The sequence below is a fragment of the Musca vetustissima genome, unplaced genomic scaffold (assembly GCF_032173495.1).
Source record: "Musca vetustissima isolate MV318-11 ecotype Yass unplaced genomic scaffold, APGP_CSIRO_Mvet_v1 utg41062, whole genome shotgun sequence".
Lineage (NCBI taxonomy): Eukaryota > Metazoa > Arthropoda > Insecta > Diptera > Muscidae > Musca > Musca vetustissima.
The window spans coordinates 59,324-131,412 of NW_026872818.1; the positions used below are offsets into that span (position 1 = coordinate 59,324).

Here is a 72,089-nt window from a genome sequence, read left to right on the forward strand (position 1 = left end):
AAATATTTCGGTTTTAATTATGACAAGCTATGCTTTCAGTTGCGGAATAATGAGCAATTTTTAGGTCATTCCGAAGTAAAACAAAAAAACAAGAAAAAATCGATTTAATGAGAAACCTACCGATAAAACGTCAAGAAATACAAAAAATAATAAAAAAACTTCCAACGTCAATTCGAGTCAAGTGAAAGTGCCAAAGATTCATTAAGGCCGCTGTTTGCCATTTACGTTGGTAATAAAAAAAAAACAAAACGTCAAGTACGTCAATTTCCGAGGGCGTTGAGAAAATACAACTTGGAAGAAATTTGGATGTCCAAAAAAAAAAAAAAAAAAAAAAAACATTAAAATATATATAAAAATATAAATTTTAATAATTACCAAAAAATTAAATTTTTCAAAAAAAAAAAAATTAGAAAAAATATTCAATTTTTTATTTAAAAAAAATATTTTTTTTTATTAAAAACGCCTTTATAAAAAATGAATAAAAATCTATGGAATGAATTCTCTTCGAAAAACATATTTTTTAGGCAACTTTTGTTATATTTATTGAATTTATCGAAAATTATCGAAATCGTTATGACTATATATCGTTGCAATAGTTATCATTTTCAACCGATTCTTAAGTTATTTTATGTGAATTCTATTTAAAATATTCAAATGTAGGAAAATTTTCCCCAATTTTTGATTTATCGAAAATTATCGAAATTTAAATGACAACATAACGAGGCAATAGTTAAGATTTTCATCACATTTTAATATTATTTTAACTTCATTTAATCCAAAATCCTTAAATCTATGGAAATTTTCTCAAATTTTTGATTTATCGAAAATTATCGAAATATCTTGTGAGGCAATAATTAACATTTTCGAAGCAGTTCTATAATTATTTCAACTTCTCTAATTTTAAACCATTAAAATATGCAATATGCAAAAAGTTGCGATTTATCGAAAATTATCGAAATATAAAAACCCTATCATGTGAGGCAATTGTTTACATTTTTTGACCTGTTTCATAATTATTTAAACTTCTCCAATTCAAATTCTTTCAAATTTCGTTCAATATGCCAAAATTTGTGATTTATCGAAAATTATCGAATTATAAAAACATTATCTTGCGAGGCAATAGTTCACATTTTTTGATCTGTTCCAATAATTATTTTAATCTCCTTGATTGAAAACTTTAAAAATTACGTTTAAAATGGAAAAAATTTGCGTTTTATCGAAAATTATCGAAATCGAAAAATTTCCAATCATTTTTTACCAATAATTATTTTAAAGAAAACTTTAAAAAATTAAATAAAATTATATTAATTTTATTTAAATTACATTACCAACAACAAGACAAATTATATAAAATTATACAAAAATCATTAATTTTTATTCGTGTCATTTCACAAAATATAGAATTTATCGAAAATTATCGAAATTTAAATGACAACATATTGAGACAATAGTTAACATTTCCATCACATTCTATTTATATTTTTACTTCGCTTAATCTAAAATCTTTAAATCTTTGAACATATTATCAAATTTCCGATTTATCGAAAATTATCGAAGTATAAAAACACTATCTTGCGAGGCAATGTGATACATTTTCGAACCATTTCTATAATTATTTAAACTTCTCTAATTCAAATCCTTTAAAATTTCGTACAATATGCAAACTTTTCCGATTTATCGAAAATTATCGAAATCAAAGTTTTTCAATCTATCAATCTATAAAGACAATTTAATTAAAATTTTATTTATATTACATTAATTTATACATACAAAAATCGATTTCATTCGTTTAATTTCACAAAATATAGAATTTATCGAAAATGTTCGAAATTTAAATGGCAACATATCGAGGCAATAGTTAACATTTCCATCACATTTTAATATTATTTTAACTTCATTTCATACAAAATCTTCAAATTTAAGACAATTTCCGCGAACTTTTGATTTATCGAAAATTATCGAAACATAAAAACACTATCTTAAAAGGCAATAGTTCACATTTTCTGACCTGTTCCATAATTATTTAAATTTTTCTAATTTAACAACTTTAAAATTACGTTTAATATGCAAAAATTTGCAATTTATCGAAAATTATCGAAATCAAATATTTTAAATTTGACTATCTGTGAAGGAAATTTAATTAAAATTTTACTGATTTTATTTATATTACATTAATTTCTACATACAAAAATCGATTTAATTCGTTTAATTTCACAAATTATTGAATTTATCGAAAATTATCGAAACATAAATGGTAATAATTGTGATAATGTTTTTGCATTTCCACTCAACTCTAGCGATGTGTATATCACTTTTAGTTGAAAATTCTCCAATATGAGTAAAATTTACAAAAATAGAAAATTTATCGAAAGTTATCGAAATCCTAAATTTTACATGTCGAGACAATGGTTCACATTTTAGCCGTCACTACTGCTTTATTACATTTTTAATACAAATACCTCTAAAAAATAATTAAAATATTCAAAAATTTTGGATTTATCGATTATTATCGAAATAAAAAAAATTCCAATTGGCCAATCAATGAAGACAATTCTATTAATTTCGCCAGTTTTATCCAATTTTATTAATATTAAATAGGAAACCTTCAAAATTTTGTTTGATTTTGGCAATTTTTTGCATTTATCGAAAATTATCGAAATTTAAATTTTGTGTCATTATTTAAAAATGTAACTAAAGAATTGTATTAAGCATCGTTTTATTAAAAATTATAACAAATTTCTGCTTTATTAGCTCGTATTATACGATTTATCGAAAGTTATCGAAATCTCAAATTGCTCATTCGTTCTTGTTTTTAATGTATTTAATATCTCTTTAAAATTTTATTAAAAAATATGATATTCATTTTTCATTTTTACCCCATAACACACGATTTATCGAATGTTATCGAAATGTGACTTAGGTTATTTAACATTTTATTATGATTTTTTCATTTTATTTATTTTTTTTTTTTTTTGTTTTTGCCAATTATGGTATAATGTTAATGTGACCGGTAACCATTACTAATATCGTCTATCACATAAAATTTCCGAACCATTAAAAAAATAAAGATTAATAAAAAACGACTTCGACGCACCGTTAGAAATTCAAAACGACAACAAATGGCCAAAAATACAAAAGCCATAAAATTTGATGGGTTTTTAAAAAAAAGATTTTTATTTTAATTTTTGTTTTTTTATTCTTATGATTTATGACATTTGTTTGAAAACCCTCTTCGACTACGTGTTTGGCAATTTAATTATTTGGAGATTTGGCAAGAAAAGACTCACAGAAATATTGAAAATTGAATTTGAAGACTTTAGAAGATTTTTGTAGCTATCATTTTTTTCAAGTGCTACCAATTTGGCTCCTCAAGCTTTTTGCCTCACTAGTTTTGCTACCAATATTACTTGGCCAAAATCAGCCACTACCGTTGTCGTCATCGATCGCCATCATCACCATCATCTTTCCAAACACCATCGTTTGACGTTTCGTATCTTGAGCGCGAAGGCCTTCAGCAAGTGCAGCAATTTATTTGCCTTAATTTGGTAAAAGTTATTTGGCTTGTCATTTGAAATTTATGATAACACGCATTTCGATGCCGAACGGCGGCAGTTAACCAATGTTTTATGGTGTTAAAACATGATGTTGTTGACATTATTCCGCCTAGCTGGCCAGGCTGAACTGGCCACCACATGATTTAATATGTGTTGAAATAGAAAAAATATATGGAGTATTATAATAAATCAATACAAATTGCAGGAAAAACTAAAAAAAAAAAAAAAAAATTAAAAAAAGGTGATAAATTAATTTCGATAACTTTCGATAAATGTGTAATTTTGTTTTTAAATCATTAAAATTTTGATGTATTACTATGCCTCAATTAACCTATAAATGTATACAGGCAGAAAAATATCGAAAAATTCCAATTTTCTTTTAAAAATAACAAATTTATCGAAAGTTATCGAAATCTCCTTTCTATATTTTTAGGAATTTTTTGATGGTTTTGTAAGCTATTTATTTCAAGTATTACAATTTTTGTAAAAAATTTAACTTTATATAATGAATTTCACCATTTATCGGAAGTTATCGAAACATAAAAAAAATCACACACATTAAAAAAGAATTAAGAAATGTGTTTTTAAGCTCCATAAAATTCTTATTTAAGTTTTAGCATAAAAAATAACATAAAATTTTTTTTAAAATATGTGAAAATTAATTTCGATAACTTTCGATAAATATGGATTTTTGTGGTTAAATCAATAAAATTTTGATTAATATCCACAGCTCCAGTAACCTAGAGATGAAAGCATTTATAAATTAACAAACAAATCAAATTTTCTGCACAGAATAGCAATTTTATCGAAAATTATCGAAATCTCATTTATATGTTTTTATGATTTTTTTTTGAAGATTTGACAAGCCTTTTTATCTCGTGTATCAAAATATTGAAGAAAATTGTTGTTTGTATAAAAAATTTCACAATTTATCGAAAGTTATCGAAATAATAAAAATAATTGATTTGCAAAAAAAAAAAAATCTAAATATGTTCCCAATGTTCCCAAAATGCTGATGTAGTTTCTAAATTAAAATAAAATATGTTAAATCTAGTCAAAACTCATTTCGATAACTTTCGATAAATGTAGTTTATCGAAAGTTATCGAAATGGAATTTCAGCGTATTGAAGAAAAATTTAATCGAATTCACTGCAATTTTTAGGAAATATAATCAAATTTCATTTTATATGAAAATTTATGCAGTTTATTTGAAACTTATCGATAATTATCGAAATGTAAATTTCGAATTTTTGACCATTTTTTTGTCATCTGAAATGTTTTTTTTTTTTTTTGAAGAAATAATGAGAATCTTTTGCAAAATATTAATGAATATATGAAAAAATCGATTTTATCGAAAATTATCGAAATGAAATTTCAGCATATTGATGAACAATTTGAAAATTTTATTAGCCCAGCATAGCTAGTAACATTAAATAAGGCCTAATATAATGTAAAAAATTCGGCATGACTTGTTTGAATGCAAAAAATCAAATTTATCGAAAGTTATCGAAATTAGTTGTACAAAATTTTTCAGGATTTTTTTAGGATTCAAAAATTAATTTCATGAGACAAGTGATTCAATTAAAGAGATATATTAAACAGAAGCTTGGAAATGCAATTTATCGATATTTTTTATTTTATCGATAGTTATCGAAATTGTTTTTTAGCCTTTTTATGCAATTTTTTCAAAATTTGTACTGCAATAGTTTCTGGAATAATAAAATAGGTTATTATATGCCTCAGAATTGTAGATATGTTCTGGATTTCTAACTTATCGAAAGTTATCGAAATCTGTGTTGCCTTTGTTTTGGATTCTGAAGCCTTTATCCTAAAGGTAAACGTTTATCTTGCCTCTATACAAAATTTTAGGACCACCTGAGCGATTTTTTTTGTAAAAAATTGTAAACTTTCAAATTCGATAACTTTCGATAAATCGTAAATTTTGCGAAGAATAATTAACTTTTTAGTTATTTTTTTCTCTTGTATATTTGTGTTTTTTTTTGTTGAGCATGAAAATCTGATTCAAAAATAGAATTTATTTGCCACGCCATTGATTTTATCGAAATGTTATCGAATTGTGTATGTGGGTTATTCAGCTTCGCTTTAATCACAAAATGATATATTGTAGCAATTCATTAAAAATTATTTTTAATTCTATCGATTTCAAATTTTGTTGTTGTTTTTGTTGATTTTTTTTTGCTTGATTATATCTACAATCAAATGTTGATGGATGAGTTCCTATCAAAACAACTTTCAATTCGATTTGTTTACATTGGGGTGTTGTGGTTGTTGATTTAAAAAAATCGAAAAAATAGCAGCAATGAAAATCAAAAAAACAAAAAAAAATTGTTTATATTTATTGAAATCAAAGGCAGGGTGTGGGGTGGAAATCAACGAAATTTAAATTTTTTTATTTTGAAAATTAAATTAAAAAAAAACTCAATTTTTTTTAAAAAAAGAGAATTTTTTCCGCAATTAAAAAAATGGACCATGCAATCTAAAAATATAATGGTATGTGTGTGGTGATATTATCGTAACCGGACAACAGTGATTAACTACATTTAAAATATCTCTTAGCATTTACGTCACATATACCGCAAAAAAAATTGTAAAAATGGTCGTGGTTTGGCCAAAGACTTGACTATGCGATTTTTTTTTGCAATTTCTAGATTTTCTTTATTTAGCTTGAGGGCTTTGTTTGAAATTGGATTCCTTGTCTAACTTACAAAAAATAAATAAATGCGAAAACCCACATGCTTTAGCGCAGCATAAATACAGAATTGGACGTCACGACAATAGCCCAAAGATAGAAGCCTTAAAGAACAGCAACAAAACGCCCACTGTACCAAGCGGAAATGCATAGACACTTAGAGAAATACTTCGGTGTTATATCGTAAAATATAATTTTCAAAATATACCAAAACAAAAAATCCTAAATTTTTATTGCAAAGAAAAAAATCATATATCGTAATTTTTTAATATCGTATTTTTTATATCGTAATTTTTTAATCCAAAAAACGATATATCGTATTTTTTAATATAGTAATTTTTTAATATCGTATTTTTTCTAATGTCGTAAATTGTTATTTATAGTAGAAATTTTTATACCAAAAATTTTAAAACAAATTTTTCTATTGAAAAAATTTACGATATTAAAAAAATCAAATGTATCGTAATTTTTGTCGATTTTTTTCTAAAACTACATGGTGCAGAGATTTTTATTATAAATATAAATAAAATATTTTTTCAAAAGAAAAAAATCACATTAAAATTCAATATTCTAAGAACAGTGAAAAATAACGATATATCGTAATTTTCTTAAATATCGTAAATAGTTATTTATAGTAAAAAATTGTATACCAAAACATGTAAAACAAAATTTTATATTAAAAAAAAATTCAGATATTTACGATATTAAATAAAATCCAATATATCGTAAAGAATTTTTTCTATTCCAAAAATGTGTCTATACGATATATCGTAAAGAATTTTTTCTATTCGAAAAAATGTGTCTTTACGATATATCGTAAAGAATTTTTTATATTCGAAAAAATGTGTGTCTTTACGATATATCGTAAAGAATTTTTTCTATTCGAAAAATTGTCTTTATGATATATCGTAAAGAATTTTTTCTATTCGAAAAATTGTCTTTACGATATATCGTAAAGAATTTTTTCTATTCGAAAAATTGTCTTTACGATATATCGTAAAGAATTTTTTCTATTCGAAAAATTGTCTTTACGATATATCGTAAAGAATTTTTTCTATTCGAAAAATTGTCTTTACGATATATCGTAAAGAATTTTTTCTATTCGAAAAACTGTGTCTTTACGATATATCGTAAAGAATTTTTTCTATTCGAAAAACTGTGTCTTTACGATATATCGTAAAGAATTTTTTCTATTCGAAAAATGTGTCTTTACGATATTTCGTAAAGAATTTTTTCTATTCGAAAAAATGTGTCTTTACGATATATCGTAAAGAATTTTTTCTATTCGAAAAAATGTGTCTTTACGATATATCGTAAAGAATTTTTTCTTATGGAAAAAATGTGTCTTTACGATATATCGTAAAGAATTTTTTCTTATGGAAAAAATGTGTCTTTACGATATATCGTAAAGAATTTTTTCTTATGGAAAAAATGTGTCTTTACGATATATCGTAAAGAATTTTTTCTTTTGGAAAAAATATGTCTTTACGATATATCGTAACGAATTTTTTCTATTGGAAAAAATGTGTCTTTACGATATATCGTAAAGGATTTTTTTCTATTGAAAAAATGTGTCTTTACGATATATCGTAAAGGAATTTTTTCTATTAGAAAAAATGCATATATTGTAAAGCATTTTTTATACCCTCCACCATAGTATGGAGGGTATATTAATTTTGTCATTCCGTTTGTAACACACCGAAATATTCATTTCCGACCCTATAAAGTATATATATTTTGATCAGGGTAAAATTCGAAAAAATGTGTCTTTCCGTCCGTCCGTCCGTCTGTTGTAATCACGCTATCTTCTGAAGGAATTGAGATAGGGTGCTGAAATTTTGCACAGGGTTGTCTTTCGTCTGCAGGCAGGTCAAGTTCGAAGATGGGATATATCGGTCCACGTTTAGGCATAGCTCCCATATAAGGGTACCCTCCAAATTTCGGTATTTTGGTGTTCTTGAGCGCGTTTTTCAGCCGAATTCGCTGAAATTTGGTACATTGGGTTCTTATTGGATACTTAATGTCTCCACAAAAAATTTTAACTATAGGTCCATATTTTCTGATAGCCCCCATATAACGGTACCTCCTAATTTTCAGTATTTTGGGGGTTTTGGTCGTATTTTTTCACCGAATTGGCTGTAATTTAGTATTTTGAGTTCTTAATAGGTACCAAATCTCTCTACAAAAAAGTTATGTATATAGGTACATTTTTTTGGATAGCCCCCATATAAGGGTACCCCCAATTTTCGGTATTTTGGGGTTCTTGAGCGCGTTTTTTAACCGAATACGCTGAAATTTAATACATTGGGTTCTTAATAGGTACAAAATCTCTCCACAAAAAATTATAAATATAGGTCAATTTTTTCGGATAGCCCCCCATATAAGGGTACCCCAAATATAGCGCGTTTTTCAACCGAATTTGCTGCAATTTGGAATTTTGTAGTCGTATTGGTAACAAATCTCCCTTATTGCCCCCTTTTTGGGGTAGTCCCCATATAACCCCCTTTTTTTATATTAAAATAGTTATCTGATTTGTTGCGCGTTTTGGGTTTGGTTCTAAGACCCTTTTGTAATCATTTCAACTGCGGAGGATAGAGAGATAAAAAATTAGAACGTAAGGTTCGGTAGTGAACTATAGCCGCATTTAGACCTAGCCCCTGATTGGAGGTTCCAGAAGGAGTGGACCGATATTCCCCATCTTCGAATTTGAACTAAGCTTGGAAGAAATAATAAGATGGGCAAACTTCGGATGAAATCTAAATTTTCTGAAACGGATTTGGTCCAAATTTCGATGAGGCACATTTGCATCGTGTTAAAGTGTATACACCCTCATTAGCCATAAGGCTGAGGGTATAATTATCCTTTAAAAATTTCGAAAATTTTTATTATGGTTTACATAATCCGTTTTTAGAAATGTCGGTATAGGTCCACTTTTTGGTATGTTTCCTATATTTTCATTTATAGTACCTGTCAATATAACTATGGTGGAGGGTATCCAAAGTTCGGCCCGGCCGAACTTACCGCTTATTCACTTGTTCTATTTGAAAATTGTTTTTACGATGTATCGTAAAAAAGTTTTTTATTTGAAAAAATGTCTTTACGATGTATCGTAAACAAATTTTCTTTTTAAAAACTGTTATAATATGCCTTAAAATGATTTCTATTATAAAAAATCTATGCAATTTTGAAAAAATCTTAACGATATATGGAAAAAATTACGATAAAAATTTACGTTATGTAGAAAAATTTACGATATATCAAAAAAATTGAATACATATGAAAAAGTTATAACATTTGTCAAAATAATCTATAGAAAAAATTTACGATATTGCAGAAAAAAATTTACGATATTGCAATTTTTTACGATATATCAAAAAAATTGTCTAGAAAAATATCGTGTAACATTTAAATTCTATTTAATGGTAATTGTTGCAAATTGTGCAATAGTACTGCTATTGGTGTTTGTTGAGGCTTCGTGTGCGGTTTTTATTCGCGCTATTCTATTGGGTATTTGCCGATATTTTGTCATAGCTCAGCCAGCGTTTGTTTTGGTTAAATTAATGGTTAATTTATGCCTCAGTAATACGCTTGACTGCACTTTTTTGTGAAACATTGAATGGAAAATGGTTAGAGCGTTGATCGCAATCCATTGTTGCTGCCGATTAATTGGAAACCCAAGCGAAGCGATAGAAGGCATTCCGGCACAGCCACCGCCTAGTAGTGTTAGTTTTATTAGTTTTTCTGTTTTTAATTGTGATAATTAAAATTCTAATGACGCAAATGCCATAATTATATAATACGACGACGACAGGCCCGGGTTTCATGTCATCGAGAAGTCGGAACGAACAAAAAACGCGAATTTATTATTTCGGAATTTCGTAACTGAAACTTAGTCTAGTTGCATGAATCATTTTGGAATTTACAAAAGTAGTTCAGTGGAGGAACACCAAGAAGAGAATTCATTTCGAAGTTTATTTTTCCGAATTTTTTCTAAAAATTAGATTTTTTAGGAAATTAAAAAATTCAAACAAAAAAAAATATTATATTTCAAGAAAAAAATGTTTGACTTTTGTGGGAGTGTGTGCGTGTGTTATTAAATGTTATGCTGCCCGAGAAGATGTCTCTCTGTGCCTATCCTCAAGTTCGGATCTATGAAGACTTTGACAAAATGAGTGCCAAGGAAGTCTACTATAACGAGGCGGGCAAGAAAATCACCGTGAAGCTATTACATTTCCCTGAGGTGCCACCTGAGGAGATCAACAAAATGACGTTCGAAGAGGAGGAACAAAAGCAACAAGAGATTATAAATGGCAACAAGCCGATAATGGATAAAAACAAAGCCAAGAAGGCGAACAACAAATCAATCGCAAATGACGAAGAAGAAGAAGAGGAGGAGGAGGATTTGAATAATGAAACCACCGTGGAGGACGAAGACGACGATGAAAAAGAAGCCGATGAGGCAGAGGAGCCGAAAATCTCAGATACGGATAAAAAACATCCCTCCTCCCCATTGCCCACAAAGAAAACTTTGCGGAAAAAATCTTCGGGAAATTTGCTGCATGGTCGTAAGGTTAGCATGGCATTTGCCCAGGCCCATGGTATGCCTACAGTGGCCTCGACGGCTCCATCCACTACGGGTGCTATACCCAAAACACCTCCGCCCACACCAACCATAATGATACCGCCCAAAGGCTTGTTTGAGTCCACCGAAACGATTGCCACCCTGCGCAAACATTCGCTAATGAATCGCCGTTCACCCTCACCGCATGGTGCCAATAATTTGTGTCCTGGCTATGCCCAGTATTCGAAGTCATTTTTGGAAGTACCCCTGCCCAGGGATTATGGTTATGCCTCAAGTGATGATTTAAGTTCGGAATGGGATTCCGATGTACCCACACCGAATAGTCAGGTTAAAAAGGTAAGAAGGATTTTTAATATGGAAAAGCAATAAAAAAATAATTAAAACAAAAAATAATAAAAAAATATTTAAAAAAAATAATTAATTAAAATCATATTTTCAATGACCTATCAAAGACGTGGATTTTTTTTTAATTCGAAACGTAGATCTATGGTGGAGATTATCCCGCCCTTTCCCTCTCACAACACAAGAACTAAAAAAATTACATTGTAAACTTTTGGACATGTATTAATTTAGAGTCATTTTTCCCACCTTATACTTAATTTTAGAAGGTTGGTGTTAAGGAAAAAAATATTCTACATCGAATTTCACTATGGGTCTCCGAACACAAGGAATCGGTATATATAATAATAGCTATGAATTTTTTAGCAATAAAATATGAAAACATTTAAAGAGTTTTTTTAATTGAAAAATTTTAGGTAATTTCTTTACAAAGCCAATTTGTCCCACTGTACTTGATTTTAGGGGCTTGAAGTCAATGGAGAAAATGTTCTACATGAAATTTCATTATGGGTCTCAGAACACCAAAAATCGGTATATATAATATATATCACTATAAAATACAACATTAATTTGGGTCTCTTAATAAAATCGTTTTTATGAAACAATTTTGGCCTATTTTCACTTTGGGTCATTTTGGACCCTTAGCAATGACTTTAGTGACTTGCGATAAAGGGGAAATATAATCTACAGGAGATTTCATTAGGGGTCTCTGAACACAAGAAATCGGTATATATAATATATATCCCTAAAATTGCAGTAAAAATTTGGCTATATTAATAAAAATACTATTTTTGGTTATTTTTACCTTATTTTTTAAGTTGGCTCATTTTCTGCCCTTCCACTTCACTTTAGCGACTTGAGATCAAGGGGAGTTAAAATCCACAGGAGATTTCATTGTGGGTCCGGAACACAAGAAATCGGTATATATAATATATATCCCTAAAATCGCAGCAACAATTTGGCTATATTAATAAAAATACTATTTTTAGTTATTTTTAACCTATTTTTTAAGGTTGGCCCATTTTCTGCCCTTCTACTTCACTTTAGCGCCTTGAGATCAAGGGGAGTTAAAATCTACAGGAGATTTCATTATGGGTCCCGGAACACAAGAAATCGGTATATATAATATTTATTGCAGAAATTTCAATTACAATCTGGGTCTATTAATAATACACAAATTTATTGGGATAATTTTGGTTTTTTTCAACTATGGACCAATTTAGTCCCTTTCCTTTAACTTTAGCGACTTGTAAGTAAGGAAAAAAATATTCCCCATCGAATTTCATTATGAGTCCCTGAACCCAGGAAATTAGTATTTATAAGAAATATTACTGAAAATTTAGGTATAAATATGGGTATATAAATAAAAAAATATTTTTGTAATTATTTTCATACTTTTTTCAATTTAGTGGCATTTTGTCCCACTGTACCAAATTTTAGCGTGTTGATGTTAATGAAAAAAATGTTCCCCATCGAATTTCATTATGGGTCCAGGAAAACAAGAAATCTGTATCTCGAATAGAAAGCATGGAAATTGTAATACGAATTTGGGACTTATAGTCCCCAAATAAAATATTTTGAAATTTTGTTTCGTTTTAGAAATCTAGGCCATTTTTGCCCACTGTGCCTCATTTTACGAACTTGGTATCAATGAGAAAAATAATCTACATGAAATTTTACTTAGGGTCCCCGAACACCCGAAATTGATAGCTATAATATATACCACTGAAATACTTCTAGAAAATGTTAAAATTAAAATAAACAATTATTTTTGGGTTTACTTTCAACGGAGGTCAATTTCTCCCCTTAATCTTCATCCTAGAGGTTTGGTCTCAATGAAAAATATCTTCTCCGGCAAATTTCACTATCGGTCTCTGAATATAAGAAATCTGTATATAAAATATTAAACAATAAAAACATAACCTTAATTTGTGTCTCTTCAGAATTTGATGACAATATTTCCTAAAGACATTATTTGTTTTTCTTCCGAACTAGACATATTTGTTTGCTTCCCTGAACTATGGAATTCCATTTGGTGTATTCATTTCTTTGTTTCGAATCGTTATCAAAATTAGTCTCAAGTAAATAATGTTTTTTTTTTCTTTCTCTAATTGAAAATTGACGTAGGCAAAATTTTTCTTATCATATTCGCAGCAGACAAAGGCATCATTTGTATATATGTATATAGTTTTAAGTTGTACTTACTAATAATCGGAAATTAGAATTGTTGTCAACGTGACTTAATGTGTGTGTGTGTGCCATGTATTTAATTTATAAATTAAAAATAATTACGATATTTTCCGATTAGAAACACAGGGAGCGTATGAGTGATGACAACATGTATACGTCACATCTGGAAATGAGAGCAATTTCTCTAAACGTTTTTACCCAGAGGTCGTATGATTAACGACACAAAGCATACGTTTCAAAATCCTGTTTTTAGGTTCACAATTTAATACAAGCCTCTCTTTTTGGGAAGATATCCAAAATACAGTTTCTTTTTTATTCTCAAAAAAATGACAAGCCTTTTTTCTGTTAAAAAATTAAATCACGTTCCATGCCGATTTGGAGTTAATTACACTTTTGGAATAATAAAAAACATATTTTAATTATTCGCACATTTTTTTGGCAGGTTCTAAAATATTTTTACCCTTTTTTTGAAAATCACAAATAAAAATAAAATCAATTTTTTTTTTAATTTTATTCTCACATTCCAAACACCCACTATACGAGTAGTTCAGTTTTTTTCCTATCTCTAAAAGGCTATCTGAACGACATACTAACATAATTGATAAAATTCTAATATTTAAGTCACGTTTCCTGGGGTGCCGCCGTCACTAAAACGCCAACAAACAAATATTTACATATGCCAATCATGCTTCTGGTGTGTCGCGTGTGTGTATGTGTGGGTTTTTAAAAACTGTATTGATTTTTTTTTTCGAGATTTGAGATTTACATAATATTAACATAACTATTACAAATGTCATTATTAATAGATATTGGATGAGATAATTCGCAGAATAAAATAAGGCAATAAAAATCTAAAATAAAGACCAACCACAGGCGTGGATTTTTTAAAACATGTTTTTCAATGACCTCTCAAGGGCGTGGATTTGGACCCTTATCCACGCCTTTGGTCTTTATTTAGATTTTTTATTTATGGTCCAACATGAAAAAAGCCAAAATGTATTCAAAATTTTTTATCATTTATTATAGACCCAAATGTTTATAAAGATTTCATTAGTAAATATTATATATACCGATTTCTTGTGTTCCGAGACCCATCATGAAATCTCCTGTAGATTTTATCTCCTCTTTATCACGAGTCCCTAAAGTCATTGATAAGGGCCCAAAAGGGTCCAGCATGAAAAAAGGTCAATATTTTCCCAAAAATATTACAATTTATTATAGACCCAAATGTTTATAAAGATTTCATTAGTAAATATTGTATATATCGATTTCTTGTGTTCCGAGACCCATAATGAAATCTCCTGTAGATTTTAACTCCCCTTGATCTCAAGTCCCTAAAGTGAAGTAGAAGGACAGAAAATGGGCAACCTTCAAAAATAGGTTAAAAATAACCAAAAATGGTATTTTTTTATTAATATATCCTAATTGTTACTGCGATTTTGGGGATATATTATATATATATCGATTTCTTGTGTTCCGGGACCTATAATTAAATTTTATGTAGATTGTAACTCCCCTTGATCCCAAGTCGCTAAAATGAATAATAAGGGTCTAAAATGGCCCAAAGTTAAAATAGACCAAAAAATGGTAACAAATACGTCAGCTTATATAGACCCACCTTATTATAAAGATTTCAGTACTAAGTATTATATATGCCGATTTCTTATGTTCCGGGACCCATAATGAAATTTCCTGTAGATTGTATCTCCCTTTGATCGGAAGTCGCTAAAGTCTAATATAAGGGCAAAAAATGCTCCAATATTTAAAAAAGACCAAAATTAACCCAAAAATATTATTTGCTTAATTGATGCAAATTGTTATCTATATTTTATCGGTACCTATTATATATACCGATTTTTTGTGTTCCGCGACCCATAATGAAATCTTCTGTAGATTGTAACCCTCCTTGATCTCGAATCGCTAAAGTGAAATATAACGGGACAAATTGGCCCATACTTGAAAAAGACCAAAATTATCTCAATAAATCTCTGTTTATTAAAAGACCTCAAATTGTTATAAAGATTTCAGTATTAAATATTATATATATATATATATATATATATATATCTTATGTTCCGGGACCTATAACAAAATTTCACGTAGATTGTAACTCCCCTTGATCTCAAGTCGCTAAAGTGAAAAATTAGGGCCGAAAATGGACCAAATTTCGAAAATAGGTCAAATAGTACCCAAAATAGTAGTTTTTTAATATACCGAAATTTTACCTGCAATTTTAGCGATATATATGATATTAATCGATTTCTTGTGTTCCGGAACCCGCAATGAAATCTTTTGTAGATTGTAACTCCCCTTGACATCAAATCGCTATTGAGAATTATAAGGATCCAAAATGACCCAAAGTGAAAATTGACCAAAATCATCTCAATAAATCTCTGTTTTGTTAACAGCCCCTCATTGTAAAAATTATATATAAAAATTATATATACCGATTTCTTGTGTTCCGAGAAATGAAATCAACTGTAGATTTTAGCTCTCCTTTATCCCAAGTCGCTAAAGTGAAAAATAAAGGCAAAAAATTGACCAAAGTTAAAATAGACCAAAATAATAGCAAAAAATACGTCAGCTTATATCAATTTATAGCACTTTATTATAAGGATTTCAGTATTAAATATTATATATATCGATTTCTTGTGTTCCGAAACCCACAATGAAATCTTCTGTAGATTGTATCTCCTCTTTATTACGAGTCCCTAAAGTCAGTGATAAGGGCCCAAAAGGGTCCAGCATGAAAAAAGGTCAAATTTTTCCCAAAAATATTATAATTTATTATAGACCCAAATGTTTATAACGATTTCATTAGTAAATATTATATATACCGATTTCTTGTGTTCCGGGACCGATAATGAAATCTCCTGTAGATTGTAACTCCCCTTTATCACAAGTCTCTAAGGTCATTGATAAGGGCCCAAAATGGTCCCAAATGAAAAAAGACCAAAATTTTCCCAAAATAACATTTATTAAAGACCTAATTTTTATTTCAGATTTCATTAGTAAATATTATATATACCGATTTCTTGTGTTCCGGGACCCATAATGAAATCTCCTGTAGATGCTAACTCCCCTTGATCGCAAGTCGCTAAAGTCATTGGTAAGGGCCCAAAATGACCCAAAGTGAAAATAGACCTAAATTATCTCCTAAATTTTTTTTATTAAGATACCCAAATTGTTGTTGCATTTTTTAGTGCTAAGTATTATATATACCGATTTTTGGTATTCCGGGACCCATAATGAAATTTTATGTAGAATATGTCGTCCATTGACTTAAAGCCCCTAAAATCAAGTACAGTGGGACAAATTGGCTTTGTAAAGAAATTACCTACAATTTTTACAATTTAAAAAAAAATCTCTTTACATATTTTATTTTTTATCGCTAATATTTCATAGCTATTATTATATACACCGATATCTTGTGTTCGGAGATCCATAGTGAAATTCGATGTAGGACATTTCCTCCATTGACTTCTAGCCCCTAAATTCAAGTACAATGGAACTAATTGGCTTTGTAAAGAAATTACCTAAAATTTTTCAATTAAAAAACTCGTTAACTATTTTTTTATCGCTAATATTTCATAGCTATTATTATATACACCGATATCTTGTGTTCGGAGATCCATAGTGAAATTCGATGTAGAACATTTCATCCATTGACTTCAAACCCCTAAAATCAAGTACAGTGGGACTAATTGGCTGTGTAAAGAAATTTCCTAAAAATTTTCAGTTGAAAAAACTCTTTAAATATTTCTATATTTTATCGCTAATATTTCATAGCTATTATTATATATACCGATTTATTGTGTTCGGAGACCCATAGTGAAATTCGATGTAGAATATTTTTTCCCTTAACACCACCCTTCTAAAATTAAGTATAAGGTGGAAAATTGACTCTTAACTTAATAGATGTCAAAAATTTTACATTGCAATTTTTAGTTTTTGTATTGTAAGAGGGAAAGGCGGGAAAATCCCCAACCATGGACCCAGGTTTCGAATTAATGAAAAAAAAAATTGTCACCCTCCTCCCTTGCCATTTGTCTTGGCCACTGTAATTATATTCTAAAATAAGAATATTGAATGGCCCCGGATGTAGATCCGGTTATTAATTGTTTATATATATTTTTGTTGTTGTCGTCGTTTTTAACTCTTGACATTTCAATACTTTGTTCTTGTTTTTTTGTCGGGTTATTTATTAATGAGGGTAGACGGTGTTGAGAGAGAGCGATACCGAGCTGATTATAATAATAACGATTATGACGATTAAACATTAACGTCATTTATTAATAAGTATTAATTAAATATCGTTTTTTTTCAATATGGCATGGGTATCGGAAACACGTGTTAATCTGTCAACCAGCCAGCCAGCCAGGATGAGCTTGTCACAAAAATTTGCCAACTGTTTGGAAATATAATTAAAAAAAAAAAAATATTTTTGTATGTGTGTAAAAGTCACTGTTTGTTGTTGTTTTATTTTAAAAGATTTTTTGTTTTTGTTTTTGCTATAATTTTTCATTTGTCTGCTGTCTTCTGGTTTGGCTTGAGAAGTTGCCTACTTAAGTTGCGGTTGTTTAAGCTAATTTGGTTATTTGACGTCATAAAATTCAATACTAATGACAGAAGAAGAAGAAGCAGCAGCTAGACAGACGACTGACGAATGCTGACGTAGTGATCAAACAGCATAACTTAAGGGCAAATAGAAAAAAATTAAAAAAGAAATGATAAAGGTCGATTAGGAGATACCCTAAATAGAGAGCCACAAATATGACAGAAGGTCTGACAGATACTCAGATGTTCGAAACCAAGCCCCAGATATCGTAAACGCTACGACTAACTTAGTATACCCACGATTTTGTGGTAAAGATAATACAAATGAAACCACACGAAGAAGATTGGGTAAAACCATGATAATTTAAACAGAGCATTACTGACGTCAGCAAATCGAAAGAAAGAAAAAAAAAATACCCAAACCCGCAAAGAAGCTTGTCTTGATCAAACAATGTTGCACTTAAAGAAATAAATGAACTAAATTAAATGCAAAAAATACAGAAAAAAATACAAAAAAAAAAGAAAAAAAAAAATTGGCCCAGAAAATAAAATGAAGTCGAAGTCAATGGGGTCACAATGCCTTGCTTGGGAATAATAATACCAAAATTGGAAGGCATTTATCATGACTATAAATTATATATAGCGATTTCTTATGTTCGGGGACCCATAGTGAAATTCGATGCAGAATATTTCTTTCATTGATAAGAAAACGCAAAAGTGGAAATTAAGGGCTGAAATTGGCCCTAAATTGAAAATAGATCAAAAATATCCACAAAATTCGATGATATTTATATACCCAAATTGTTTTTGAAATATCGAAGTTAAATACTATATATACCGATTTCTTGTGTTCGGCAGCCTATAGTGAAATTCGATGCAGAATATTTCTTTCATCGGTAATAAAGCACTAAAGTGAAAATTTGGGATAGAAATTTGCCTTAAATTGAAAATAGACCAAAATTATCAATAAATTACGTTGTTATTTATATACCCAAATTTTTTTGAGATTTCGAAGTTAAATATTATATATAGCAATTTTTTGTGTTCGGGTACCCACAGTAAAATTCGATGGAGAATATCTCTTTCATTGATAACAATCCCCTAAAATAGATATTGTGGATAAAAATTGGTCAAAAATTAAAAATGACCAAAATTATCAAAAAATATTTTTTTTTTTGGTAATTATAGACCCACATTTTGATTGAAATTTCGAAGTTAAATCTTATTTATATCGATTTCTTGTGTTCGGCGACCCATAGTGAAATTTAGTGGAGGATATCTCTTTCATTGATAGCAATCCGCTAAAATGGGAATTTAGGGGAGAAATTGGTCAAAAATTGAAAATATATAAAATTTTATACCAAACATCCATAAATAACAAAGGACCCAAACTTTTACTGAAGTTTCGAAGTTAAATATTATATCTAATGACTTCTTATATTCGGATACCCTTAGTAAAATTTAATGGAGAACATTTCCTTCATTGATAACAAATCCCTAAAATGGATATTTCCGATAGAAATTGGCCCCAAATTGAAAATATACCGAAATTATCCCAAAAATAGTTTATTAATTATAGACCAATATTTTTATTCAGATTTCTGTGCTAAATGTTATATATACCGATTTCATGTGTTCGGAGACCCGTAATGAAATTCGATGAAAAAGATTTCTTTCATTCGTAATAAAGCACTAAAGTTGATATTTGGGGTAGAAAATGGCCCAAAATCGAAAATAAACCAAAATTATCCCAATATACGTTATTTTATTAAGACCAACATTTTTATTCAGATTTCTGAGCTAAATATTAGAACATATGGATTTCTTATGTTCAGAGGCCCCTAGTGAAATTTGATGGAGAATATTTCTTTGATTGGTAATAAAGCGCTAAAGTGAAAAATTAGGCCAGGAATTGACCCAAAATTGAAAATATACCAAAATTATACCAATTTTTTTTTATTTAACGACCCACATTTGTTTTGATATTTCGAAGTTAAATATTGTATATACCGATTTCATGTGTTCGGAAGCCTATAGTGAAATTCGATGCAGAATATTTCTTTCATTGATAATAAAGCACTAAAGTTGATATTTGGGGTAGAAAATGGCCCAAAAATGAAAATAGACCAAAATTATCAAAAAATACGTTATTTTTTAAAGACCAACATTTTTATCCAGATTTCTGAGCTAAATATTAAATATATCAATTTCTTAATTGACCCCATATTGAAAATATCCCCAAATTTATACCAAATGTCCATAAATAACAACGAACCCACATTTTTACTGGAGTTTCGAAGTTAAGTATTATATTTACGGTTATTTTATATTCGGAGACCCATTGTGAAATTTAAAGGAGAATATTTTTCCCATTTACTCCAACCTGCTAAAATGAAGTACAGTGGAATAAATTTTGTCAAATTCGCTATAAGCCGAAAAAATTATATTTTTTTTTTTCATTAACACAAGCCCTCTAAAATGAAGTACAGTGGGACAAATTGACTCGTAATCGAAATAAATTAAAAAAACTGATATTTTGTATTAATTCCCAAATGTCTGCCAATATATCATAGCTATATACTATATATACCGATTTTTGTTGTTCTGCAACCCATAGTAGAATTCGATGTAGAATAGTTTTTTCATTAACATCAACCCGCTAAAATGAACAGAAGTATAAAAAATTGGATCAAAATGGAAATATGTCGGAAAATTTTATTTTTTTTTCGAATTCCCAAATGTCGAGCGTTATATAATTGCCATATAATTTATATAACGATTTTTGTTGTTCCCGGACCCCTAGTAAAATTCGATGAGGAATATTTTTTTCATTGACACCAAACCGCTAATGAGAACTTTTAGGGGTAAAATTGCCTAAAAATGAAAAATGGTACATAATTCTACTTTGGTGGCGTATGAGTAACGTCATCAATCATAAGCCACCTAGCCTACATGGTGACGTATTAGCGTTGACAGCAATCATACGTCACAGGGGGCAAGTATTTCAATTGGATTCGAAATATAATTCATTTTTTAAGCTTCTTTAATATTTTTTCGAAAAAAAATTTTGAAATATCAAGAATCTCTAATCTCAAAGAAATAAATCCCAGAAAATAAGCAAAACAAGACCTTCACATTTGTGGTAATAAATTTCCCAATGCTATCTAGACATTTTGTGATTATGACAGCTTGCCGTGGATAAGATGCATTTGACAGTTTGATAGAGAGCAAGAGGGAAAATATAAAGGCAGAAAAATGCACTGCTAATAGAAACGTCATTGTCGTTGAAGTTTTCAAAAGCGTCATAAATTATAGAAAACAAATGCAACTGCATTTGGTGAGACTGAACGTGTCCAGTCTGAACGTGGGGGCCTCCGACGATAATGTGACGCGTTAGATATTGCCGTTTGCAGAAAACAACTTATGGTGGCGTATTTTCATCATGATCATCATCATCGGATTACACTGCTGTCAGCTCCATCTCCTACCCCCTTGTGAGAGGCAAGGGGGCCTACAGACGTCAGTATTATAATTAAAACAATCATAAGTTTTAATAAAACAAAAACAACAGCAGCAACAACAACAACAACAATGACACCATGTTTAATGTCTTATTTAACAATGACAGATGTACAGACAGAAGCTATTCAGCGCGAGCGGACCTAACAAATTCACAAATGCGTCTCTAACCGGCCAAGGCATTTCAAATGACGGTGTTTCGGTGCTGTTTTGGCATTGCAGCAGCAAAAATGCATCGCCGGACGGCCAGCCCGTAATCAGTTTGAGTTAATAACTGAAAGTGTTAAAATGTAGAAAAATAGTTTAACGCGTAAAAAAAATCATTTTTTAATAAAAAAAAACATTACGATCTCAATGTCCTTTTACAAATCTGCATCGTATTTGGGTGACTATTCCATTACCTCAACCCTAACCGTGGAACATTGCAAGCGTTCAAGAAGTTCTCAAGATCTGTTAGAAATTGAATCATCATCAGAAGCTTCGCCAGCCTCCAACTCCTCCCTAACCTCAGCCTCCTTGCTGGCGGGACGTCGTTATTTTTCCGCCTCATTTGCATTCGTGCGCAAACGTTTTCGCAACCATGGCAAATATGTTGTCAATGCGAATCCAAAATCGGTGCTAATAACCCCATCAGCATTGTTGTCATCACGAACGACGCCATCGTCGTCGTCGTTATCGTCACACGCGTGTGAATTATATGTTGAAACAAAAAAGGTAAATATAAACAAAACAAAAAAAAAAAAGGAGAAAACGAAGAGGAGGAAGCAACAACAAATAATAAATAAATCAAATAAAATAAAAATTCGCATGTAACTGTGATTAAATGGAAGCAGATCGATAACATGGAGGCAAGGTCATTGAAAAATTAATTAAAAATCAGTATGGAAAGTAGTAAAGTCGGACGGGGCCGACATATCTTTCTAGGCCTAATTAATTACGCTGTGCCAAATTTCGTGCAAATCGAAAGATATATAGGGACTTTGGTGCACCATTTACATTAAATCGGACGAAAATATATATGGGAGCTATATCTAGATCTGAACCGATTTTCAGGAAACTTATCACATTTCATTCTAGACTTAATTCAGTACGCTATGCCAAATTTCGTGCAAATCGAAAGATATATAGGGACTTTGGTGCACCATTTACTTAAAATCGGACGAAAATATATATGGGAGCTATATCTAAATCTGAACCGATTTTCAGGAAACTTAACACACATCATTTTAGACCTAATTCATTACGCCGTGCCAAATTTCGTGCAAATTTAAGGCTATATAGGCACTTTGGTGCACCATTTACCTTAAATCGGACGAATCTATGTATGGAAGCTATATCTAAATCTGAACCTATTTTCAAGAAACTTAACACACATCATTCTAAGCTTAATTCAGCACGCTGTGCCAAATTTCGTGCAAATCGAATGATATATAGGGACTTTGATGCCTATATAGGGCGAAAATATATATGGCAGCTATATCTAAATCTGACCCGATTTTCTCGAAACTTGGCACACGTCATTCTGGACCTAATTCAATACGCTATGCCAAATTTCGTGTAAATCGGAAGCAATTTAGGGACTTTGGTGCACCATTTACCTTAAATCGGACGAATATATATATGGGAGCTGTATCTAAATCTGATTCGATTTTCTCGAAACTTGACACACGTCATTGTAGAGTCAATTCAGTACGCTATGCAAAATTTCGTGCAAATCGAATGATATATAGGGACTTTGGTACCGATATCGGCCGAAGATATATATGGCAGCTATATCTAAATCTGAACCAATTTTCACCAATTTCAATAGGGTTCGTCCTTGGGCCAAATGAGTGACTTGTTCCAAATTTCATCCAAATCGGATCATAAATGCGACCTGTACTTTGTTCACAAAAATACATGGACGGACAGACGAAAGGACAGACGGACATTTGTAAATCGACTCAGAAAGTGTTTCTATGCATATTCTCAATAGGAACCATGGGTCTATCTCGTTTTGCCCGTTACAAGCATATGCACAAAGACATAATAACCTGCACCACAGTGTGGTGAAGGGTTTAAAAATCTACGCCTTGGAAACTTATATACCTGGCTTTGACAGAACTTTCGTTCCATAAGCCAAGCTTAAAAAAAGATTTCCAGGGGCGTTGGTCTTTTGCGTCGTTTTTCCAGTTTGAAAGATCATATTTGGCAATGTTGTGTCCTCCACTTGATCTTTCCGTCTTATTTATGGCCTTCCCCTTCGGTTCGCTTTGATCTGCCTTTTGGGCTGGGGCATCTTCATCCATTCTCACAACATGACCTAGCCAAAGTAGTCGCTGCAGCTGAATACGTCTAACAATTTCGATATCCGAGAATAGCGGGTACATAACTCATGGTTCATTCGACGGTGATATTTACCGTCAACGCAGATCGGCCCATAGATCTTTCAGAGAATTTTTCTCTCAAATACACCAAGATCTGCCTCATATAACAGCACGGGTAGTATCAGCGTCTTGTAGAGTGTGAGTTTGGTCTAGCGTGAGGTGGCCTTGTTTCTAAACTGCTTACTTAGACCATAGTAGAGCATCTGTTGGCCATCACAATCCTTTTCCGAATTTCAAAACTGATATCATTCGTTTTAGGGGTATGGCGGTAGCAAGGTATATAAAATCGTTAACTACCTCGAAGCTGTAGTTCTGAAGTTTCACAGTTGGTCCGAGTCTACTGGACGTCTTGCGTCAATTTGTTCAAAGGTGGCTGTTACCGCTTGCAATGTTCGACCCATTATATCGATGTCATCGGCGTAGGCGAGTAATACAGGACGTAATCATCTATCCATCGCATTTCCTGTAAGGCAATAATATCGACCTTGTTATTCTTGAGTACATCCGCCAAAGCGAACACTGCGCCTGTTCTGTACAACGTGCGCACATTCCAAGTGCAGAATCGCAGATCGTGGTCCTTTATACGTCAACATTAGGGGGGTTTGGTTTTCTTTTTCTTTGCTTTTTCAAAAGTAGGTTCGGTTTTCCGAGTGTGGGCAACTAACCCGACGCCTCAACCCATTTTTTTATAGTTCTTATGGGTGAACTCCTCCTTGGACAGACCCATGAAAAACTAATTTTAAAAAATCCTTGTGTTGGCTAAACGCCAAGGCGAACACTGCGCCTGTTCTGTACAACGTGCGCAAATTCCAAGTGCAGATTCGCAGATCGTGGTCGTTTATACGCTTGCTGGGGTCGTCAACATTAGGGGGGTTTGGTTTTCTTTGCTTTTTTATAGTAGGTTCGGTTTTCCGAGTGTTGGCAATTAACCGGCGCCCCAACCCATTTTTTTATAGTTCTTATAAAAAATAATTTTAAAAAATCCACGTCTTGGCTAATGCCTAGAAAAAATAATTTTAAAAAATCGATGCCTTGGATAGAAAAAAAAATATTTTTTTATATTTTTTTTTAATTTTTTGAAATAATCTCTTTAAAATTTTGAAAATAATCTCTGTTGTTTTTTTCATTGCAGGTAAATCCCTTGTAAATCGCATTAAAAATATGTAAGTTTTGTAAAACATGTTGGCCCCTAACAGGAAATAGTTTTTAATCATATTACAAAAATAAAAACCTCGAATTCGGTAGCTCATAAAAATTACAACAACAACAGCAACAAACCACAAATGAAATCCTCTTGAGAAACATAACAAGGTTTTGTAGCATCAAACTTGCTTATCATGCATTGTACTTTCCCCGACAACAACATAATGGCTGTCCTCACAAAGACCACAAGGCCTAGTTGTTGGCAATCAGACCTATCAGAGCATCATTGGTCCACGACACGACAACAACATCATGAGTTCACTGCATGCACCATGTCTTGTATAAAAAAAAAATATATAAAGCAAGTCATCATGAGCGATGATGACGCTGATTCGGCTGCAAACACATCCTACAATCTTCCATCACCAGGCATCTCTTCCTCCTGCATCATCCAACCATTCCCCACACTTCGCACCCTGAACATCGTTAACATTTTTGTAATGTGGCATTTCATTACGTTTGACAATTGACTCTGCCGCCTTGTAGACAGACATTCTCTACAAGCATTTACACTGTCATTTTCAATCAAAAAGCTGCGCCAGCCAGTCAGCCAGCCAGCCATCCACCATTCAGCCAAAGAAGATCACGCAGCCCAGTGAAGAGAAGCAGCAGCATGGCAGTGTATGACGCTTTAAGTGATGTGCATGGCTTGAGGACAAGGCAATTGAATTGCTTGTAAATGTCTTGAATAGACGATTTTTATGTATGTCTGTCTGTTTGTTTGTTCTTTGTCATTAAGTCAATTCGATTACAATGACAGAGGCAGTAGCAGTTCGTCTATGGGTCTATGAGCCGCCAACGCTTTTGATATGGAAATTTTGACAACAACAACAAGTAGTTAGTGAAGGTATTAATGGTACAATTTCTCACGATCATAAAAAAAAGATTTTTTTTAAATCCACACGTATGGATGGTCACTAAAATATATTTTTAAACTAGTGAGCGGAGAAGCATAGTCGGACGGGGCCGACCATACAATACCCCACACAACTACCAGGAAACTTTAACTTTCTGCGGATTTTTATTCCGAGCCTGGACAATATTTCGTGAGCGAGTAGAGGTCAGCAAGTATTACTATTACTCAGTACGGCTCTTCTAATTATTTGTTCAGATTCCCTTCACCGTGGCTTGTGTTGTGATGTTCGGCTTTCAACTGTGGCCTATAGATCGACTCCAAAAAAAAAAAAAAAAAAAAAAAAAAATAAGTTTTTGTTTCAATACCTCTCTTAGTTATAGGCATTGTTCTTGGCCATAACTGGAACCTCATGGAAATTTTCAAAGCGATCAGCATTATATTTCGGCCCTCTAGTGTGGTAATGGGTAACTAAATAATATCTCAGTACGTAAGCACCTGGAAATATATAAGTTTAACTTCCACATCCGAGCACATACGACAATATAATGGGTATTAGTTTAAAGGCCAACCACTCCTCTTGGATATACTAAACTTCTCGGGTCTATGTCCTGGTCAGGATTAAATATATACGCCATAGAATACAAATTTTGTCATTTTTCACATTCTTTGGCCCGATCCCCTTTTCCATGTAAAATTTCACGATGTTCGGACCATAACTGAGGCCTCTGGAGCGACCAGAAAATCAGACAAAAATTAACTATTTGGTCCATTTCATCCCCTAAATATCAACTGATCTTTGCCAAAAACAATAGGGATCTTTATTGGTCAGACCCCATTCTACATGCAAAATTTCGTGAAGATTGCTCCATAACTGTGACCTGTATCGTGTTTACGAATTATAATGGACAGACAGACGGATAGACGTACGGACGGACACACATGTCTAGAACGACTCAGCTAGTCGAGATATGACGATGGGTATAGTTGAAGATGGGTCTAGTACAAATAAGGTGGGTCTAGTACCAACTCTTGGGGTGCACAAAACTATAATACCCTGACAACATAGTTGTGTAGGGTATACAAATCCACGACTATGGATGGACTCTAAAAAATATTTTTATACCCTTCACCACACTGTGGTACAGGGTAGTATGGTTTTGTGCATATGTTTGTAACAGGCAAAAGGAAACGAGATAGATCCATGGTTCCTTTTGAGAATATGCATAGAATCACTTTCTAAGTCGATTTATGCATGTCCGTCCGTCCGTCTGTCTGTCCATGTTAACTTGTAAACAAAGTACAGGTCGCATTTATGATTCGAATTGGATGAAATTTAACAGAGCTCCTTTATTTGGCCCAAGGACAAAACCTATTGAAATTGGGAAAAATCGGTTCAGATTTAGATATATCTCCCATATATATGTTCGTGCGATTTAAGGTAAATAACGCACCAAAGTCCCTAAATATCTTTCGATTTGCACGAAATTTGGCACAGCGTACTGAATTCAGCCTAGAATGATATGTGCCAATTTTCATGGAAATTAGTTCAGATTTAGATATAGCTCCCATATATATTTTCGTCCGATTTATGGTAAATGGTGCAACAAAGTCCCTATATGTCTTTCGATATGCACGAAATTTGGCACAGCGTACTGAATTTAGCCATGAATGATGTGCGCTGAGTTTCGTGAAAATCGGTTCAGAATTATATATACCTCCCATATATATTTTCGTCCGATTTAAGGTAAATGGTGTACCAAGGTCCCTATATATCTTTCGATTTGCACTAAATTTGGCAGGGGGTATTGAATTGAGCCTAGAATTATGTGTGTTAAGTTTCGTGAAAATCGGTTCAGATTTAGATATAGCTCCTATATATATTTTCGTCGGATTTAAGGTAAATGGCGTACCAAATTCCCTATATATCTTTCGATTTGCACGAAATTTGGCACGGTGTACTGAATTGAGTCTAGAATGATGTGTGCTATGTTTCGTGAAAATCTGTTCAGATTTGCATATAGCTCCTATATATATTTTCGTCCGATTTAAGGTAGATGGTGCAACAAAGTCCCTATATGAATTGAGCGTAGAATGATGTGTGCTAAGCTTCGTGAAAATCGATTCCGATTTACATATAGCTCCAATATATATTATCGTCCGATTTAAGGTAAATGGTGCACCATTGTCCCTAAATATCTTTCGATTCGCACGAAATTTGGCACAGCGTACTGAATTTAGCCTTGAATGATGTGCGCTAAGTTTCGTGAAAATCGGTTCAGAATTATATATAGCTCCCATATATATTTTCGTCCGATTTAAGGTAAATAACGCACCAAAGACCCTAAATATCTTTCGATTTGCACGAAATATGGCACGGTGTACTGAATTAAGCCTAGAATGATGTATGCTAAGTTTTGTGAAAATCGGTTCAGATTTAGATATAGCTCCAATATATATTATCGTCCGATTTAAGGTAAATGGTGCACCATTGTCCCTAAATATCTTTCGATTTGCACGACATTTGTCGTAGCGTACTAAATTCAGCCTAGAATGTTGTGCGCTAAGCTTCGTGAAAATCGATTCCGATTTACATATAGCTCCAATATATATTTTCGTCCGATTTAAGGTAAATGGTGCACCATTGTCCCTAAATATCTTTCGATTCGCACGAAATTTGGCACAGCGTACTGAATTTAGCCTTGAATGATGTGCGCTAAGTTTCGTGAAAATCGGTTCAGATTTAGATATAGCTCCCATATATAGTGTGGTCCGATTTAAAGTAAATGGAGCACTAAAGTCCCTAAATATCTTTCGATTTGCACGAAATATGGCACGGTGTACTGAATTGAGTCTAGAATGATGTATGCTAAGTTTTGTGAAAATCGGTTCAGATTTAGATATAGCTCCCATATATAGTGTGGTCCGATTTAAGGTAAATGGTGCACCATTGTCCCTAAATATCTTTCGATTCGCACGAAATTTGGCACAGCGTACTGAATTTAGCCTTGAATGATGTGCGCTAAGTTTCGTGAAAATCGGTTCAGAATTATATATACCTCCCATATATATTTTCGTCCGATTTAAGGTAAATAACGCACCAAAGTCCCTAAATATCTTTCGATTTGCACGAAATTTGGCACAGCGTACTGAATTGAGCCTAGAATGATGTGTTTAAATTTCATGAAAATCGGTTCAGATTTAGATATATCTCCCATATATATTTTCGTCCCATTTGAGGTAAGTGCTGCATCAAAGTCCCTAAATATCTTTCGATTTGCCCGAAATTTGGCACAGCGTACTGAATTGAGTCTAGAATGATGTGTGCTAAGTTTTGTGAAAATCGGTTCAGAATTATATATAGCTCCCATATATATTTTCGCCCGATTTAAGGTAAATGGTGCACCATTGCCCCTAAATATCTTTCGATTCGCACGAAATTTGGCACAGCGTACTGAATTTAGCCTTGAATGATGTGCGCTAAGTTTCGTGAAAATCGGTTCAGAATTATATATACCTCCCATATATATTTTCGTCCGATTTAAGGTAAATAACGCACCAAATTCCCTATATATCTTTCGATTTGCACGAAATTTGGCAGGGAGTACTGAATTAGGTCCAGAATGATATGTGCTAAGTTTCGTGAAAATCGGTTCAGATTTGCATATAGCTCCCATATATATTTTCGTCCGATTTAAGGTAAATGGAGCACTAAAGTCCCTAAATATCTTTCGATTTGCCCGAAATTTGGCACAGCGTACTGAATATAGCCTTGAATGATGTGCGCTAAGTTTCGTGAAAATCGGTTCAGAATTATATATACCTCCCATATATATTTTCGTCCGATTTAAAGTAAATAACGCACCAAATTCCCTAAATATCTTTCGATTTGCACGAAATTTGGCACAGCGTATAGAATTAGGCCTAGAATGATGTGTGTTAAATTTCGTGAAAATCGGTTCAGATTTAGATATAGCTCCAATATATATTTTCCTCCGATTGAAAGATCGCATATTTAAGTTCGTTCAATTTCATGTCAATGTTCCTTCGAAAAGACGACATCTGTTAGGATACATATGTAGAATATCCCCAAATTGGTGAAGGGTATCATATAGTCGGCCCAGTCCGACTACTTTCCTTACTGTTTTTTTAATTTTTGTCGGCTCCTTTGCAATATCTCGCCCCTCATTGTTATCGATTTGTCAAAACAAATTGCCAAAACATTTATCAAAATTCAATTGAGGCGTGTGTGGTTTTTCATATTTTTGTTCGGTTTTTACATTGACCCAGGTTGTAAAGGTTTCGGCTTTGCATAGAAGCGCCAATCGGCTTAACATCGCCAACACCACCACCACCAACACTACCACTGGGTGGAGGTGGAGACTGCTGCCGCTCCACAACAATGGCTTGTGTCGCCGCCGTTTGTTTTCTATTTGAATTGACGTCAATGCCTTTGCTTTGTGTGTTCTCAAAGATGGTTGTTGTAGTTTTTGTTGCTGTTATTGTTGTTGTTTTTCTTATTTTTTATATATTTTGTTATCTTTGTTTTTTTATTTTTTATTGTATTTTGCACCCATACATGGGGTATTAGACGCTTGAGAAAAAACAAAACGATGGAATAGCGGTGCAAACAAACAAACCTAGAAATGAAAAAAAACCCAGGGCACACACCGCATGGCTGGGCTGGCTGGCGGGCGGGCGGGCTGTCATACTGGCTGTTTGGTAAACAACGCACATACTTAGGGAGTCAATTTGTTTAGAACTTAGAAACGCAATAGCACTCAGTTAAGGAGAAAATATTTTTTTGCGGAATAGAAAATCCCGTAAGCACTTGGGGAATTTATTGAACACACAGACACACACACCAGAAAGTTCGGAGGGCCTGGCCACAAATGTTCGGCTAAGCCACTCACACATCATGCGGTGTGTGTGTGTCGCCACCATCACCATCCCATAAATTAATTAATAAATTCTAACAATGATCTTCTGATTAAATTCTTCATAATAGGCATCATGGCCTGGCCCTGAACTCTCTTTCTCTTAATCAACACCAAGATGATCGGAACGGCAGGCAGGCAGCCAGCCAGCCAGCCAGGCATCACAGCGGACGCCTACACTTTATTTATTAAAGCTTAGCTTTCAATTGTTTTTCATTGGCCGGATGAAATCATCAGAGGACAACCACCCACATCGATGTGGCCGTAGATTGGAGCAATTAGCACGCTTCATTTGTTCGCAACAACAACAACAACAATAACAATTAATAAATTATAAAAAAAAAGTTGACAGTGACATTCAGGCAATTGAATGGAAGGAATTGAATTTTTTATTCGAAAAAAAATATATATATTTTAAGGCCCATCAAAAGGCGTGGATTTTTATACCCTTCACCATATGTATAGAATCACTTTTTAAGTCGATTTATACATGTCCGTCCGACTGTCCATGTTAAATTGTAAGCAAAGTACAGGGCGTATTATTGATTGGAATTGGATGAAATTTGGCACAGTTCATTTATTTGGCCCAACGAAGAATCCCATTGAAATTGGGAAAAATCGGTTCAGATTTAGATATAGCTCCCATATATATTTTCGTCCGATTGTATATAAATGGTGCACCGAAGTCCTTATATATCTTTAGGTGACGCACAAAAGTACCTATATAACTTTTGATTGTGTTAAGTTTCGTGAAAATCGATTCAGATTTAGATATAGCTCCCATATATATTTTGGTCCGATTTCAGGTAAATGGTGCACCAAAGACCCTAAATATCTTTCGAATTGCACGAAATTTGGCACAGCGTAATGAATTAAGTCTAGAACATTGAGTGTTAAATTTCGTGAAAATCGGTTTAGATTTAGGTAAAGCTCCCATATATATTTTCGTCCGATTTCAGGTAAATGGTGCCCCAAAGTACCTATATATCTTTCGATTTGCATGAAATTTGGCATAGGATACTAAATTAGGTCCAGAATGATGTGTGTTAAGTTTTGTGAAAATCGGTTCGGATTTAGATATAGCTCCCATATATATTTTCGTCAGATTTTATATAAATGGTGCACCAAAGTCCCTATATATCTTTCGATGTGCACGAGATTTCGCACAGCGTACTGAATCGAGTCTAGAATGATGAGTAGTAAGTTTAGTGAAAATCGGTTCAGGTTTAGATATAGCTCCCGTATAGATTTTCGTCCGATTTAAGGTAAATGGTGCACCAAAATCCCTATATATCTTTCGATATGCACGAAATTTGGCACAGCGTATAGAATTAGGCCTAGAATGATGTGTGTTAAATTTCGTGAAAATCGGTTCAGAATTATATATACCTCCCATATATATTTTCGTCCGATTTAAGGTAAATAACGCACCAAAGTCCCTAAATATCTTTCGATTTGCACGAAATTTGGCAGGGGGTACTGAATTAGGTCCAGAATGATGTGTGCTTAGTTTCGTATAAATCGGTTCAGATTTAGATATAGCTCCCATATATATTTTCGTCCGATGTAAGAAAAATGGTGCACCAAAGTTCCTATATATTCTTCGATTTGCACGAAATTTGGCACAGCGTACTGAATTAAGCCTAGAATGATGTATGCTAAGTTTTGTGAAAATCGGTTCAGATTTAGATATAGCTCCCATATATATTTTCGTCCGATTTGAGGTAAGTGCTGCATCAAAGTCCCTAAATATCTTTCGATTTGCATGAAATTTGGCACAGCATACTGAATTGAGTCTAGAACGATGTGTGCTAAGTTTCTTGAAAATCGGTTCAGATTTAGATATAGCTCCCATATATAGTTTGGTCCGATTTAATGTAAATGCTGCACCAAAGTCCCTAAATATCTTTCGATTTGCACGAAATTTGTCGTAGCGTACTAAATTGAGCCTAGAATGTTGTGCGCTAAGTTTCGCGAAAATCGGTTCAGAATTATATATAGCTCCCATATATATTTTCGTCCGATTTAAGGTAAATGGTGTACCAAGGTCCCTATATATCTTTCGAATTGCACGAAATTTGGCACAGCGTACTGAATTAAGCCTAGAATTATGTATGCTAAGTTTTGTGAAAATCAGTTCAGATTTAGATATAGCTCCCATATATAGTGTGGTCCGATTTAAGGTAAATGGAGCACTAAAGTCCCTCAATATCTTTCGATTTGCACGAAATTTGGCAGGGAGTACTGAATTAGGTCCAGAATGATATGTGCTAAGTTTCGTGAAAATCGGTTCAGATTTGCATATAGCTCCCATATATATTTTCGTCCGATTTAAGGTAAATGGTGTACCAAGGTCCCTATATATCTTTCGAATTGCACGAAATTTGTCGTAGCGTACGGAATTAAGTCTAGAGTGATGTGTGTTAAATTTCGTGAAAATCGGTTCAGATTTACATATAGCTCCCATATATATTTTCGTCCGGCCTAAGGTAAATGGGGCATCAAAGTCCCTAAATATCTTTCGATTTGCACGAAATTTGGCACAGCGTACTGAATTAAGCCTAGAATGATGTATGCTAAGTTTTGTGAAAATCGGTTCAGATTTAGATATAGCTCCCATATATATTTTCGTCCGATTTAAGGTAAATGGTGTACCAAGGTCCCTATATATCTTTCGAATTGCACGAAATTTGGCACATCATATTGAATTGAGTCTAGAACGATGTGTGTTAAGTTTCGTGAAAATCTGTTCAGATTTAGATATAGCTTCCATATATATTTTCGTCCGATTTAAGGTAAATGGTGCGCCAATTTTTTCGATTTGCACGAAATTTGGTACAGCGTACTGAATTGAGTCTAGAATGATGTGTGCTAAGTTTCGTGAAAATCTGTTCAGATTTAGATATTGCTCCCATATATATTTTCGTCCGATTTTATGTAAATGGTGCACCAAAATCCCTATATATCTTTCGATATGCACGAAATTTGGCACAGCGTATAGAATTAGGCCTAGAATGATGTGTGTTAAATTTCGTGAAAATCGGTTCAGATTTAGATATAGCTCCAATATATATTTTCCTCCGATTGAAAGATCGCATATTTAAGTTCGTTCAATTTCATGTCAATGTTCCTTCGAAAAGACGACATCTGTTAGGATACATATGTAGAATATCCCCAAATTGGTGAAGGGTATCATATAGTCGGCCCAGTCCGACTACTTTCCTTACTGTTTTTTTTTTTTTTTTATTTTTGTCGACTCCTTTGAAAGATCTCGCCCCATTGTTATCGATCAAAGATTTGTCAAAACAAATTGCCAAAACATTTATCAAAATTCAATTGAGGCGTGTGTGGTTTTTTGATCGGTTTTTACATTGACCCACGTTGTAAAGGTTTCGTCTTTGCATAGAAGCGCCAATCGGCTTAACATCGCCACCATCGCCACCACCAGCACCACCACTGCTGGGTGGAGGTGGAGACTGCTGCCGCTCCACAACAATGGCTTGTGTCGCCGCCGTTTGTTTTCTATTTGAATTGACGTCAATGCCTTTGCTTTGTGTGTTCTCAAAGATGGTTGTTGTAGTTTGTTGTTGTTGTTATTGTTTTTTTCTTATTTTTATATATTTTGTTATCTTTGTTTTTTTATTTTTTTTATTGTATTTTGCACCCATACATGGGGTATTAGACGCATGAGAAAAAAAAAACAAAACGATGGAATAGCGGTGCAAACAAACAAACCTAGAAATGAAATAAAACCCAGGGCACACACCGCTTGGCTAGGCTGGCTGGCGGGCGGGCTGTCATACTGGCTGTTTGGTAAACAACGCACATACTTAGGGAGTCAATTTATTTAGAACTTAGAAACGCAATGGCACTCAGTTAAGGAGAAAATATTTTTTTGCGGAATAGAAAATCCCGTAACCACTTGGGGAATTTATTGAACACACACACACACACCAGAAAGTTCGGAGGGCCTGGCCACAAATGTTCGGCTAAGCCACTCACACATCATGCGGTGTGTGTGTCGCCACCATCACCATCACCATCCCATAAATTAATTAATAAATTCTAACAATGATCTTCTGATTAAATTCTTCATAATAGGCATCATGGCCTGGCCCTGAACTCTCTTTCTCTTAATCAACACCAAGATGATCGGAACGGCAGGCAGGCAGCCAGCCAGGCATCTCAGCGGACGCCTACACTTTATTTATTAAAGCTTAGCTTTCAATTGTTTTTCATTGGCCGGATGAAATCATCAGAGGACAACCACCCACATCGATGTGGCCGTAGATTGGAGCAATTAGCACGCTTCATTTGTTCGCAACAACAACAACAATAACAATTAATAAATTATAAAAAAAAGTTGACAGTGACATTCAGGCAATTGAATGGAAGCAATTGAATTTGTTGTTCAAAAAGAAAAAAAATATTTTTAAGGTCCATCAAAAGGCGTGGATTTTTAGACCCTTCACCATATGTATAGAATCACTTTCTAAGCCGATATATGCATGTCCATCCGTCTGTCTGTCCATGTTAAATTGTAAGCAAAGTACAGGGCGTATTTTTGATTCGAATTGAATGAAATTTGGCACAGTTCATTTATTTGGCCCAAGGACGAATCATATTGAAATTGGTAAAAATCGGTTCAGATTTAGATATAGCTCCCATATATATTTTCGTCCGATTGTATGTAAATGGTGTACCAAAGTCCCTATATATCTTTCGATTTGCACGAGATTTCGCACAGCGTACTGAATCGAGTCTAGAATGATGAGTAGTAAGTTTAGTGAAAATCGATTCAGATTTAGATATAGCTCCCATATATATTTTCGTCCGATTTCAGGTAAATGGTGCACCAAAGTACCTATATATCTTTCGATTTGCATGAAATTTGGCACAGCGTAATGAATTAAGTCTAGAATATTGAGTATTAAATTTCGTGAAAATCGGTTTAGATTTAGATATAGCTCCCATATATATTTTCGTCCGATTTTAGGTAAATGGTATACCAAAGCCTCTAAATATCTTTCGATTTGCACGAAATTTGGCATAGGATACTAAATTAGGTCCAGAATGATGTGTGTTAAGTTTTGTGAAAATCGGTTCAGATTTAGATATAGCTCCCATATATATTTTCGGCCGATTTTATGTAAATGGTGCACCAAAGTCCTCATATATCCTTCGATTTGCACGAAATTTGGCATAGCTTACTGAATTAACTCTAGGATATTGAGTGTTAAATTTCGTAAAAATCGGTTCAGATTTAGGTAAAGCTCCCATATATATTTTCGCCCGATTTTAAGTAAATGTACCACCAAAGCCCCTAAATATCTTTCGATTTTCGCGAAATTTGGCATAGCGTAATGAATTGAGTCTAGAATGATGAGTAGTAAGTTTCGTGAAAATCGGTTCAGATTTATATATAGCTCCCATATATATATATATATATATATATATTTTCGTCCGATTTTATGTAAATGTACCACCAATGCCCCTATATATTTTTCGATTTATAGGAATGTTATTTTTTAAAAATTCTACGCCTTGGGTGGGTCTAATCCTTCTATTATCTCTCTACCCCACACCTGCTGCTATCAAAACTAGAATGCCCAAATAACAAAACACACACACACACTCACCAAACAACGGCATCTCCATTCTTGGGGCGTTACGATACGTAATGGATATTCTCCATGCCAAACACGTAACATGAAAACTGTTAACAAAAATTTGCTTAGCTTAATTGCTGTTGAATGGCAAATAACAGCAACAACAGCAGCAGCAACAACAACAACAGCATGTCCAACTCCATGACCATCAGCAGCAGTAGCAGTAGCTGATGCCATTACATGGTTTGGTCTTGCCAAAAAACGCAACAACAACATTTTATTTTTGGCTGGGGGTATCATTTTACAAATGTACAACAATTTTGTTGTTGTTTTTTGGGCAATGATCAGCATCGGCACTTGACATATCAACCAACAAACACTCACACTCAAGTGGTGGTCCGCCGTTCGATGCGGTGAAGTTTTGTGTTAAATGCTGTGTCATTCGAGTTGCAAATACACCTGTAAAATGTTGGCGGAGATTATTTTGGTGCGTAATCGAAGGTAATGGCAGGTTATTAGATTACAATTGCGGGGAAGGGGAGGTGGAGGAAAGAAATTTCAAAGGCGTGGATTTTTTAAAAATATTTTTTCAATGACCTACCCAAGGTGTGGATTTTTTAAAAATATTTTTTTCAATGACCTACCCAAGGCGTGGATTTTTTAAAAATATTTTTTTCAATGACCTACCCAAGGCGTGGATTTTTTAAAAGTATTTCAAAGACCTAGCCAAGGCGTGAATTTTTTAAAAATATTTCAAAGACCTAGCCAAGGCGTGGATTTTTTAAAAATATTTTTTTCAATGACCTACCCAAGGCGTGGATTTTTTAAAATATTTCAAAGACCTACCCAAGGCGTGGATTTTTTAAAAATATTTTTTTCAATGACCTACCCAAGGCGTGGATTTTTTAAAAATATTTTTTTCAATGACCTACCCAAGGCGTGGATTTTTTAAAAATATTTTTTTCAATGACCTACACAAGGCGTGGATTTTTTAAAAATATTTTTTTTCAATGACCTACCCAAGGCGTGGATTTTTTAAAAATATTTTTTCAATGACCTACCCAAGGCGTGGATTTTTTAAAAATATTTCAAAGACCTACCCAAGGCGTGAATTTGTTTAAAATATTTTTTTCAATGACCCACCCAAGGCATGGATTTTTTTAAAATATTTTTTCAATGGCCTACCCAAGGCGTGGATTTTTTAAAAATATTTTTTTCAATGACCTACCCAAGGCGTGGATTTTTTAAAAATATTTTTTTCAATGACCTACCCAAGGCGTGGATTTTTTAAAAATATTTTTTTCAATGACCTACCCAAGGCGTGGATTTTTTAAAAATATTTTTTTCAAATGGCCTACCCAAGGCGTGGATTTTTTAAAAATATTTTTAAGAACCTACTCAAGGATCTACCCAAGTCTTGGATTTTTTAAAAATATTTTTTTCAATGACCTACCCAAGGCGTGGATTTTTTAAAAATATTTTTTTCAAATGGCCTACCCAAGGCGTGGATTTTTTAAAATATTTCAAAGACCTACCCAAGGCGTGGATTTTTTAAAAATATTTTTTTCAAATGGCCTACCCAAGGCGTGGATTTTTTAAAAATATTTTTCAATGACCTACCCAAGGCGTGGATTTTTTTAAAAATATTTTTTCAATGATCTACCCAAGGCGTGGATTTTTTTAAAAATATTTCAAAGACCTACATCGATGTTTTAAGGACCACTGTTCTGTTTTTTTTTTTTTAATTTTATGTTGTTGTTCTTGTTGTTTTCGGTTTAATTTGACAAATTTAGTTACTCGTTTTTTTGGGTGGTAACTGCTTTGCAACCAAATTTGTTGTGAGGCACAAACAATTATGTTGCAGGTTGGTGGGTTTTTTCTAGCAACGTAGCTTGTTTTTTAGCCTTATCTTATTTTTTGTTGTTGTTGTGTTTTTTTTTTGTAATTGTATTACAGGCCAATAAACTAATTTTGATTAGCGTATGATAGCCATTTGACACGTGCCGGTATTTTGAGATTTGTAGATTTGTACAGAGCGTGTTTGAGATTTGAATTCGGTGATTGTGGTTGACATTCACGTTGTAGAAGAATATAAATTACTCGGAGGAGTTGAATTTATTTTTGTTTTTGTGTTTGAATTTTAATTAAGATATTAGAAAACTGATGGGATCCAGTACAACAACAACAAATGATAATAATAATTGGGTTTTGGGGTGAATTTTTTGATTCACCATTTTGTTAGCCACATTGGATGCTTTTATAATCTTCGTAGAGGTTTCATTTCTTCGGTGACCCATAGTGAAATTTGATGGAGAAGATGTGTACCTTTGATAATTTTCACCAAAAACGAGAAACAGTGGGACAAACTTGTCATTATTTGAAATTACCCTTAAAATATACTCATTATACTAACTAATAAAAATACTCATGTTCTTAGCCACATTGGAAGCTTTTATAATCTTCCTAGAGATTTTATTTCTTCCGTCACCCATAGTGAAATTTGATGGGGAAGATACCAACCTTTGATATGTTTCACCAAAAACGAGTAACAGTGGGACAAAGTTGTCATTATTTGAGATTACCCTTAAAAAATACTCATCATACGAACTAATTTATATACTCATGTTGTTAGCGATATTTTGTTGAAATATATTTTTCCTACAGATTTTTGTTGTTCTGAAACCTCTAGTAGAATTTTATGGAGAATAATTTTTCCCTTGGGACCAACCGTCTACAATGGGGGAATATGGACCTATTAGGTACTAGAAAGAAAAACGTTTTGAAATTATTACAAAAAATATAGGTAGCTAATTCTTTTCAGATTTTAACAGATATTTGGGGTATATAGGTTACAGCTAGCGATTAGATGTGGTTCGAGACCCTTACTAAAATTTGATGAGGATTATTTGATGGGGAAGATAACTACCTTGAAAGAATAGTTTTCTCAAAAAATAAAAACGATTTGGATTTTAACATTTATTTTAGGCTATATATGTTATACAAAATTGCCTTTTTTTGGAATTACTTTAAAAATACCCTTCACATCCCATATATACTCATGTTGTAGCCAATATTTTGCTGATATATATTATAGCTATAGATTTATGGTGTTCTAAAACCTCTAGTAGAATTTAATGGAGAATATTTTTTCCATTGGGGTCAACCCTCTACAATGAGGGAATATGGGCCTATTAGGTATCTGATTGAAAAACGGTTTGAAATTATTACAAAAAATATAAATATCTAATTTGTTCCGATTTTAATATTTATATAGGCTATATATGTTATAGCTAGCGATTAGATGTGGTTCGAGACCCTTACCAAAATTTGATGAGGATTATTTTTTCCATTGGGACCAACTCTCTACAATGAGGGAATATGGACCTAATAGGTATCTGAAAGAAAAAGGTGTGAAATTATTACAAAAAAATATAAATACCTATTTTGTTCCAATTTTAATATTTATTTCGGCTATACATGTTATAGTTAGCGATCAGATGTGGTTCGAGACCCTTACTAAAATGTGATGAGGAGTATTTTTTCCATTGGGACCAACTCTCTATAATGAGGGAATACGTACCTAATAGGTAACTGAAAGAAAAAGGCTTGGAATTATTAAGAAAAATATAAATAGCGAAATTGTTCCGATTTTAATAGACATTTAGGGTATATAGGTTATAGCTAGCGATTAAATGTGGTTCGAGACCGCTACTAAAATTTGACAAGGATTATTTTTTCCATTGACTTTATCCCCCTAATATGTCATTTAGTTGGTGAGATTGGCTCAAAATCGAAATGACCCGAAAAATCATAATATTTATTTAAAAAAAATGTGTCTACCCACATTGAAGCCGACATTTGCCGGATATATATGAAATCTACAAACTTCATTTCTTCTGGAACCTATAGTGAAATTTGAAGGAGAATACGTTTTCCATTGGGACCAACTACCTAAAATGCAGAATTATCAGTCGAATGGGCTCTAATTGTGAAAGATTAAGAAATTTCTCTAATATGATAAATATATGTAATTTGTTAAATTTTTCGCGATATTCGGTGCACTTATGTTATAGCTACCGATTTCTTGTGGTTCGTTCGATGAGGAACATTTTTTCCATTGACAGCAATCACCTAAAGTATTATCTAGCGGGAGAAATGGGACCCATTCCGAAACGATCAAAAAAACAAACATATTTTATTTTTTCTAATTTGTTTACCCGATTTTTGACCGATATAGATTATAGCTACCGATTTCTTGTGGTTCGGAGCCCATAGTGAAATTCGATAAGGATTAATTTTGCCTTTGACATTACCACCCTAAAGTGTCATCTGAGGGATGAAAGGGTTCCCAAATCGAGCTGATCCAAAATAAGGGCATATTTTATTTATCTAATTTATTTAAACGATATTTGACAGATATATATATATATATATATATATTATATATACCGATTTTTTGTGTTCCGAGACCCCTAGTAGAATTCGATGAGGAACATTTTTCCATTGACAGCAATTCCCTAAGGTATCAACTAGGGGGAGAAATGGGTCCCACTTCGAAACGATTAAAAATACGTACATATTTTATTATTTCCAATTTTTAAACGATATTTGTCATATATGTATCACATCTACCGATTTCTTTTGGTTCGAGACCCATAGTAGAATTCGATGAGCAAAATTTTGTCCATTAACAGCAATTTCCTAAAGTATAATCTAAGGGGAGGAATGGGCCCCTCTTCGAAACGATTAAAAATACGAACCTATTTTATTTTTCGAATTTTTGAAACTATATTTGACGCATATATATTATAGCTACCGATTTCTTATGGTTCGAGGCCTCCAGTGGAATTCGATGAGGAACATTTTTTCCATTGGCCGCAGTCCCCTAATGAATCATCTAGCTATAGATATGGGTCCCTGTTCGAGACGAATCAAAAAATGAAGATATTTATTGTTTGTCATTATTATACCCACATTTAAACCGATTATTTTTATATATATCGATTTCTTGTTATTCGGGACCCATAGTGAAATAAGATGAGGAAGATTTTTTTCATTGACGGAATTTTTCTAAAGTGTCGTCTAGGAGGAGAAACAGGACCTGTTTTGAAATGAACTTATATATCAAACATCGTAAATTTTGTATATTTTTTCCCAAAAAAAAAAAAAAAAAAACAAAAATACCGCTTTAGCGTGTTCCTAGAGGGTTAATATGTTCCGCAAAAATATTTCTCATAGTATTGGCAACACTATTGACAAACACATCCTTTATCTAAGATGGACGGATTATAAGGATATCTTGGGAGAAATTAAACGATATCATTATTTTTTTATATTTCCCGACTTGTGAGGCCAAAATGACCCCTATAACGTGTTCTTAGAGGGTTAATATGTTCCAAAGAAATATTCCTCAGAGGGTTGGCAACACTATTGCCAAACACATCCTTTATCTAGGATGGAAGGATAATGCAGATATTTTAAATGGAATAAAAAACATCATAACATTTTTAAGTTTTGCTCACAAATGGGACCAAAACTACCCCTATAACGCGTTCTTAGAAGGTTAAAGTGTTCCGAAAAAATATTCCTCATAGGGTTGGCAACACTATTGCCAAACATATCCTTTATCTAGGAGGAAAATAATCATGACACTTTTATGTTTATTCATATAAAAGGTCCAAAAAGACCCACATAGTGAGTGCTTAGAGGGTTAATGAGCTCTACAAAAATATTTTTCATAGGGTTGGCAACACTATTACCAAAAACATCCTTTAGCTAAAGTGTCAGGATTATAAGGATATATAAGGATAAAATGTTTTTTTTACATTTTCTCAGAAAATGGACCCAAAGACCCATATTTTGAGAAGTTACAGGATTGATGTGCTCCGCAAAAATATTCCTTGAAGGGTTGGCTACAATATTGCCAAACACATCCTTTAGCTAACATGTCAGGATTATAAGGATATCCTGATGGAAGTTAAAAATATAGCAGTTTTTTTTACATTTTCTTGGAAAACGGGCCTAGAAGACCCATATTTTGAGCAGTTACGGGGTTAATGTGTTCCACAAATATATTCCTCATAGAGTTGGCAACAATGTTGCCAAACACATCTTTTGGCTATCGTGTAAGGTTGATGGAATATGTTAGCGGAAATAAAAATCCTTTTTCTGATGTTTGTGACTAATTCGTTTTTTCCCTCTTCTCTCATCCTTTCTCTCTTTAGCCTTCCGGTTGGCGTAAAATCCGCAACATAGTACAATGGACACCATTCTTTCAAACCTACAAAAAGCAACGTTATCCCTGGGTCCAGCTGGCCGGACATCAAGGCAATTTCAAGGCCGGCACCGAACAGGGTACCGTTCTAAAGAAATTATGTCCCAAGGAGGAGGATTGTTTTCATATACTCATGAAGGATGTACTGAGGCCATATGTACCAGAGTATAAGGGTCAGGTGACCAGTGAGGATGGTGAATGTAAGTACAAGCTAATGAAGAAGAAAGAAAAATTCTAAAAAATATTTTTTATTGATTCTTTTCTTTCAGTATATCTGCAGCTGCAGGACCTCTTGAGCGATTTCTATCAGCCCTGTGTCATGGACTGTAAAATCGGGGTACGTACTTACCTGGAAGAGGAGCTGTCCAAGGCCAAGGAAAAGCCCAAGCTACGCAAGGATATGTATGAGAAAATGATACAAATTGATCCGAATGCGCCCAGTGAAGAGGAACACAAGGCCAAGGGTGTTACTAAGCCACGCTATATGGTGTGGCGGGAGACTATATCGAGTACGGCCACATTGGGTTTTAGGATTGAGGTAAGAATGAGAAATTGGGAGAGGGAGAGGAAAGAGAGTACATATTTAAAATTTTGTTTTTGGAATTTCTTTTTCCGCAGGGTATCAAGAAAAGTGATGGCACCAGCACCAAGGATTTCAAGACCACAAAGTCACGCGATCAAATAAAGGCGGCCTTCAAGGAGTTCGTAAGCGGTTTTCCACATGCTATGGTAAGTTTTGAGGCTAAAGCAATTTAAATTTCATCCTTGTTTACAAAATCGACTGAATTTTTAATTTTTTTCAAAATATTTGTTCAGTATAACAGTTTTCTATGGAGTATAACAGTTTACAAAAAAATGCTATACAGTTAAAAAAGTCATTAGGTCATAGATAGGCTTCCAGAAAATGAGAAAAAAAAATGTGTTTTTTTTATTTTAATGGCAGTATAACAGTTTGAGAAAATTAAAATAGATTTAAAAAAATGTCTTAAAATTAATAAAATGTTAAAAATTTTATTTGAGAGAACTCAAATAATAAAATTTTCACCAATTTTTACTAGTATAACAGTTTTTAATAGAGTATAACAGTTAACAAAAACTGTTATACACCTTATAAATTCACTGGAAAACATAAAAAACAAAAAAAAAATCAATAAAATGACCGAAAATAAAATTTTTATTTTTTTAAGGTCAGTATAACAGTTTCAAATTTTTTAAAATTATTAAAATATATTAATTTTTTTTTTCATAAAATTTAATTCACCATCTATTTATTTACATAAAAAATACGTTGTTCTGTTATAAATATATATAAAAATCGGAAATTTCTTAATTTTTTTAGCAGTATAACAGTTTGAGAAAATTAATATAAAATTTAAAAAAAAAAATCGTAAAATTATAAAAAAATGTCTTAGTTACTTTCAGATAATGGCATTTATTGAAATTTTCAATATATTTCATTAGTATAATAGTTTTCGATGGAGTATAACAGTTAACAAAAACTGTTATACTGTTTTAAAATGACATGAAAATCATTAAAACGCATTAAAATTCATCAAAATTATAGAAAATAAAATTTTTATATTTTTTAGTTTCAGTATAACAGTTTCAATTTTTTTTTTAAATATTACACAAAAATATTTTTTTTAAATTATTTTTCATAAAATTTAATTTAGCATTTTTTCCTAGAAATAAAAAAGGTTACACAGTTATTATTATGTATAAAAATCGCAAATTTCTTAATTTTTTTTAGCAGTATAACAGTTTGAGAAAGTTAAGATAATATTAAAAAAATCTTAAAATCAAAAAATTTTAAGAAATTGCTATAAAATAATGACATTTATTGAATTTTGCAACATATTTCATTAGTATAACAGTTTTTTTGTGGAGTATAACAGTTAACAAAAACTGTTATACTGTTATAAAATTCCGTAAAATCATTAAAATGCATAAAAATTCATAAAAATTTTAGAAAATACAATTTTTATGTTTTTAGGTTTCAGTATAACAGTTTGAAAAAATAATGAAAATTGAAAAAAAAAATATTTTTTAAATTAATTTATATTTTTTCTCCCTTTTTCCAGCCCCGTTATTTACAACGATTACGTGCTATTCGTGCCACCCTAGAATGTTCCGATTTCTTCCGCAGCCACGAAGTCATCGGCAGCTCTTTACTCTTTGTACACGATCGCAAACAGGCCAATGTTTGGTTAATAGATTTTGCCAAAACTGTACAACTGCCGGAGAATCATTTCATAAATCATAATACCACCTGGAAGGTGGGTAACCATGAAGATGGTTATCTCATCGGTATAAATAATCTCATTGAAATTTATACGGAATTAGAAATGGAATTGAATACGAGCGGGAGTATAGGTGAAACATCTAATTCGAATTCGTTGTCACCCTCATCACAGGGTTCATCGCCGATCTCATTGTCACCGAAGAGATCGATGAGTGAAACTAATGTGGAAGTGGGGGAAAGGGAGGAGGAGGAATGTAGGGGAGCTGCATCGGCGGCTGCAACACCGGTCAACGAAATTCTAAAGGCCGAGGAGGAGGGGGAAATCATAAATGTGGATCGTCAGCTGGCTGGTGGAGATTTTCGTCGAGATTCAGAAGATTCTGTTGAGCAGAAGAACTTAAAATAGATGTTTGTTTAAAGGAAAAATATTTTTTTTTGGAAAAAAATTAATTTTATAATTTAAAAAAAATTGAAGCACTTTTTTCGAAATGAAAAAAAAATTCTTAAAAATTTTTAAAATAATTTTTGATGAAAAATTTTTGTTTCGATTTTTTGCAGAAAATCGAAAAAATTTCTAAAGAAAAAAAAATTAAGAAAAATTAAAAAATTTTGAATGAAAAAAAATATATAAATCTTAGAATAAGAACCTTATTTCAATAATTTAGTTTAGTATCGATCGAGACATCTAAGTATACATAAATAAATAATTATTTATATATATAAAAATATAATTTACAACAACAACAAACTATACAACAATTTCTAAGCACTTTCTGAAGACTGAAATGTAGTAATTTATTTTTTTTTGTATTAATTATAATTATTAAAAATAAATTTTATATATAATAAAAAATTATTAATTATAATTTTTAGGTTTAGATTATTTTAAAACATAAAATATCTGAATATTGTAAACCTTTCGAAATTTAATTAAAAAAACATTAATATTTTTATTGTTCATAATAATTTCTTGTTTTTAAATTTTTTTTTTGAATTTTTTTTTTTTTTAATTTAAGGTAATAAAAAAAAATATTTTTTTTTCACAAAATTTCGAAAAAAAATTATATCTGAAATTATTTATAAATTTACAATACTAATAAATTATTTAATAAAGAACAAAATTGGTATTTTTATTCAAGGGGTACTCATAAAAATAGATTTTTGAAAAATCCAACCCTAATATTCGTGGTATACTTCGAATTTTTACATTAACTTTTTGGTTGAAAACGAAGCACCATGGTGGACCACATAAAGGCCTGATTATGATACCCACAAAATACATTTTATTCCGTAAAGATATCTCCAAAATTTTCGATGTTATGGCCCTTAGAAGATGATTACCCAAATTTTGCTAAAATCAGGAAATTTTGAGCACAACTGTTGTTTTTGAGATACCTTGGGCAATTTCAAAGCTAGATTTGTAAAAATGGTGTTCGTTGAAAGCTGAGATAAACTTCTTTCATTATGTAGTTAGTTCCATCCTCAAATATCCTCTCCATATCTACGAAAAATTCCTTTATTTAAAATACCCCACGTTTGGAAAAACCATTAAATATTGTCTTACTATTTTCTTTGAATTTTTGCGGTTACTTATTGGGAGAAAATCATAGCTATTATATGATATTTTGGAATCAGGAATATATCATTTACGGAATACAATTTATTTCACTCAAATATATCAACTGGCTCAAAAGTTATGACCCACAGAAAACGATTACCCAAAATTTTAACAAACTGGGAAAATTTGAGTACTCCTCTTGTTTCTCAGATATCTTTGGTATATTTTCAGATATCTTTCTAAAACTTATATCTAATGAAAGCTAAGAAATTCCTCTTGAAAAATTCAAGAGCTTAATTCCTCGAAAAATCCCTTCGAATATGTCTTTTGAACCATTACATGCAATACATCGCCTTTGGAGAAGCGACAGGAACAATTTGTTAACAATTTCTTCGAATTTTTGGTTTACCTTTTTGGTAGAAAATGTACCATTGTGGATCCATTGTGGATCATATTAAAGCCTGATTTTTCTACCTTCAAAATAGATTTTATTCCGTTAAGATATCTCCACAATTTTCGATGTTATGACCCTTAGAAGATGATTACCCAAAATTTGTCAAAATTAGGAAATTATGAGCACAACTGTTGTTTTTGAGATATCTTGGCCAATTTCAAAGCTAGATTTGTAAAAATGGTGTTCGTTGAAAGCTGAGATAAACTTCTTTCATTATGTAGTTAGTTCCATCCTCAAATATCCTCTCCATATCTTCGAAAAATTCCTTTATTTAAAATACCCCACGTTTGGAAAAACCATTAAATTATTGTCTTACTATTTGCTTTGAATTTTTCTGATTACTTACTGGGAGAAAAGCATAGTCATTATATATCATTTTGGAATCTTGAATATCTCAGCTACCAAATACATTTTTTTCACTCAAATATACCAACTGGTTCCAAAGTTATGACCCCCGGAAAAGGTGTACCCAAAATTTAAATAAAATTGAGTATTCCTCTTGTTTCTCAGATATCCTTGGTATATTTTTAGATATCTTTCTAAAACTGATATCTACTGAAAGCTGAGATATTCCTCTTCAAAAGATCAAAAGCTTTATCCTTCAAACAATCTCTTCGAATAAGTCTTTTGAACCATTACATTTAGTACACTGCCTTTGGCGAATCAATAGGAAAAAGTGGTCAACAATTTTCTTGAATTTTTTGGTTACTATTTTCGGAAGAAAATGTACCTCCATGATGGATCATATTAAAGTCTGATTATTATACCTTCAATATAAATTTTATTTCGTTCAAATATATCCATCGGTTCAAAAGTTATGACCCCCGGAAAAGGTGTACCCAAAATTTGAACAAAATTGGAGAAAATTGAGTACTCCTTTTGTTTCTCAGATATCTTCGGTATATTTGCAGCTATATTTCTAAAAACGATATCTACTGGGAGCTAAGATATTCCTCTTGAAAGATTCAAGAGCTCGACCCTTCAAAAAATCCCTTCGAATATGCCTTTTGGTCCCTTACATGCAATACACCGTCTTAGGAGAATCAATAGGAAAAAGTGGTCAACAATTTCCTAGATTTTTTGGTTTACTAATTTTAGGAGAAAATGTACCTCCATTGTGGATCATGTTAAAACCTGATTATTATACCTTCAATATAAATTTTATTTCGTGACGATATCTCCACAATTTTAGATGCTATGGCCCTCCGAAGAAGATTACCCAAAATTTGCAAAAATTAGGTAATTTTGAGTACAACTGTTGTTTTTGAGATATCATGGGCAATTTTGGAGCAAGATTTATAAAAATTATATCTATGGTAAGCTGAGATGTTCCACTTTTAAACCTTAGTTGGTTTGTTCTTCAAAAAATGTCTCTAAATATTTGAAAAAAATTGATTGAATACAATACTCCATGTTTGCAAAAATTTGGAAACATGTCGTTATTATCTTCATTGAATTTTTATGGTTATTGTTTGAGAGAAAGGCAAATCAATTATAACATATTTTGAAAGCAGCAATATCTTATCTACAAAATACAATTTATTTCGTTCAAATATATCGATTAGATCAAAAGTTATGACCCCAAGAAAATGATTACCCAAAATTTCAACAATGTGTAAAAAATTGAGTACCCTTTTTGTTTTTCGGATATCTTCGGTATAGTTTTAGCAATCTTTATAAAAGTGATATCGACGGAAAGCTAAGATGCTCCTCTTTAAAAAATTCAACGACTTAGTCCCTCAAAAATACCTTCGAATAGGTAAATTGCTCCGTGACATTCCATGCCCAAAAGTTTCAGAAAACAATGAAATATTTTTGTTATTACTATTGATATTTTTTATTACTTCTTTAGGTGATAGTTTATTTTTATTGCAGGTTAAATTTAAACCTGAATATTTTGGCCTTAAAATACAATTTATTTCATTCAAATATTTGAATTGGTTCCAAAGTTATGGCCTTTGGAAGCAGCTACACAAATTGCTGGTAAAACATTTAGAATATTTGTACATCGTTGCGTATTAGTAATATTAATTCATTGATGCGTATGATTGGTATGAATTATATGCTAATAGCAATGACAGCAATCATACGCCATCTGTCACAGTATTGGAAGATCTTTTGGAAAATATTTTTAAACAAATTCCATGCCTTAAGTCATTAAAAAAATATTTACAAAAAGTCTAGGCCGTTGGTAGGCCTTTGAAAAAATATTTGTACCAAAATCGATGCCTTTCGTTGGATTTAAATATATATATTGAAAAAATTTTTGACCTAAAAATACTTGATAGGTTTTTAAAAAATATATTTTTTTAAATCATTGACTGGTATTTTTCTTCAAACATATATTTTTTAAAAAATCGTCTTACACCTTCACATCTAATAGGCAAAGCAGTTCACATACGGCATTACCATTCAAAGGCGTCGATAATGCAGTTTCTTAATATACAAATGGTTTGTGACTGTGGTTATTGCTGAATTCGCCCATTCAAAGCGAATTGGAAATTAAAATTATTGCCAGCTGAAAAAAATTGTGTAATTTTTTATGTCGATTTTTTTAAATTATTCCATGACCTACCAAAGGCATGCATTTTTTTAAAATATTTTTCAAAGACCTAAAATAGGCGTGGATTTTTATACACTTCACCACACTGCGGTACAGGGTACTATGTCTTTGTGCATAAGTTTGTAACAGGCAAAAGGAAACGAGATAGACACATGGCTCCTTTTGAGAATATGCATAGAATCGCTTTCTGAATCGATTTATGCATGTCCGTCCGTCCGTCTGTGTGTCCATGTTAAATTGTAAACAAATTACAGGTCGCATTTATCACCCGAATTGGATAAAATTTGGCACAGTTCACTTATTTGGTCCAAGGACGAACCCTATTGAAATTGGAAAAAATCGGGTCGGATTTAGATATAGCTTCCATATATATTTTCGTCCGATTTAATGTAAACGCTGCACAAAAGTCTCTATATATCTTTCGATTTGCACGAAATTTGACACATCGTACTGAATTAAGCCTGGAATGATGTGTGCTAAGTTTCGTGAAAATCGGTTCAGATTTCGATACAGCTCCCATATATAGTTTCGTACGATTTAATGTAAATTGTGCAGCAAAGTCCCTATATATCTTTCGATTTGCAGGAAATTTGGCACAGCGTACTGAATTGAGTCTGAGGTGATGTGTGCTAAGTTTCGCCAAAATCGGTTTAGATTTAGATATATCTCCCATATATAGTTTCGTCTGATTTAAGGTAAATGGTGCACTAAAGTCCCTACATATCTTTCGATTTGCACGAAATTTGGCATAGGGTACTGAATGGATCCTAGAACAATGTGTGTTAAGTTTCCTGAAAATCGGTTTAGATTTATATATAGCTCCCATATATATTTTCGTCCGATCTAAGGTAAATGGGTCTCCAAAGTCCATATATATCTTTCGATTTACACGAAATGTGGCATAGCGTACTGAATAGATCCTAGAACGATGTGTGTTAAGTTTCCGGAAAATCGGTTCATATTTAGATATAGCTCCCATATATAGTTTCGTCCGATTTATATTAAATGTTGCACCAAAGACCCTACATATCTTTCGATTTCCACGAAATGCATAGCGTACTGAATTAAGTCTAGATTGGCGTGTGCTAAGTTTCGTGAAAATCGGTTCAGATTTAGATAAAGCTCCCATATATATATAGTTTCCGATTTTAGGTAAAAAGTGCACTAATGTCCCTATATATCTTTCGATTTGCACGAAATTTGGTATAGCGTTTTGAATTTAGTATAGAACGATGTGTGTTAAGTTTCGTGAAAATCTGTTCAGATTTATATATAGCTCCCATATATATTCTCGTCCGATTTATGGTAAATGGGGCACCAAAGTCCCTTTTTATCTTTCGATTTGCATGAAATTTGGCATATCGTACTGTTTAGGTCCAGAATGATGTGTGCTAAGTTTCCTGAAAATCGATTCAGATTTACATATAGCTCCGATATTTATTTTCGTCCCATCTAAGGTAAATTGGGCTTCAAAGTCCCTATGTATCTTTCGATTTGCACGAAATTTGGCATATGGTATTGAATTAGAATGATGTGTGATAAGTTTCGTAAAAATCGGTTCTGATTTACATATATCTCCCATATATATTTTCCACCGATTTAATGTAGAAGAGAGATAATTTTAGCCAAGTCAATTTATTGACAAAGCCTAGAATTTGGTTAGGGTCTATTTTGGAGAAGAATACCAAATTATCAATTTCATAACACCCAGAGTCTCAGGGCACACCTGGCCGCCTGGAATTTGATCAGAATATCCATTGGTTGGAGATTCAAGATTGCATTCAAGGCTGCCTGTGGTGTACTTCTTAATGCTCCGGAGATCAGAATTGAAGCCGATCGCTGTACTAAGCTCAGTTTTGTCAGCAGCTTCTTTTTGTTCACCCCCTGCCACCAGACAAGACAACCATAAGTAAGTATGGGTAAGACAATCGTCGTATACAGCCAGTGTATAATTCCGGGTCTCAATCCCCAATTCTTGCCTATGGAGTTCTTGCATGAATAGAGTGCCAGCAATCACTTCTTGGAGCGTTCCTCAACATTCCTATTCCACAGTATCTTGCGGTCTAGGATAGTGCCAAGATATTTAGCTTCATCAGAAAGAGTTAAAGTCACACCCACCAAGTGATGGCAGGCGGAAACTAGGAATTTTGTGTTTCCTAGTGAAGAGCATCTGTTCGGTTTTAGTGGGGTTTACACCAAGCCCTTTGGTGCAAGCCCAATTTGACAGGGTTGAAAGGGCACCCTCCAGGATGTCCGATATTGTCGTTATAAACTTACCCCCAACCAGCAAGACTACATCATCGGCATAGGCTACAACCTTTATATTTCATAAGTATCTCATTTATCACCAGAAGCCACAAAAGGGGGGAAAGTACTCCTCCCTGAGGTGTGCCTCTGTTGACGGAACTCTCTCCTAAGGATGAGTTGATAATTCTGCTTTCCAGCATTCTATCAATCCATTCCGTAAGGAGTAAGGCGATACCTATGCCTACGAGAGCAGAATGGATTGCCTCTAGCTTCACATTGTTGAAAGCTCCTTCGATATCGAGGAATGCTGCCATCGTGTAGCCAGAGGACTCCATATTCTTCTCGATGCAGCCAACCACCTCATGCAGAGCTGTTTCCACTGATCTGCCTTTGATGTAGGCATGCTGGGATTTACTAAGTTTACTACGGTCAATTGTATTTCTAGGGATACATATGTACAATACATATATCCGAAGTGGTGAAGGGTATCATATAGTCGGCCCAGTCCGACATTACTACTTTCCTTACTGGTTTTAAATTAATTTTTCATGGGTCTACCCAGAGCGGGGATTTTTTTAAATTAATTTTTCGTGGGTCTATCCAAGGCTTCGATTTTTTTTTCAAATATTTTTTTTTCAATGACCTATCAAAGGTGCAAAGTTTTAAAAAAATATATTTTCTTACATTGTTCCGTGCTAAGGACACAGGAGTTCCTTTTAAAAATGCGCGCGTGTGTGTGTGTGTGTGAAAGACCACAGTTTGTTATTGTGTTGTTATGACAGGTGTTATTTAAATATTTTATTTCTATTCGGTTTGTGGTGACTTGGAAGAAAAGGCTAACAGACAAAAATAATTTTTAAATTTTTTTTTCTGATAAATTTTTTTCTAAGGATAATGAAAAAAAATCCTCAAAATGAAAACCACATTTTTTATTTGTGGTCTAAATGCCATGCTCAGTTATTTAAATTCGAAAAAAATTTTGAAATATTTTCGAACACTTTATCATGTACGTATACGTGTTATTAATTATGACTAGTGGGGCGAATGATTGTTACATGTTGTGGATGTCAATCATACGCACCATGGGTAGGGAGTTGGAGCATAAATTCTAACCATAACGTATGTAAAATTCTGCCAACCTCGATTTATGTTGGGTTTTCCATTTTTTCTTTTTTGGAGAATGGAAAAGTTGTGTCAAATACCTTCCATTGCAATTTCCATAAAAGTAATAAACAAATCCTACATAAAACTTTTTAAAAAATCCCAAATACTTTTATCACCCCATAAAAATATAAAATTTCGCAAACATAAAATTCTGCCCACCTCCCCTGAAAAAGCGATCATAAAAAGTCCTGCTAATTTTTATTTTTCCATGGCAATTGACACCTGTTTTCGGTTGAGGGTTGCGAACAAAACTTTCATCTCGGCAGGGATAACAAAAATATGGGAATGGTAATTTTTTGTTTAAGTTCCACCCTCTCATCCTGCATTTTATGGCCGTTGTTTTTTTTTTACATTTTAACAGCTATGAATATTGATGTGACCCCCCCATAAAAATATGCAACAGAAAAAAATAAAAATAAAATAATTCTCATAAAAGCAATATGCATAGGTAATTGAGTGTTAAGTTATATGGCCCCCCAACCCCTCGATTGTACTCAATCGGTATATTTATTTTCAGTTTTAGTGCAGAACATGTGAACAATTCATGCAAATAAAATCATTTTATGCATGCCCCTAAAAGTATGCCAAACATTTGAAAGAGATTTAAAACAAAAAACATGCAATTGAGAAAACTTTTCAATGGAGTTTATTATATCATTAAGATTTGTATACCTATTGTAAGAATATATAAACATATGATACGTAAATTAGGTACTAGAGCATTGTACCTTGTAAATAAGTTTTATTTCATTGCGAAAGACCCCTTAGTTTGGATGTTATGCCTCATAGAAATTGATTACGAAAAATTTTGGAAAAATGGGCTATTTTAGGTACACTTGATATTTTATGGATATATTGGGGTAATAGTGGAGCTATGTCTATAAAAAGTATGTGTATTTAAAGCTGAGATGTTCCTCTATAAGAATCAATTCAAGTTTTTGCCTCAACAAGTATCCGGAAAGTGGATATGCTTCCGATAAATTAACGATTTCGGTTGAGAAAAATCCATAAAATTCCATAAATATTTTTTTAATATTTTCTTCAAATTTTTTAATAATTTGTTGGAAAAGTTTTTGCCTATTTTCGATTCCAAATTCAAGCCCAAATACTGTAGCTACAAAATAAATTTTATTTCATTAAGAAAGACCCCTTAGTTCCGAAGTTATACCTCATAGAAAGTGATTACGAAAAATGTGGTAAAAATCGGCTATTTTAGGCACACTTGATATTTTTTGGATAAATTGGGGTAATGGTTGAATTTTGTCTATAAAAATTATGTGTATGTATAGGTGAGCTATCCCTCTATAAGAATCAATTAAGTTTTTGTCTCAATAAGTATCCCGAAAAGTGGATATGCTTCCGATAGATTGGTAATTTTCGTTGGGAAAAATCCGTAAATATTTGTTTATATTTTCTCAAAATTTTTTTCACAATTTTTTGAAAAAGTATTTGCCTATTTTCGATACCAAATTCAAGCCTAAATATTATAGCTACAAAATAAATTTTATTTCATTACGAAAGACCCATGAATTCCGAAGTTATGCTTCAAAGGAAGTGATTACGCAAAATTAGGTGAAAATTGGCTATTTTAGACACACTTGATATTTTTTGGGTATATTTGGGTAATACTTCAGCTATGTCTATAAAAAGTATGTGTATTTAAAGCTGAGATCTTCTTCTATAAGAATCAATTCACTTTCAATCAATTCACCTCAATAAGTACCCCGAAAATTGTGTATGCTTCCGATAGATTAAAGATTTCGGTTGGAAAAAAATCCATGAATATTTTTTAAATATTTTCTTAAAATTTTTTAATAATTTTTTTTTTTTAATATTTTCTTCCAAAATAAATTTTTTTCATAATTTTTTGAAACTGATTACGCAAAAAATTTGCATAATTGATATTTTTTTGGATAAATTTTCTTTTCAATTTTTTTTGACAATTTTACAAAAAGTATATGCTTATTTCGGATACCAAATTCAAGCCTAAATACTGTAGCTCCAAAATAATTTTTATTTCATTAAGAAAGACCCATTAGTTCCGAAGTTATGCCTCATAGAAATTGATTACGCAAAATTTGTTAAAATTGGACGATTTTGGGCACTTTTGGTATTTTGGGGATATATTGGGTAAAAATTGAGCTATGTCTATAAAATTTTGGTTTTCTTTATAGCTGAGATATTCATCTACGAGAATCAATTAGGGTTTTTCATCCTGAAATGACACTGACCATAAATGCACTCCTTGGTACATCGAATAACCCATTTTCGGATATGTGATGAAATATGTCTTAATAATTTCTCCAATTTTTTTAGCCTATTTCTTTGGGGATAAATATACTTAATTTGGACACTTTTTAATAGGCCACATAATATAGCTTCAAAATAAATTTTATTTCATTAAGAAATACCCATTAGTTCGGAAGTTATGCTCCACAGAATGTCAGTACGCAAAATTTTTTAAAAACTTGATATTTTGAGCACTCTTGATATTTTTTGGATATATTGAGTAAAATTTGAGCTATCCTATAAAAAAATTATATAAATTTATAGTTGAGACATTCATCCATACGAATCAATTGAATTTTTCCATCAGAGAAATACTCAGACTATATCTACGCTCCTGTTATTTCGAATAATCTATTTTCGGAAATTTTATAAAATATTTCTTTATAATTTCTCCGATTATTTTTTGGTTACTTCTTTCGGGTTTCATATACTTAAATTGTATATTAGTTATAAGACTGAGTATAGAAGCTTCAAAATAAACTTTATTACGTTAAGAAAGACCCATTAGTTTCAAAATTATGGCCTCCTGAAGCTGGTTACTCAAATTCGAGGAAAATTATAAAATTTAGAGCATTTTTGATATTTGTGCGATATCTTGGGTAAATTTCGAGCTACAGCTATAGATTAAATAAAAATAATAGCGATTTAAAGAATTGATACTCCGTTGCGTATTAGTAATATTATTTCATTGGTGCGTATGCTTGATATGCACATATTCGCCAATTTCAATGACATAAATCATACGCAACCCCATATCCCTTTTAAAATCTCCATTGGAATTCATTGCAAATTCAGTAAGATTTTTTCTAATTGGATTTTTTATTTGACAGCTGACATGTATCGCATATCTGACAAGAGAGAGTGGGGAGGGAAAACATTTATTTATGGTGCTTTCTATGGTCCACATCAAATATGTTTTAGACCTTTTATTGTCATAATCAAATCAAAAGGTTCCCCAGGCAAAAAGACAATAAAATATGCCAATGTAGAAACATGATAAAAATGTGTGACTATGCTGTGTGTGTTTGGGTGTGCGTTTCAAAGTTTTTGGTAGTCATAGAAAATATTCTTTTAAAAAATCCACGCCTTTGGTAGGTCATAGAAAATATCCTTTTAAAAAATCCACGCCTTTGGTAGGTCATAGAAAATATCCTTTTAAAAAATCCACGCCTTTGGTAGGTCATAGAAAATATCCTTTTAAAAAATCCACGCCTTTGGTAGGTCATAGAAAATATCCTTTTAAAAAATCCACGCCTTCGATAGGTCATAGAAAATCTCCTTTTAAAAAATCTACGCCTTTGGTAGGTCATAGAAAATATCCTTTTAAAAAATCAAAGGCGTTGATAGAAAATATCCTTTTAAAAAATCCACGCCTTTGTTAGGTCATAGAAAATATCCCTTTAAAAATCAACGCCTTTGGTAGGTCATAGAAAATATCCTTTTAAAAAATCCACGCCTTTGGTAGGTCATAGAAAATATCCTTTTAAAATATCCACGCCTTTGGTAGGTCATAGAAAATATCCTTTTAAAAAATCCACGCCTTTGGTAGGTTATAGAAAATATCCTTTTAAAAAATCCACGCCTTTTGGTAGGTCATAGAAAAAATATTTTTAAAAAATCCACGCCTTTGGTAGGTCATAGAAAATATCCTTTTAAAAATTTCACGCCTTTGGTAGGTCATAGAAAATATCCTTTTAAAAAATCCACGCCTTTGGTAGGTCATAGAAAATATCCTTTTAAAAAATCCACGCCTTTGGTAGGTCATAGAAAATATCCTTTTAAAAAAGGATATTTTTTGTCATTTCTTGACATTTAAAATTCCCTTTTTGTTCCTATCCTCATTTGCTGAAATTGATTTCTGTAATTTTTTTTATTTCCTTAATGCTTTCTTCCTGGCTTCCAAATCAACGTAAATTCTCTGCAATTTGAAGGATATCAAAAAAAAAATATATGAAATGAAAAATTTTATGGAAAATCTGACAAAGAGCATCGTTTTTTTGGCGAATCATTAAAATTTGTACTGTAATGAAAGTTGTAAATTTGTCAAATTTTGTCATGCTCATTCATATGTTAACCTTACAAAAGAAAAAACGATGATATGGAAATGATATCAAAATAAATGAGATACACTCAAGAAAAAATATTAGTAAAATTCTCTAAAAAATATTACATTCTCATTATTAAGTAAGGGGTGTTACTGTATCATAGATTAAACAAAATTTTGAAATTTTGCAGGACTTATTTTTCGAAATTCAAAAATATATTTTTCAAAAATATTTTTATCCAACATTTTTCCTTGGGTATATGTGGAAATTTTGCATATCATCCCCACCCACCTTCCTTACATTTTTAATATCCATATTTATTTTATTGCACTCATCATCCTGATGTACTCACACACACACACACACACACATCATCAAAGCTTAATGAAATCATATAAACGTGATTTTCGCTTAATTTTTTTTTTCGTAACATGTCCCAGGGCAGATTCGGATGACAAGGTTTCCTTCCTTTCAATAGGGTGTGGAACACTTTCAACAAAAATATTAATATTTTAACTGTTATGTGTAATGGTGGGTCGTGGGTGTACAGAATTGATGCTGTTCCCCTCGCCAACTTAGGGTTGGGGATGGCAGGTACATTTGTGTTGCCATGAAGCCCACCACGAACCTTGGTTGGCCAACACAATTCGATATGTGAAAGTGAAACAATATTAAACGGAAATTACTTTATTTGTACAGGGGGAAACCATCAAAGTGTGGCATGTGGAGGCACAAAAACGGAAGACTATGGTGAACGAGGTAATAAAAATAAATCAAAATTCAGGGGGCTATTTAAGAATATTTTTGTGTAAGGACCTCCATTATTTGTGGCAGTTTTTACAGAAATTTTTCAAATTGTTCATTGATAGTGGATCTAAAATATATAATTTTTAAGTAGCAGGACTTCCGATTATTTTTTAATATTATTTTATGTGCATATCTATTTAATTGTAATTTTCGTTTTTCGCGAAAAAAATATTTTTCAAATCTTGAGCAATTTTTATTAATGATAATACACCCTAATATTTGTGTTTTTAAAATATAGTTATTTTATATTCTGTTAGCTTTCATATGCCACATAATTTGGCGAAATTGATCAAAAATCAAAGGAGCTACACTAAATTTACTAAAATAATTCAATAATTAATATTAGTTATACGCACCCAGGTACAATTGAAAGAACATTAATTTTACGATGAATTTTCCAAGGAAACAAATTAAAAAATTTTTTTTCAATTGAACTTAAACTATATAATTTTTAAGTAGCAGGACTTCCCATTATTTTTTAATATTATTTTATGTGTATATCTATTAAATTTTAACTTTCGTTTTTCTCGAAAAAAATATTTTTCAAATCTTGAGCAATTTTTATTAATGGTAATATACCCTAATATTTTCGTTTTTAAAATTATGTTATTTTATATTTTGTTAGCTTTCATATGCCACCTAATTTGGAAAAATAGGTGAAAAATCAAAGGAGCTACATTAAATTTACTAAAAAAACCCAATAATTAATATTAGTTATACGCAACCAGGTACAATTGAAAGAATATTAATTTTTCGATGATTTTTCCAAGGAAACAAATTAAAAAAAATTAAAAAAATATATTTTTGAATAGATTATGAATAGATCGAAAATACAAAATTCATAAAATAATGATTGGAGTCGATATCAAAGGGGTAAAAAATGGGTGTGCAATATCAAGCTAAGCGGCATTAAAAAATCGTGCTGTAAAATTATACGTGACATTTTTAAAAATACTTTTCAAGGTCCCAAATAATAGGCGTGGTTTTTACTGAATATCATATTTATATCCAAATAGATTTTCTTCCACATATCGGCATAAATACTTAAGATATCGTAGGAAAGAAACGCGTGCTGAAAATGTCCAAATTTCAGGAAATTTTCTGTAATGAGATTCTGTGGAGCAGAACTTCGCAAATAATCGACATAATTTAATGAAATAAAAAGCATTTGGCAGATATAAATAAGCAGCTTCAACTAAGCTCAAAAAGTTGGTAAAAAATTCCTATGGAAGTCATCGAAAAAATTGAAGAATTATTAAGAAATGTTCTGCTTAGGCTTTGCAGAAGTAGGACATTCGATTTAATGGGGTCAAAAATTTTTCTAGGTTAAGTATAGGATTAAGAAGTTAAATAATTTCAAAAGACGACTATCTGAGCTTTAAAAAGGCATAAAATCTATAGGTATAGCCTGAAATATACCCACGAATCGTGCAAACAACAAAATTACTCAAAAATTCCGAAATTTTGCACGAATTTGCGTAAACAGTTTCTAGAGGCCATAACTTTGGAACTAATGGATATTTCTTAATGAAATAAAATCTATTTGAAAGCTATTACACTTAAGCTTATAAAAAATGTGCAAATTAAGTTTGTTTATCCCCAAAGAAATAACCTACAAAATTGGGAAATTATTAAGAAACATTTCATTGAATTTCTGAAAATGGGTTATTCGATATACCAAGGAGCGCAGATATGGTAAAAGACATTTCTTGATGTAAAAACTCAATTGATTCTTGTAGATGATTTTCTCAGCTTTAAATACGTATAAATTTTTTATAGGATACCGCAAATTTTATTCAAAATATCCCAAAAATATCAAAAGTGCTTAAAATTTCCAATTTTTACCAAATTTTGCGTCATCACTTTCAGTGGAGCATAACTTCGGAACTACTGGGTCTTTTTTTAGTGAAATAAAATTTATTTTGAAGCGAATTTATTTGACATATTAATAAATGTATAATTAAAGTATATTTACCTTCAAAGAAATAACCTAAAAATTTGGAGAAATTGTTAAGAAATATTTCATCACATTTCCGAAAATGGGTTATTCGATATACCAAGGAGCGCAGATATGGTTAAGGCAATTTTTTTATGTAAAAACTCAACGGATTCTTGAAGAAGATTTTCTCAGCTTTAAAAACGTATAAATTTTTTCGAGCATAGCTCAAATTTTATTCAAAATATTCCAAAAATATCAAAAGTGCTTAAAATATCCAGTTTTTAGCAAATTTTGCGTCATCACTTTCTATGGAGCCTATCTTCGGAACTAATGGGTCTTTTGTAATGAAATAAAAGGAGCGCAGATATGGTAAAAGACATTTCTTGATGTAAAAACTCAACTGATTCTTGTAGATGATTTTCTCAGCTTTAAATACGTATAAATTTTTTATAGGATACCGCAAATTTTATTCAAAATATCCCAAAAATATCAAAAGTGCTTAAAATTTCCAATTTTTACCAAATTTTGCGTCATCACTTTCAGTGGAGCATAACTTCGGAACTACTGGGTCTTTTTTTAGTGAAATAAAATTTATTTTGAAGCGAATTTATTTGACATATTAATAAATGTATAATTAAAGTATATTTACCTTCAAAGAAATAACCTAAAAATTTGGAGAAATTGTTAAGAAATATTTCATCACATTTCCGAAAATGGGTTATTCGATATACCAAGGAGCGCAGATATGGTTAAGGCAATTTTTTTATGTAAAAACTCAACGGATTCTTGAAGAAGATTTTCTCAGCTTTAAAAACGTATAAATTTTTTCGAGCATAGCTCAAATTTTATTCAAAATATTCCAAAAATATCAAAAGTGCTTAAAATATCCAGTTTTTAGCAAATTTTGCGTCATCACTTTCTATGGAGCCTATCTTCGGAACTAATGGGTCTTTTGTAATGAAATAAAAGTTATTGTGTAGCTACAATATCTAAGCTTACAATGAGTGCCAAATATCATCAATTTGTTTTCAAATAGATGTTTAAAAATTTGGAGAATAAAGTCAATATTTGTTTTATGCATTTTTCCCGGAATGCGAATTTTTAGCTTTTGAAAGTCTATTTATATTCAGGATATTTCGTGAGGCAAAAATTTCATTTATTCTTCCAGAGGAGTCAATTAGCTTTAATTATTTTTTAAGATTCGATAATTGAAGGTGACTCTTTCATAAATATTTATTTAAGTAGACAAATATGTTTTCTCTATCTTCTATTTCGCTATACTCCCTCCCAATGTCCCTTTGTCATTCATAGCTCTCCAAAAAAAAAAATACCAAAATCCTGTTGCGGGTTTTTATTATCCTTGCAATGGTATTTTTGTGATTAAATTCTCTGCATGCAGCGGCATCAGCAGTAGCTCCAAAGGAATGCAACAAGGACATTGGTCTAGTTCCTGCAATGTCCCTTTATGTGCTCACATGCATTATCCCTGAGTGAATGTGTATGAGTGTGTGTGTGTGTGTGTGTGAGTGTCTGCAAAAAATCCACCTTCATCTCCATATGCCACAGTTTAATTTCCGTTTACTACTCTTTCCCCCCCCTCTCTCTCTCTCCCACCCTCTTTTGTGGATTTCATCAATTCCTTTGTCTGCTTTACATTTTGTTATCCTTACTTGTTGTTGTTGAGTTCATTACAGTTGCCATGGCTGTTTTGCCTGGGGCTATGGCAAAACAATGACGAAGACGACGAAGAAGAAAAAGACACAGCCAACAGAAAAGGAAAATCAAAATTCAAAATTGTTTTCCTTTCTGATGATGATGATGATGATGTCCTTGTTGTGATGCAAGGTGTACAAATATAGGTGTGTGTGTGTTCAGTGTTTGGGTGTGTTTTTTTTTTTTAATTTTTTTCTTTATGGAAAGTTATTCGAATATTTTCCTTTATTTCCATAGAAATTGTAAAACAGATCCGATTTGATTTCCATTGAAATCTGTTTGTAAATAGCATAATTTTCTGTGAAAAACAAAATTTTTTATATCTTATCACCCCTCCAGCCCGTCCAACTGGCCCATTTCAATATCGTATTATGTTTTTGGAAAAAGATAATTACCTTGAAAACTCTTTTTGAAAAGTTTCCATGGAAATACAAAAAAGTCGTGCCTTTGCCTTTTAAGGCATCTGATTTCCACAAAACTTACGCGCTTTTGTTCAAGGCTTTATAAAAACTCAGTCAAGTAACCGATCGACTTGACTGACTTCAAAGGGAAACAAGTCTCCTCTTCACAATGGCACATCCATTAAATTGGCATTAAGTCCAGGTATTATATTGTTATAAGAGCCTTAAGACCAGTATTGTAAATGAGGCTTAAAGGATTTTTGAATAGCTTTTACTTGTGTGCAAATCATCATCATCCTCATGGCAAAATTTGACACAAAAAAAAAAAAAAAAAAAAATATTCAAACTTTTCCGATTGGTTTGGAAAGGGGGAAGATTTTTTGCCACTTCAACACGTAGGGTGAAATATTTCACTTCAATTACAAAGGCCAGGTAATTTATGAGTTTCCAAAGATAGATTGCAAAGAGTGGGGAGATTTTATTTTTATTTTCTATGGCTCTCTGTAATTTCAATATTATCCTAGAAATATTCCACATTGTTTTGAAAACAAAGTCTTACAAAATGTTTCTCCTCCACAAACTTGCTACTTTATTCTGAAACAAACAAACGAAAACTTTTTAATACTCCCCACCCCCATCCTCTTAAGGGATACACACACACACATACCCAAAAAGTCTCTTTAACAAATTGATTTTGAGACATTAAAAAAAATATATCCGAAATAAATCTTTGCAATTTTCCAACAACAAGGAAACAAGAATCCTTTCCCCCCTTTAAATTCCTGGCATACCATAAATGCCAATTTTTTTTCTAGTTGATCAAATTCAATACAAAATCTTGTGGTCAATTGCCATACTTCACCTAAAATACTGAATTTTATCATTTTCTGATGAAAATATTAAAGGAAAACTTAATTTTGAGGTAGAAATTTATTCAATGGAAATGGGGGCGTATGACTAACGACAGCAATCATACGGCCCAAGGGACAAGGTAATAATGTATTGAATATCTTCCAGTTAACCGGATCGGATGAATATATGTATGGGAGCTATATCGAAATCTGAACCGATTTTCAGGAAACTTAGCACACATCATTCTAGGCCTAATTCATTACGCTATGCCAAATTTCGTGCAAATCGAAAAATATATAGGGCCTTTGGTACACCATTTACCTGAAGTCGGACGAAGATATATATGGGAGCTATATCTAAATCTGAACCGATTTCCACGAAACTTAGCACACATTATTCTATACCAAATTCAATACCCTATGCCAAATTTCGTGAAAATCGAAATGTATATAGAGACTTTGGTTCACCATTTAAATAAAATCGGACGAATAAATATATGGGAGCTATATCTAAATCTGAACCGATTTTTACGAAACTTAATACACATCATTCTAGACTTAATTTAGTACTTTGTGCCAAATTTCTTGCAAATCGAAAGATATATAGGGACTTTTATGCACCATTTACCTTAAATCGGACGAAACTATATATGGGAGCTATATCTAAAGCTCAACCGATTTCCACGAAACTCAGCACATATCATTCTGGACTTAATTCAGTGCCCTATGCAAAATTTCGTGCAAATCGAAAGATATATAGGTGCTTTTCTGCGCCATTTACCTTAAATCGGACTAAACTATATATGGGAGCTATATCTAAATCTAAACCAATTTCCACGAAGCTCAGCACATAACATTCTAGACTTAATTTAGTACTTTGTGCCAAATTTCGTGCAAATCGAAAGATATATAGGGACTTTGGTGCACCATTTACATAAAATCGGACGAAACTATATATGGGAGCTATATTGATATCTAATCCGATTTCTACGAAACTTAGCACACATCATTCTGGGCCCAATTCAGCACACTATGCCAAATTTCGTGCAATTCGAAAGATATATAGGGACTTTGGTGCACCATTTATATAAAATCGGACGAAAATGTGTATGGGAGCTATATCTACATCTGAACCGATTTCCACGAAACTCAGCACATATCATTCTGGACTTATTTGAGTACACTATGCCAAATTTCGTGCAAATCGAAAGACATATAGGGATTTCGGTACACCATTTACCTTAAATAGGACGATGATATATATGGGAGCTATGCCTAAATCTGAACCGATTTTTTCCCAATTTCAAGAGGGTTCGTCCTTGAACCAAATAAGTGAGCTGTCCCAGTTTTTATCCAAATCGAATCATAAATGCGACCTGTACTTTGTTGGATGACGGGGGCGGACATACTGACATGCATAAATCGAATCAGAAAGTGATTCTATGCATATTCTCAAAAGGTACTATGGGACTATCTCGATTATTTTTGCCTGTTGCAAACATAAGCTCCAAGACATAATACCCCGTACCACAGAGTGGTGAAGGGTATAAAAATGCCATGCCTTTTGTGTTTTTTTAAATTTATTTTTTATTTATTTACTTTTTTGAATTTTTTTCATTTTTATACCGTTTGTAACACATCGAAATAATCATTTTCGACCCTATAAAGTATATATATTCTTGATCAGTGTAAAATTCTATGACGATATAGCGATGTTCGTCTGTCTGTCCGTTTGTCTGTCCGTCTGTCTGTTGTAATCACTCTAGCGTCTAAACCAATTGAGATAGATCGCCAAAATTTTGCATAGAGTCGTCTTTTGTCTGCAGACAGAAGATGGGCTTTATAGGTCCACGTTTAGGCATAGCTCCCATATAAGCGTACCCCCCAATTTTCGGTATTTTGAGGTTCTTGAGCGCGTTTTTCAACTGAATTTGCTGAAATTTGGTACATTGAGTTCTTATTTGGTAGCAAATCTCTCCACTAAAAATTATAAATATGGGTCCATATTTTCGGATAGCCCCCACATAAGGGTACCCCTAATTTTGCAATATTTTGGGGGGTATGATCGCATTTTTCGACCGAATTCGCTGAAATTCGGTTCTTTGAGTTCTTATTGGGTAGCAAATCTCTATACTCAAAATTAGAAATATAGGTCAATTTTTTCGGCTAGCCTCGATATAAGGGTACCCCCCAATTTTCGGTATTTTAGGGTTCTTGAGCGGGGATTTATTGGGTACCAAATTTCACCACTAAAAATTATAAATGTAGGTCACTTTTTCTAGTAGCCCCCATATAAGGGTACCTCCCAATTTCCAGTTTTTTGGGGGTTTTGACCGGAAATCTCTCCACAAAAAATTATGAATATAGGTCAATTTTTTCGTATAGCCCCCATATAAGGGTAACCCCAATTTTCGATATTTTGAGGTTCTTGAGCGCGTTTTTCAACTGAATTGGCTGAAATTTGGAACATTGAGTTCTTATTGGGTAGCAAATCTCTCCACAAAAAAAAATTTAATTATAGGTCAATTTTTTCGGGTAGCCCCATATAAGGGTACCCCCAATTTTCGAGATTTTGAGGTTTGTAGAATTATCGGTATATGCCCACTCTTTGGTATGTTCCCTATATTTTCATTGCATGTATCTGTCAGTATAACTATGGTGGAGGGTATCCAAAGTTCGGCACGGCCGCACTTAACGTTTTTTCACTAGTTTTTTTTTCCACCCTTAATTTCTTTAAATTATTTTCCATTTTCTTTTTCTCTCTCTCTTGTAACCCTTGATAAGATAATTTTGTTAAAACACCGCCAAAGGTTGTCCTCTGTGACAAATATACAACAAATTTATAAGGATGCTAATGAGGATTTGAATAACAAGGAAAGGAAAGAACAAAATTACAAAAAATCTCCACCTTTGTTAATATTCGGTAATGTAAAGGTTCCAGGTAAACGAAAATCAATTAAAAAGTGATTTCAATTTTTTTTGGGGGATGGCATTTGAAAGGTTTCCTTCTTTGTTTCTTTTTTCCACAATTCCCATGGCAACAACAACAAAAGATGATGGTGATGTTGTTGGATTTTTATGTAAATTATAAAAAAACGATTTTTTAATTAATTAAAAATCGGAAAAAAGAAACACCAGTTTACAGGAATACCAAAACCAATACATTGTAAGGGGTCGAGGGGTTGCAAGGGTGGCCAGCTTAAAAAGGTGGTGGGAAAAAGTATGAAAGACAACTACGTCTGGTTTCCGCAAGCCAATTTATCATCATCAACCCAGTAATTATGAGATTATTGTTCGAATTCGTTGAGGACTGATTGATGTGTACCTGTAGCAGATTAGGAAAAAAAGAGTACGCAAATACACAAAGCCCTGGCCTGCATCCACCAAGGAGGGGGAATATTAAACCTAGACTTTGTTTTTATTTAATAAAATTTTTGCCCTGGCCATCCACCCACCCTATGCTAAGACTTTAAGCAAATAAATCCTCGAGACATAGTTGCGGCCACAGCAAACAGAAAAAAATAAATACTAATAATATACGGCAAACATAGCTTGGCCTGGACACAGGCTAAAAAAACAGATAACCTATCAACCGTTTAGAAAAATATTTGTTCAAGGGAAAATATTACGAAAAAATATTTACCTAACCTCCGAGCAGTCTATCAGGCTCACGATGATGGATGGTCAAGGAGACAATGGAATAATTAAAGAAGCCGAACATATATATTTTTGTTTCAATCACCCAATATAGACTGGATTTTTTTTAATATTTTTTCAAGTCTCCAACCAAGGTGTGGATTTTTTATACCCTTCACCGCACTGTGGTACAGGGTATTATGTCTTTGTGCATATGTATGTAACAGGTAAAAGGAAACGAGATAGACACATGGTTCCTTTTGAGAATAAGCATAGAATCACTTTTTAAGTCGATTTATGCAGGTCCGTCCGTCCGTCCGCCTGTCGGTCCGTCCATGTTAAATTGTAAACAAAGTACAGGCCGCATATATTATTCGAATTGGATGAAATTTGGCAGAGCTCATTCATTTGGACCAAGGACGAACCCTATTGAAATTGGAGAAAATCGGTTCAGATTTAGATATAGCTCCCATATATATTTTTGTCCGATTTAATGTAAATGGTGCACCAAAGTCCCTAAATATCTTTCGATTTGCACGAAATTTGGCACAGCGTACTGAATTAAGAATAGAATGATGTGTGCTAAGTTTCCTGAAAATCGGTTCAGATTTAGATATGGCTCCCATATATATCTTCGTCCGATTCAAGTTAAATGGGGCGCCAAAGTCTTTGTATATCTTTCTATTTGCACGAAATTTGGCATAGCGTACTAAATTGAGTCTATAATGGCGTCTACTGAGTTTCGTGAGAATCGTTTCAGATTTCGATATAGCTGCCATATATATCTTCGTCCGATTTTAGGTAAATGGTGTACCAAAGTCCCTAAATATCTTTCGATTTGCATGAAATTTGGCACAGCGTACTGAATTAAGCCTAGAATAATGTATGTTAAGTTTCGTGAAAATCGGCTCAGATTTAAATATAGCTCCCATATATATTTTTGTCCGATTTAAGGTAAATGGTGTACCAAAGTCCCTAAATATCTTTCGATTTGCACGAAATTTTGCACAGCGTACTGAATTAAGCCTTGAATGTCGTCTACTAAGTTTCGTGAAAATCGATTCAGATTTGGATATAGCTCCCATATATATCTTCGTCCGATTTAAGGCAAATGGTGCACCAAAGTCCCTAAATTTTCGATTTGCACGAAATTTGTCATAGTGTACTGAATTAATGCTAGAATGACGTGTGCTAAGTTTCGTGAAAATCGGTTCAGATTTAGATATAGCTTCCATATATATTTTCTTCGGATTTTATGTAATTGGTGTACCAAAGTCCCTAAATATCCTTCGATTTGCACGAAATTTGGCACAGCGTACTGAATTAAGCCTAGAATGATGTGTGCTGAGTTTCGTGAAATCGGCTCAGATTTAGATATAGCTCCCATATATATTTTCGTCCGATTTAAGGTAATTGGTGCAACAAAGTATCTGAAAATCATTCGATATGCACGAAATTTGGCACAGCGTACCGAATTAAGCCTAGAATGATGTGTGCTATGTTTCGTGAAAATCGGTTCAAATTTCGATATAGCTTCCATATATATCTTCGTCCGATTTGGGGTAAATGGTGCACCAAAGTCCCTATACATCTTTCGATTTGCCAGAAATTTGGCACAGCGTACTGAATTGAGTCTAGAATGTAGTATTTAGAATATACCCAAAGTGGTGAAGGGTATCATATAGTCGGCCCCGTCCGACTTTACTACTTTCCTTACTGGTTTAAAAATAATTTTTTCAAGTATATATTTTTTCCTCAAGGCTGTCATAAAATTGAACTCCCCCATCCCCTTTATTAAACCTCCTTTATGACAAGAAAATCAAATCTTTATTCTTATTAAAATTCAAAGCATTTTCGGTATTTCCATGATTAAGAACAAATTATCTCCGCCCAGAAAGACGAAGAAGAAACCATGAAAGGAGGTCATGTACATGACATCTGCATCTAGGTATGTATGAATATGACATATTCATTCATCTTGCCATTTATATAGTTTAACACAAAAATACATATCAGGATAATACATCTTCTTAACATGTTGGTCGTATTTGTAATTTTTATTATTATTGTTGTTGTTGTCATTGTCCTGATGTTCGTTATACAGCAGATGAATGAGCATGTCCAATTCATTATGACATTAAGTAATGTAATTTTTTGGTTATAATTATATGATAAGCAAATATTTTTGTCTCGGTTCATAAGGATTTCCAGGAAGTCGGAGATGTCCAGATGGCATAAATTAAACAGAGGATAAAAGAAGACAGAGATGACATAATGATGTATTCTAGTAAAAGTGGTAAATACACATACACATATATATATATATATATATATATATATACATATATATTATGTGTTAAAAAAACAGAAGAACTTTGGTGCACCATTTACCTAAAATCGGACGAAAATATATATGGGAGCTATATCTGAATCTGAACCGATTTTCACGAAATTCAACACACATCTTTCTAGACTTAATTCAGTACGCTATGCCAAATTTCGTGCAAATCGAAAAATGTATAGGGACCCTGGTGAACCATTTACATTAAATCGAACGAAACTATATATGGGAGCTATATGTAAATCTCAACCGATTTGAACGAAATTTAACACACATAATTTTAGACCTAATTCATTACGCTATGCCAAATTTCGTGCAAATCGAAGGATATATAGGGACTTTGGTACACCATTTACCTAAAATCGGACGAAAATATATATGGGACCTATATCAAAATCTGACCCGATTTTCACGAAATTTAACACACATCATTCTAGACTTAATTTAGTAAGCTATGCCAAATTTCGTGCACATCGAAATATATATAGGAACTTTGGTGCACCATTTACCTAAAATCGGACTAACATATATATGAGAGCTATATCTAAATCTTAACCGATTTTTTCAATAGAATTCGTCCTTGGGCCAAATAAATGAGCTGTGCCAAATTTCATCCAATTCGAATCAAAAATGCGACCTGTACTCTGTTTACAATTTAACATGGACAGACAGACGGACGGATGGACGGGCATGCATAAATCGACTTAGAAAGTGATTCTATGCATATTTTTAAAATGAACCATGTGTCTATCTCGTTTCCTTTTGCCGGTTACAACATGCACAAAGACATAATACCCTGTACCACAGTGTGGTGAAGGGTATACGTTCTGAAAAAATATTTTTTAACATTCCAAACCCGGGTATATGTCCAGAAAAAAAAAATAAAAACAGTGAGCGGAGCAGTATAGTCGGACGTGGCCGACCATATGATACCCTACACAACTACCAGTTTTTTATTCGGAGCTTGGGCAATATTTCGCGAGATTTGCACTCTCTTGACCGACTAGAGGTCAACAAATAACATTAACATTCAGTACAGTACTTCTAATTACTTGTCCAGATTCCCTTTATCGTGGGTTGTATTGTGATGTTCGGCTTTCAACTGTGGCCTATAGATCGACTCGAAAAAGACACATAAAATTAAGTTTTCGGTTCGCTTCATCCCAATATTATTATCTGATCATCGCCGAAAATTATAAGCGTTGTCCTTGACCATACCTGAATCCTTATGGAAAATTTCTAAGCCATCAGCGCTACATTTCCGCCCTCTAGTGTGTTAATGAGTTACTAAATAATATCTGAATACATAAGCACCTGTAAATATTTTCGTGTAACTCCCACATCCGAGTACATACGACAATATAACTGGTATCAATTTAAAGGTCCTCTTGGATATACTATCAACTTCTCGGGTCTATGTTCTTCAGGAGTAAATATATATGCCATAGAATACAAATTTTGTAATTTTTCACACAAAAGTAAGGGTCCATTTGACCCGCTAAGTATTGACCGATCTTTATCAAAACAGGCATGCTTATACTTTGGCCCTATCCCCTTCTTCATGTAAAAATTCGCGATGTTCGGGCCGTAATTGCAGCCTCTAGAGCGACCAGGAAATCAGACAAAAATAAAGTTTTTGGTCCATTTCATCCCCTAAATATTAACCGATGGGTTCTGGTCTTCGTTGGCCAGAACCCATCCTACATGCAAAATTTCGCTAAGATTGGTCCATAGCTGTGGCCTGTATTGTGTTTACAAATTATAATGGACAGACGGACGGACGGACACACATGTCTAGATCTACTCAGCTAGTCGAAATATGACGATCGGTATAATTAAAGGTGGGTCTAGGACCAATATTTCGCGGCGTTACAAACTCTTGGGGCTGCACAAAGCTATAATACCCTGACAACATAGTTGTGTAGGGTATAAAAATCCACGCTTTTATGTAGACCATGAAAAATATTTTTAAAGAATTCGACGCCCATAAATAGTCCATGAAACTTATGTTTCCAAAAATTTTACCCATATCTTATGCCCTTGTTAAATTCCGCCTAAAAGTATGCACCACACATGTGAATGAAAAGCATTTAAATCTTTAAGAACTATTTCCTTCCTCTGAATGCCTTCTAAGATTCCGGTTTGTTCGAGTGAGTTTATCTACACAACACGACCATGTCTGTGCAAATAATGTTCAGCCTCCGGTTGCATGTGTACCACCATGCAACCATGTCTCGGATGCAGAAAACGATTGGTAGCAATGACAAAATACCCAAGACATTGTTGACATTCAACTAGAAAATAGAATACAGAGAGAAGTAGTTCAGCATGTCATTGGGGGACGTTTCGAATAAGAAATCAATATTTTGAAGAGTTTAAAACTCAAATGTTTAAGAACAGGAAAATTATTTTATTTTGTGGTCCGATGTGGCGTATACATGCTGTCGTTAGTCATACGCCACCTAGACTCCTTAACATTAAAATGAGTGTATCTTGATAAAGGATTTCATTTACCCAAATTTGTAGACCTTCTATGCCTGAGGGCTCTCGATTTTTTTAATTAAAAAATATTTTCTTTTTCGGGACAAGGCTGACCTGACCTCTACTTAACCACTTAGGCTTTTAATTTATTTCATATTTGTCTTTGAGCTTTATTTTTTTAATTTGTTTTTCGTTTTTTTTTGTCTTCTCGAACTTCTTTGAAAAATGTCTGAAGTTCTGTTGTTGCTGGGCTTAGCCCTTCATTTATCTTAAAGACAAAGCATTACATTTTATTACCAGAGAATTTTTTTTCGTCTTTTAAATGAAAAATTTGAAAAAAAAGCAATGAAGACAACATTCCGACAAACATTCATAATTGCTGCTGTTGTGCCCAGACTCTCAAGTGTCTCTCAAGTCGTTTTGGTGTCTGCAATAAAAGTCCTTACAATAATTGCTTTAACTGGCAAATAGATTCAGGCTGTCATTGCTAGGCGAAGTGGACGAGCAGACATTGGCTTTGTTTAGCAACTGGTCATCCGCTTCCTCCCTTCTTCGCAGGCAATGGATTTGCCAACAGCCTTAACTCGCTCACTCTCTAGGTCTCTCCTTCAATCCGCCTGTCTAACTGTTTGTTTGTCTGCCTGTCGACTCCTTTGAATTGGCCC

The 72,089-nt window shown here is 32.7% G+C and overlaps 1 protein-coding gene across 1 annotated transcript; it reads left to right on the top strand.

The window, feature by feature from the left end:
* Positions 1-10,367: 10,367 nt before the first annotated feature.
* On the top strand, positions 10,368-45,341 carry LOC133338689 (inositol-trisphosphate 3-kinase A-like). The gene is made up of 5 exons (XM_061546849.1): positions 10,368-11,182; positions 42,644-42,893; positions 42,963-43,231; positions 43,312-43,422; positions 44,775-45,341. Exons 1-5 carry the CDS (start codon positions 10,382-10,384, stop codon positions 45,339-45,341), a joined length of 1,998 nt encoding a protein of 665 aa, XP_061402833.1. The 5' UTR covers positions 10,368-10,381.
* Positions 45,342-72,089: the final 26,748 nt, after the last annotated feature.

Bases quoted from the DNA above. Each gene is read 5' to 3' on its own strand.
- LOC133338689 (XM_061546849.1), top strand. From the start codon at position 10,382: ATGTCTCTCTGTGCCTATCCTCAAGTTCGGATCTATGAAGACTTTGAC. The intron at 11,183-42,643 runs GTAAGAAGGATT...TTCTCTCTTTAG, and splicing joins CGAATAGTCAGGTTAAAAAG to CCTTCCGGTTGGCGTAAAAT. The intron at 42,894-42,962 runs GTAAGTACAAGC...CTTTTCTTTCAG, and splicing joins GACCAGTGAGGATGGTGAAT to TATATCTGCAGCTGCAGGAC.